General features: G+C 43.9%; 3 protein-coding genes across 7 annotated transcripts; 1 reads left to right on the top strand and 2 right to left on the bottom strand.

The window, feature by feature from the left end:
• Positions 1-37,009: 37,009 nt before the first annotated feature.
• LOC119339937 (S-norcoclaurine synthase 1-like) lies at positions 37,010-45,311 on the bottom strand. Of its 3 annotated transcripts, none has more exons than XM_037611854.1 (5): positions 44,894-45,311; positions 44,552-44,799; positions 44,106-44,430; positions 43,674-43,931; positions 37,010-37,131 (listed from the first exon to the last, which is right to left on the bottom strand). In XM_037611854.1, exons 1-4 carry the CDS (start codon positions 45,152-45,154, stop codon positions 43,701-43,703), a joined length of 1,065 nt encoding a protein of 354 aa, XP_037467751.1. In that variant the 5' UTR covers positions 45,155-45,311; the 3' UTR covers positions 37,010-37,131; positions 43,674-43,700. The 3 variants fall into 3 exon arrangements, with proteins under 3 accessions (XP_037467751.1, XP_037467744.1, XP_037467739.1); XM_037611847.1 differs by lacking the exon at positions 37,010-37,131 and adding an exon at positions 41,929-42,078; XM_037611842.1 differs by lacking the exon at positions 37,010-37,131 and having other exon boundaries at positions 43,482-43,931.
• On the top strand, positions 40,713-43,210 carry LOC119339927. Its single transcript, XM_037611833.1, has 2 exons — positions 40,713-42,043; positions 42,629-43,210. The coding sequence occupies exons 1-2, from the start codon at positions 40,811-40,813 to the stop codon at positions 42,680-42,682; spliced, it is 1,287 nt and encodes a 428-aa protein (XP_037467730.1). The 5' UTR covers positions 40,713-40,810; the 3' UTR covers positions 42,683-43,210.
• Positions 45,312-47,446: 2,135 nt separating the features above from the next.
• LOC119339908 lies at positions 47,447-59,030 on the bottom strand. Of its 3 annotated transcripts, none has more exons than XM_037611810.1 (17): positions 58,674-59,030; positions 55,793-57,915; positions 55,450-55,686; positions 54,692-55,029; positions 54,282-54,510; positions 54,131-54,206; positions 53,993-54,045; positions 53,782-53,892; positions 52,117-53,703; positions 51,932-52,038; positions 51,027-51,129; positions 50,699-50,879; positions 50,287-50,354; positions 49,849-49,961; positions 48,486-49,553; positions 47,964-48,060; positions 47,447-47,864 (listed from the first exon to the last, which is right to left on the bottom strand). In XM_037611810.1, exons 2-17 carry the CDS (start codon positions 57,903-57,905, stop codon positions 47,848-47,850), a joined length of 6,498 nt encoding a protein of 2,165 aa, XP_037467707.1. In that variant the 5' UTR covers positions 57,906-57,915; positions 58,674-59,030; the 3' UTR covers positions 47,447-47,847. The 3 variants fall into 3 exon arrangements, with proteins under 3 accessions (XP_037467707.1, XP_037467715.1, XP_037467723.1); XM_037611818.1 differs by having other exon boundaries at positions 53,782-53,889; XM_037611826.1 differs by having other exon boundaries at positions 55,513-55,686.
• Positions 59,031-72,089: the final 13,059 nt, after the last annotated feature.

The raw sequence follows: 72,089 nt of genomic DNA, 5'->3' as shown, positions 1-72,089 counted from the left end.
CCGATTCAATCGTACACTAATCATGCACGCAAATGTGTACGATCAAGATCAGGGACTCACAGGAAGATATCACAACACAACTCTACAAATAAAAAAAAGTCATACAAGCATCATAATACAAGCCAGGGCCTCGAGGGCTCGAATACAAGTGCTCGATCATAGACGAGTCAGCGGAAGCAACAATATCTGAGTACAGACATAAGTTAAACAAGAATGCCTTAAGAAGGCTAGCACAAACTGGGATACAGATCGAAAGAGGTGCAGGCCTCCTGCCTGGGATCCTCCTAACTACTCCTGGTCGTCGTCAGCGGCCTGCATGTAGTAGTAGGCACCTCCAGTGTAGTAGGAATCATCGTCGACGGTGGCGTCTGGCTCTAGGGCTCCAGCATCTGGTTGCGACAACCAGGTAGAAGGGAAAGGGGAAAAGAGGGAGAAAAGCAATCGTGAGTACTCATCCAAAGTACTCGCAAGCAAGGAGCTACACTACATATGCATGGGTATATGTGTAAAGGGCCATATCGATGGACTGAACTGCAGAATGCCAGAATAAAAGGGGGATAGCTAATCCTGTCGAAGACTACGCTTCTGGTCACCTTCGTCTAGCAGCATGTAGAAGAGAGTAGATTGAAGTCCTCCAAGTAGCATCTCCAAGTAGCATCTCATAGCATAATCCTACCCGGCGATCCTCCCCTCGTCGCCCTGTGGAAAAGCGATCACCGGGTTGTCTGTGGAACTTGGAAGGGTGTGTTTTATTAAGTATCCAGTTCTAGTTGTCATAAGGTCAAGGTACAACTCCAAGTCGTCCTGATACCGAAGATCACGGCTATTCGAATAGATTAACTTCCCTGCAGGGGTGCACCAACTTACCCAACACGCTTGATCCCATTTGGCCGGACACACTTTCCTGGGTCATGCCCGGCCTCGGAAGATCAACACGTCGCAGCCCCACCTAGGCAAAACAGAGAGGCCAGCACGCCGGTCTAAACCTAAGCGCACAGGGGTCTGGGCCCATCGCCCATAGCACACCTGCATGTTGCGAGGGCGGCCGGAAGCAGACCTAGCCTAGTGGCGTTCCAGTCCAATCCGGCGCGCGCCGCTCCGTCGCTGACGTCTGAAGTGCTTCGGCTGATACCATGACGCCGAGTGCCCATATCTTTCCCACGTAGTTGGTTAGTGCGTATAAGCTCGTAGCCAACTCAGATCAAATACCAAGATCTCGTTAAGCATGTTAAGTCTCCGCGAACGCCGAACAGGGCCAGGCCCACCTCTCTCCTAGGCGGTCTCAACCTGCCCTGTCGCTCCGCCTCAAAGATCCACTCGCGGGTGCTCCACCAGCCGACCCGACTTTAGTCTCCACATGTATCATGTATAAAGTATATAGTATATACCCGTGATCACCTCCCAAGTGATCACGGCCCGATAGTATAGCACAGCAGACGGACAAGAATGTAGGGCCACAGATGGAAATACTAGCATCCTATACTAAGCATATAGGATTGCGGGTAAGGTATCAATGACTGTAGCAACAATGACAGGCTATGCATCAGAATAGGATTAACGGAAAGCAGTAACATGCTACACTACTCTAATGCAAGCAGTATAGAGGAGAATAGGCGATATCTGGTGATCAAGGGGGGGGGGGCTTGCCTGGTTGCTCTGGCAAGAGAGAGAGGTCGTCAACTCCGTAGTCGAACTGGGCAGCAGCAGCGTCGGTCTCGTAGTCTACCGGAGAGAAGAGGGGGAAGAAACAGTAAATACGTAGCAAGCAAGTGCATAACAGGACAACAAGCAGAGCTAGACGTGTTCTAACGCGGTATGAGGTGATACCGGTGAAGGGGGAAAACATCCGGGAAAGTATCCCCGGTGTTCCGTGTTTTCGGGCAGAGGAGCCGGAGGGGGAAAGTTGCGAGTTCGATAGGTTAGGGGGGTGTGGCAGACGAACGGACTGCGTATCCGGATTCGTCCCGTCATTCTGAGCAACTTTTATGTTGAAAATATTTTAATCCGAGTTACGGATTAAAAGATATGATTTTCTAAAGATTTTATTAATTTCTGGAATTTAATTAATTAATTAATTAATTCGAAAAAAAGGATTTATGACGTCAGCATGATGTCATGCTGACATCAGCAGTCAACAGAGTTGACTTGTTCAACCTGACATGTGGGTCCAGGGGGGACCCACCTGTCATCCTCTAATTAGGTTAATTAGGGTTTAGGTTAATCTACTTACAGTTTAATTAAACTTAACTAGTTAATTAAATTAATTAAACCAGATTAATTAACTTAATTAATTCATTAGTTAATTAACTAATTAATAATTAATTTTATTAAATCATTTTTTTCTATTTTTTTTAATTCCTTTTCCTTTTTTTTCAAAATCGTTATGGGGCACGGGCCCTGTTTGTCATAGGCCCCTAGGGGCCTATCGGGTTCGGTGTGCAGGCGACGGGCGCCAGCCCGAATGGGCGCCCGCCCAGGCCAATTGGGGAAACGGCGAGGCGTCGCCGACCACTGCAACGGGCGGCCGCACGGAGGATCGCTGGGGGCCGGCGCCATCAGCCGTGCGCCGAGGGGGACGGAGGTGAGGGGATGGGGTTCAGGGGCCGGCGTGGGGCGAGGGGAGCAGGGGGGCGCGGGAGGGTGCTGCGGGTGGGTGGCTCGCCGGAGCACACCCACGGCGAGCTGGCCGTAGGCGGCACCCGCAAAGGGTGGCAGGTCGGCGAGCACCGTGGTTGGCCGAGACGGTAGGGGGAGCGAGCGGGGCACTGGCCCAGTCGTGGCGCGGAGGCCGCGGCCGTGAGCGCGTGCGTGGGCGGGGCGAAGCAGCGCGAGGCCGGTGGCCATCAGGGACGGCACCAGGGCCTCGGCGCGGATGGCGGGCACGGTCGGATCCGGCGACGGGAGCAGAGGGGGAGAAGAGAGGGGCGATGCTCACGGCACGGAGTAGGGGTTCGGGGCAGTGGGCTCGGGGGAGGTCGAGGAGGACCGGCGAGGAGGAGGGCGAGGAGGTGTTCGGCGGCAACGTGGTCCCGGCGAGGTGGAAGACGGGGACGGCGAGGTCTGGCGACGGGCAGCGGCGGGACGACGGCGTCCACGGCGTCCGGCGAGGAGGGGGGTGAGGACGAGCGGCGGTGGTCGGGATCCGGGGGGGTTCGAGCGTCGGTGGGGGGGTTTGTCCCGATCCCGATCCAGAACTGGATCGGGGGGAGGGGGAGAGAGCGAGTGGGGGAGGGGGCTAGGGTTTCGTCGCCCGGGGGGGTTAAGGGAGTGAGGGGGGTGGGCGGATGGGCCAATGGGCCGGTCGGCTGGGCCGTTTGGCCCAGTTGGCCAGGGGGTTTTCCCCCCTCCCTTTATTTATTCGGTTTGTTTTTTTTCTTTTCTTATTTTTCCTTTTCGGTTTTAATTCATTTTAAAATATTTAGACACTTTATAAAAATGTGTGCACTCCACCATAATTACCGATGTAATATTTGACAACCACCGAACTTTTTAGTTTTAATTTTTGAAAACTTTTATTGTCATCATAAATTTGAATTTGAATTTCGAAACGGTTTTGATTTAACCCGTGATTAACTACAGTGATAGAGGTGACGTGGCACCATCAACGTGAGATTACTGTAGCATGATTATCCGGGCGTTACAATGATCCAAGATGATCGGATATGACAATCTTATGTGCAATGTGGTATGATGCTATGACACTTGCTTACAAGCTTCTTTGCTCTCTATCTTTTGCTTAAAAGCTTTATTTCTTTTTTTTCTATGGCCAATTTTGCACAATGCACAAACCAAGATAGCAATTATGTATATGCGGGAACAAACTTGTGACACAAGATATGATACCAATATGATATGGTATGTATGCAATGGATGGTGTAGATCACTAATGTGCACAAGTAACGTGGCCCGGCAATACTCAAATGGCTAGTCTCGATAGGCAAGTAACGCAAAATGGGCTAGGGGTTAACAATGCAATTTGCAAGGGGAATATACAATGGTGTCGTCGAGGTTACCATCCTTTGCGATGATGAGTGGCGGTGTTCTTGGTGTAGATACCAAGATGATGGAGACTCGTCCCTAAGTAGCCGAAACACCTTAGGAAACGGAAAAACCGCGAACTCAAAATCTCAAATGACAAATGTCAAATGGTGGTAGCGGAAAGCGGTGGTGGTTTTGCACTAGGCAATGCGGAAGTGGGATGATGGCTATATACGTGTCGGAGTTGAAGTTGCCGTCCCTAAGTAGCCGAAACACCTTAGGAGACACAAGCCACAACTCAAACAAAATTGGGTTAAGTTGGGGTTGGTGGAAGCGTATGGTGGGTAAGCCTATGCGGAAGTGGTGGTGGTGGTTGATGAAGAAGTAATCGTCCCTAAGTAGCTGAAACACCTTAGAAGACTCGACTCACTACTCAAGCAACCACTAATGCTAAGGGCTAGTTTGAGCTTGTTTGAGTTGATCAAGATGGGTTAGGTTGCGGAAGTCGGTGGTGGCTATGCGGATGATGTGGTGGAAGGCCTAGGCAAACTTGCCAATTTTCCAAAATTTTGATGGAGTCAAATGATGTTGGTGGTATTTTTGTGGGAAGGGGGATGTCAAGAGCTTCAAAACGAGCTAAAGAACGTCAAAATCGGAGTTCGGATGAATTAGTTATGGCCGAAACAAGAATCAGCCAAAGTCTGAAACTACAGGTTACGGACGTCCGTAAATGGACGGATGTCCGGGGCGTCGGACGTCCGGAAAGGTCGGAAATCCGTAAATTTGGTTCGGGTTAGGGGTTCCGGTCGTCCGGAAAAGGTCGGACGTCCGGTCGTTCCTGGGGCTCCGGACGTCCGTAAAAGTCCGGTCGTCCGGTGGGTCGGGGTCAACGCGAGATGCGAGTTTGGGGACGTGATTTTGGGCGGAAAATGGAGATTTCGGGGTCAAAATTCGCGGGATTTTGTGGATGGAAGATGGGGAAACTTGGGGAAATGCTAGATCCACTCGAAACCAAGCAAATCCATGGATCAAAATCAACAAAACATCATCAAACCAACAAATCACAAAAAAATTTGGGGCTATTTTTGGTGGGGATTTTCGAATTTTAGGACGAAATCAAGCAAAAGAAGGCTAGAAAATGGTGGGAGGGACTCCAAATACGTGATAAACGTGGCTCATGATACCAAGATGATGTAGGGCGGAACCCTATGTGGACGATCTTTCACGTTTGGAGTGGATCCTACGGGGAATCACGAAGAACACGCGGAAGCACATGAGGAAATCACGGGGAGGAACGAGGGAAAACACTCAACCAACAAGGAATCGGTCACACAAATGCTAGATCAAAGAACACAAAGAGATACACGAGATCCAAAGTCAACAAAGGTAAGGATACAAAGGTAACCGATCTTCTCCGTGAGGAGGTCTTGAATCCACAAGGGGATCTTCCCACGAGGGGGTCTTGAATCCGATAGGATCTTCTCCGAAGAGGCCGCGGTCTCTCACGAGGAGGAGATCCGATGGATGAGCGAAGCTCTATCTCTAACTTGAGCTAAATCAACGCTAAACCTAATTAGGAGGAGGTGGACGAGTATATATAGTCATGGGCCATGAAGGGGTAAGTGAAGGGGTACATGGGCGGCGGCCCAACACACTGTGCATAGACAGGCGTCGGATGTCCGGAGGGTTCCGGTCGTCCGGAGGCTCGGGAAGGTCCGGACGTCCGGTGCTCTTCGGACTTCCGTAGATTCAGCTCGGGTGCGCTTCGGTCGGACGTCCGGAGGGGGGCGGTCGTCCGGAGGCTCGCGGGGTCCCGGACGTCCGGAGTTCTTCGGATGTCCGTAGATTCGGTTGGGTGGTCGCTGGCACGGTCGTCCGGAGGGGGTCGGTCGTCCGGAGCCTGGGAGTCGTCGGACGTCTGGTCCTGGTCGGACCTCCGGCCGCTGTAGCTTCAGGCAGCTTCTTCTCTTGGTCCTTGTACTTGGTGTCCTCGCCGTCTTGTCCATGGTCTTCCTCCTTGTTCCTGGTCATGCATAGCACATATATATGAGGTAGTAACCATGTCTCACATGTGGGAAGTGAAGGTTCGGAGAGGAGCGAGTTCACCTTGTGTCCAATGGCGTATGTTCGAGGTCTCGTCGTATGTCCACTTGGGGTTTGGAGCGTAGTCGGAGTGTACATGGGGATGAACGTGGGATGCTCCGCATCAAAACTTGTGTGTCCTAGGGTGCCCCCTGCTCCCATATATAAAGGAGCAAGGGGGAGGCCGGCCGCCCCTCCTAGGGCGCGCCCCACAAGAGGAGTCCTACTAGGACTACTAGTTCTAGTAGGATTCCACCAAGAGGGAGAGAGAGGGAAGGAAGGAGAGGCAGAGGGAGAAAGAAAGGGGGGCGACGCCCCCCCTTCCCTAGTCCAATTCGGACCCAAGGGGGAGGGGGGGCGCGGCCTGCCCTGGCCGTCCCTCTCTCTCTCTCCACTAAGGCCCAATGTGGCCCATTAGTTTCCCCGGGGGGTTCCGGTAACCCTCCAACACTCCGGTTTTATCCAAAACTTTCCGGAACACTCGAATATAACCATCTAATATATCAATATTTATGTCTCGACTATTTCGAGACTCCTCGTCACGTCTGTGATCTCATTCGGGATTCCGAACAAACTTCGATCATCAAAAATACATAACTCATAATACATATCGTCATCGAATGTTAAGCGTGCAGACCGTACGGGTTCGAGAACTATGTAGACATGACCGAGACACACTCCGATCAATAACCAATAGCGAACCTGGGTGCTCATATTGGCTCCTACATATTCTACGAAGATCTTTATAGAGGTGTCTCCAAAGGTGTTTGTTGGGTTGGCATAGATCGAGATTAGGATTTGTCACTCTGTGTTTCGGAGAGGTATCTCTGGGCCCTCTCGGTAATACTCATCACTGTAAGCCTTGCAAACATTGTGACTAATGAGGTAGTTGTGGGATGAAGTATTACAGAACGAGTAAAGAGACTTGCCGGTAACGAGATTGAACTAGGTATGATGATACCGACGATCGAATCTCGGGCAAGTAACATACCGATGACAGAGGAAACAACGTATGTTGTTACGCGGTTTGACTGAGAAAGATCTTCGTAGAATATGTAGGAGCCAATATGAGCATCCAGGTTCCGCTATTGGTTATTGACCGGAGATGTGTCCCGGTCATGTCTACATAGTTCTTGAACCCGTAGGGTCCGCACGCTTAACGTTCGATGACAATTTGTATTATGAGTTATGTGACTTGATGACCGAAGTTTGTTTGGAGTCCTGGATGAGATCACGGACGTGACGAGGAATATCGAAATGGTCGAGACATAAAGATCAATATATTGGAAGGCTATATTCGGACATCAGAAAGGTTTCGAGTGATTCGGGTATTTTTTGGAGTACCGGAGAGTTACGGGAATTCGCCCGCGGAAGTAATGGTCCTTAATGGGCCATACGGGAAAGGAGAGAAGGGCATCAAGGGGTGGCCTAGCGCCCCCCCTCCCATGGGCTGGTCCAAATTGGACTAGGAGGGGGCGGTGCCCCCCTCCTTCCTTCTCCCCTCTTCCTCCTTCCCTCCTTCTCCTACTAGGAACAGGAAAGAGGAGGGGAATCCTACTTGGACTAGAGAGTCCTAGTAGGATTCCCCACACCTGGCACCCCCCTTGGGCTGGCCACCTCTTCCCTCCCCTCCTTTATATACGTGGCCAGGGGGCACCCCGTAGACACACAAGTTGATCTTCATCCGTGTGCGATGCCCCCCTCCACAGTTTTCCACCTGGTCATATCATCGTAGTGCTTAGGCGAAGCCCTGCGCCGGTAACTTCATCATCATCATCACAACATCGTCGTGCTAAAGGAACTCTCCCTCGGCTTCAGCTGGATCTGGAGTTCAAGGGACGTCACCGAGCTGAACATGTGCAGATCGCAGAGGTGTCGTGCGTTCGGTACTTGATAGGTTGGATCGCGAAGACGTTCGACTACATCAACTGTGTTACTTAACGCTTCCGCTTTTGGTCTATGAGGGTACGTGGACACACTCTCCCTCTTGTTGCTATGCATCACCTAGATAGATCTTGCGTGATCGTAGGAATTTTTTAAAAATTACTGTGTTTTCCAACAGTGGCATCCGAGCCAGGTCTATGCGTAGCTGTTATATGCACGAGTAGAACACAAACAGTTGTGAGCGATAATAGTCATACTGCTTACCAACATGTCATACTTTGATTCGGTGGTATTGTTGGATGAAGCGGCTCAGACCGACATTACGCGTACGCTTACGTGAGACTGGTTCTACCGACGTGCTTCGCACACAGGTGGCTAGTGAGTGTCTGTTTCTCCAACTTTAGTTGAATCGTGTGTGGCTACGCCCGGTCCTTGTTGAAGGTTAAAACATCACACTTGATGAAAAATTGTTGTGGTTTTGATGCATAGGTAAGAACGGTTCTTCCTAGAAGCCCGTAGCAGCCACATAAAACTTGCAACAACAAAGTAGAGGACGTCTAAATTGGTTTTGCAGGGCTTGCTGTGATGTGATATGGTTAAGGCATGATGTGATATAAATTGTTGTATGAGATGCTCATGTTTTGTAACAAAGTTATCGGCAACTGGCAGGAGCCATATGGTTGTCGCTTTATTGTATGCAATGCAATCGCCATGTAATTGTTTTACTTTATCACTAAGCGGTAGCGATAGTCGTAGTAACAATAGTTGGCGAGACGACAACGATGCTACGATGGAGATCAAGGTGTTGCGCCAGTGAAGATGGAGATCATGACGATGCTTCGGTGATGGAGATCATGAGCACAAAATGATGATGGCCATGTCATGTCACATATTTTGATTGCATGTGATGTTTATCTTTTATGCATCTTATTTTGCATAGTACGGCGGTAGCATTATAAGATGATCCCTTACTAAATTTCAAGGTATAAGTGTTCTCCCTGAGTATGCACGGTTGCTACAGTTCGTCGTGCCGAGACACCACATGATGATCGGGTGTGATAAGCTTTACGTTCACATACAATGAGTGCAAGCCAGTTTTGTACACGCAGAATACTCGGGTTAAACTTGACGAGCCTAGCATATGCAGATATGGCCTCGGAACACTGGAGACCGAAAGGTCGAGCGTGAATCATATAGTAGATATGATCAACATAGTGATGTTCACCATTGAAAACTACTCCATCTCACGTGATGATCGGACATGGTTTAGTTGATTTGGATCACGTGATCATTTAGATGACTAGAGGGATCTCTATCTAAGTGGGAGTTCTTAAGTAATATGATTAATTGAACTTTAATTTATCATGAACTTAGTCATGATAGTATTTTGCAAATAATGTTGTAGATCAATAGCTCGTGTTGTTTCTTCCCTATGTTTTTATATGTGTTCCTATAGAAAAACTAAGTTGAAAGATGATAGTAGCAATGATGTGGACTAGGTCCGTGATCTGAGGTGTATCCTCATTGTTGCACAGAAGAATTATGTCCTTGATGCACCGCTGGGTGACACACCTATTGCAGGAGCAGATGCAGATATTATGAACGTTTGGCTAGCACAATATGATGACTACTTGATAGTTTAGTGCACCATGATTTACGACTTAGAACCGGGACTTCAAAAACGTTTTTGAAATGTCACGGAGCATATGAGATGTTCCAAGAGCTCAAATTGGTATTTTAGACTCATGCCCGTATCAAGAGCTATGAGACCTCTGACTAGTACTTTGCCTAAAATATGGAGGAGAATTGCTCAACTAGTGAGAATGTACTCAGAATGTCTGGGTACTACAATCACTTGAATCAAGTGGGAGTTAATCTTCCAGATAAGATAGTGATTGACAGAGTTCTATAGTCACCATCACCAAGCTACTGGAACTTCGTGATGAACTATAGTATGCAAGGGATGACGAAAACGATTCCCGAGCTCTTCTTGATGCTGAGATTGACGAAGGTAGAAATCAAGAAAGAGCATCAAATGTTGATGATTGACAAGATCAGTAGTTTCAAGAAAAGGGCAAAGGGAAAGAAAGGGAACTTCAAGTAGAATGGCAAGCAAATTTTCACTCCTGTGAAGAATCCCAAAGCTAAATCTAAGCCTAAATCTGAGTGCTTATACTGCAAAGGAAATGGTCACTGGAAGCAGAACTGCCCCAAACATTTGGCGGATCAGAAGGATGGCAAAGTGAACATAGGTGTATTTGATATACAGGTTATTGATGTGTACCTTACTATTGTTCATAGTAGCCCCTGGGTATTTGATACTTGTTCGGTTGCTAATACTAGTAACTCAAAACAGGAGTTACAGAATAAACAGAGACTAGTTGAGGGTGAAGTGACAATGTGTGTTGGAAGTAATTCCAAATTGATATGATCATCATCGCACACTCCCTATACTTTTGAGATTAGTGTTGAACCTAAATAAATGTTATTTGGTGTTTGCGTTGAGCATAAATATGATTAGATCAAGTTTATTGCGATACCATTATTCATCTAAGAGAGATAATAAATTGTTATTCTGTTTACATCAATAAAACCTTCTATGGTCATACACCCAATGTTGATGGTTTATTGAATCTTGATCGTAGTGATACACATATTCATAATATTAATGCCAAAAGATGCAAAGTTGATAATGATAGTGCAACATATTTGTGGCACTGTCATTCGGGTCATATCGGTGTAAAGCACATGAAGAAACTCCATAAAGATGGATTTTTGGAATCACTTGATTATGAATCATTTCATGCTTGCGAACCATGCCTTATGGGCAAGATTACTAAAACTCCGTTCTCCGGAACAATGAAACAAGCTAGTGACTTATTGGAAATAATACATACCGATGTATGCGGTCCAATGAGTGTTGATGCTCGTGGCGGGTATCGTTATTTTCTGACCTTCACAGATGATTTGAGCAGATATGGGTCTATATAGTTAATGAAACACAAGTCTGAAACATTTGAAAAGTTCAAAAAAATTCAGAGTGAAGTGGAGAATCATCGTACCAAAAAAATAAAGTTTCTACGATCTAATCGTGGAGGAAAATATTTGAGTTATGAGTTGGCATTCATTTAAAACAATGTGGAATAGTTTCCCAGCTCACGCCACCTGGAACACCACAGCGTCATGGTGTGTCCGAATGTCGTAACCGCACTTTATTGGATATGATGCGATCTATGATGTCTCTTACCGATTTACCACTATCGTTTTGGGGTTATGCATTATAGACAGTTGCATTCACTTTAAATAGGGCACCATCAAAATCCGTTGAGGCTATACCTTATGAACTGTGGTTTGGTAAGAAACCAAAGTTGTCGTTTCTTAAAGTTTGGTGCTGCGATGCTTATGTGAAAAAGTATCAACCTGATAAGCTCGAACCCAAATCGGAGAACTGCGTCTTCATAGGATACCCAAAGGAAACTGTTGGGTACACCTTCTATCACAGATCCGAAGGCAAGATATTCATTGCTAAGAATGGATCCTTTCTAGGAAGGAGTTTCTCTCAAAAGAAGTGAGTGGGAGGAAAGTGGAGCTTGATGAGGTAATTGTACCTTCTCCCGAATTGGAAAGTAGTTCATCACAGAAATCTGTTCTAATGATTCCTACACAAATTAGTGAGGAAGCTAATGATGATGATCATGAAACTTCAGATCTAGTTACTATAGAACCTCGTAGGTTTTCCAGAGTATGGTCCGCACAAGAGTGGTACAGTAATCCTATTCTGGAAGTCATGTTACTAGACCATGATGAACCTACAAACTATGAGGAGGCGATGATGAGCCCAGATTCCCCGAAATGGCTTGAGGCCATGAAATCTGAGATAGGATCCATGTAAGAGAATAAAGTCTGGACTTTGGTGGACTTGCCCGATGATCGGCAATCCATATTAAATAAATGGATCTTCAAGAGAAAGACAAACACTGATAGTAGTGTTACTATCTACAAAGCTCGACTTGTCGCAAAAGGTTTTTGACAAGTTCAAGGTGTTGACTACAATGAGATTTTCTCAACTGTAGCGATGCTTAAATCCGTCTGAATCATGTTAGCAGTTGTTTATGAAATCTGGCAAATGGATGTCAAAATTGCATTCCTTAAATGGATATTTCTTAAAGAAGAGTTGTATATGATGCAACCAGAAGGTTTTGTCAATCCTAAAGGTACTAACAAGGTGTGCAAGCTCCAGAGATCCATCTATGGACTGGTGCAAATATCTCGGAGTTGGAATATACGCTTTGATGAGTTGATCAAAGCATATAGTTTTATACAGACTTGCGGTGAAGTCTGTATTTACAAGAAAGTGAGTGGGAGCTTTGTAGCATTTCTGATGTTATATGTGGATGACATATTGTTGATTGGAAATGATATAGAGTTTCTGGATAGCATAAAGGGATACCTGAATAAGAGTATTTTCTATGAAAGACCTTGGTGAAGTTGCTTATATATTGGGCATCAAGATCTATAGAGATAGATCAAGACGCTTGATAAGATTTTTCAATGAATACATACCTTTACAAGTTTTTTGAAAGAGTTCAAAATGGATCAGTCAAATAAGAAGTTCTTGCCTGTATACAAGGTGTAAAGTTGAGTAAGACTCAAAGCCCGACCACGGTAGAAGATAGAAAGAGAATGAAAGTCATTCCCTATGCCACAATCATAGGTTCTATAAAGTATGCTATTGATACGTCTCCAACGTATCTATAATTTATGAAGCATTCATGCTATTTTTTTATCTGTTTTGAATGATTACGGGCTTTATTATACACTTTTATATTTCTTTTGGGACTAACCTATTAACCGGAGACCCAGCCCATATTGCTGTTTTATTGCCTGTTTCAGTATTTCGAAGAAAAGGAATATCAAACTGAGTCCAAACGGAATGAAACCTTCGGCAGCGTTATTTTTGGGAAGAATATCATCCTAGAGATTTGGAGTTTACGTCAAAAGATACTCGAGGAGGCCAGGAGATAGCCCCCCCCTACTGGGCGCGCCCCCTGTCTCGTGGGCCCCTCGAGCACCTCCCGACCGACTTCTTTCGCCTATATAAGCCTACGTACCCTAAAAACATTGAATATCAAGATAGATCGGGAGTTCCGCTGCCACAAGCCTCTGTAGCCACCAAAAACCTCTCGGGAGCCCTTCCCGGCACCCTGCCGAAGGGGGGATCCTTCACCGGTGGCCATCTTCATCATCCCGGCGCTCTCCATGACGAGGAGGGAGTAGTTCACCCTCAAGGCTGAGGGTATGTACCAGTAGCTATGTGTTTGATCTCTCTCTCTCTCGTGTTCTCTGTCATGTTCCCTCTATGGCACAATCTTGATGTATCCCGAGCTTTGCTATTGTAGTTGGATCTTATGATGTTTCTCCCCCTCTACTCTCTTGTGATGAACTGAGTTTTCCCTTTGAAGTTATCTTATTGGATTGTTCTTTTACGAGAACACTTGATGTATGTCTTGCCGTGCTTATCTATGGTGACAATGGGATATCATGTGCCACTTGATGTATGTTTTGGTGACCAACTTGCGGGTTCCGCCCATGAACCTATGCATAGGGGTTGGCACACGTTCTTGACTCTCCGGTAGAAACTTTGGGGCACTATTTGAAGTACTTTGTGTTGGTTGAATAGATGAATCTGAGATTGTGTGATGCATATCATATAATCATGCCCAAGGATACTTGAGGTGACAATGGAGTATCTAGTTGACATTAGGGTTTTGGTTGATTTGTGTCTTAAGGTGTTATTCTAGTATGAACTCTATGATGGATTGAGCTGAAAGAATAGCTTCATGTTATTTTACTACGAACTCTTGAATAGATAGAACAGAAAGGATAACTTTGAGGTGGTTTCGTACCCTACCATAATCTCTTCGTTTGTTCTCCGCTATTAGTGTCTTTGGAGTGAATCTTTGTTGCATGTTGAGGGATTGTTATATGATCTATCTATGTTATTATTGTTGAGAGAACTTGCACTAGTGAAAGTATGAACCTTAGGCCTTGTTTCCTACCATTGCAATACCGTTTACGCTCACTTTTATCACTTGCTACCTTGATGTTTTTATAATTTCATATTACAAATACCTTTATCTACCATCTATTTTGCACTTGTATCACCATCTCTTCGCCGAACTAGTGTACCTATACAATTTACCATTGTATTGGGTGCGTTGGGGACACAAGAGACTCTTTGTTATTTGGTTGCAGGGTTGTTTGAGAGAGACCATCTTCATCCTACGCCTCCCACGGATTGATAAACCTTAGGTCATCCACTTGAGGGAAATTTGCTACTATCCTACAAACCTGTGCACTTGCAGGCCCAACAACGTCTACAAGAAGAAGGTTGTGTAGTAGACATCAAGCTATTTTCTGGCACCATTGCCGGGGAGGCTAGGTAAATGACACTCACACCCCGTCAACTAAGCTCTTTTCTGGCACCGTTGCCGGGGAGGTCAGTGCTTGAAGGTATATCTTTAGATCTTGCAATCGAGTCTTTTAGTTTCTTGTTTTATCACTAGTTTAGTTTATAAAAGAAAACTACAAAAATGGAATTTAGTTTGTCTCATACGCTTCGCCTTTTTAATATCTTTCATGAGTATGATGGTAAGGAAAATTGTGCTCAAGTGCTAGAAGAAGAAATCTATAAAATGTTTGTCACCAAATATTTGAATGATGATCATGATTGCAATGTTGTTAGTATGAATTCTTTGAATACCCATGATGCTAATGATATGCAAAGCTACAAGCTTGGGGAAGCTATGTTTGATAAAGATGATATGTTTAGTCCCCCAAGTTTTGATGAGAATATTTATTATGATGAAAGCATGCCTCCTATTTATGATGATTATATTGATGAAAGTGGGTTTGGAAGAGTGTCAACTTTAGGTAGTATTGATCCCACTATTTTGGAGGATATTGAATCTTATTGTGATGAATATTAAAGTGGATTTGGAAGAGTGTCAACTTTATTTAGTGATGATTCCACTATTTCGGAAGAGGTTCCAATTGATTATGAGAACAAGGTTGCTATCTATGATGATTATTGTGATGACTTGTATGCTATTAAGAATAATGATAACCATGAAACTTGTCATCATGATTTTAGTTTTCAATTGGATTATGCTTCGCACGATAATTATTTTGTTGAGTTTGCTCCCACTATTATTCATGAGAAGAATTTTGCTTATGTGGAGAGTAATAAATTTTCTATGCTTGTAGATCATGAAAAGAATGCTTTAGGTGCTGGTTATATTGTTGAATTCATTCATGATGCTACTGAAAATTATTATGAGGGAGGAACATATGCTTGTAGGAATTGCAATAATATCAAGTTTCCTCTCTATGTGCTTAAAATTTTGAAGTTATGCTTGTTTTACCTTCCTATGCTAGTTGATTATTGTTCCCATAAGTTGTTTGCTCAAAAAATCCCTATGCATAGGAAGTGGGTTAGACTTAAATGTGCTAGTCATATTCTTCATGATGCTCTCTTTATGTTTCAATTCTTATCTTTTATGTGAGCATCATTGTCATTATCATGCCTAGCTAGAAAGGCATTAACGATAGCGCTTGTTGGGAGACAACCCAATATTTACCCTTACTGTTTTTGTGTGTCCACATGATTATGCTACTGTAGTAATCATGTTTTATAGCTTTTGTTTCAATAAAGTGCCAAGTAGAACCTTTGGGAAGACTTGGGTGAAATCTATATGATCTTGCTGTAGAAAACAGAAACTTTAGCGCTCACGAAAATGGCTGCCATTTTTACTGAAGAGTGATTTTAGGTTGATTCTTTTTGAAGATGATTAATAGATAAATTCCTAAGGTCCACCAATTTATTTCATAAATTTTGGAGTTCCAGAAGTATACGTTTGATACCGATTACTACAGACTATTTTGTTTTTGACAGATTCTGTTTTCATTGTGTTGTTTGCTTATTTTGATGAATCTATGGCTAGTATGTAAGGGTATGAACCATAGAGAAGTTAGAATACAGTAGATATTACACCAATATGAATTTAGAATGAGTTCATTACAGTACCTAAGTGGTGATTTATTTTCATATACTAACGGAGCTTACGAGCTTTGTTTTGAGTTTTGTGTGGTTGAAGTTTTCAAGTTTTGGGTAAAGATTCGATGAAGTATGGAATAAGGAGTGGCAAGAGCCTAATATTGGGGATTCCCAAGGCACCCCAAGGTAATATCCAAGGACAACCAAGAAACTAAGCTTGGGGATGCCCCGGAAGGCATCCCCTCTTTCGTCTTCGTTCATCGGTAACTTTACTTGGAGCTATATTTTTATTCGCCACATAATATGTGTTTTCTTGGAGTGTCATTTTATTTTGTTAGTATTTGCTTGATGTTATTTAGAGTAATTTTTTGGATATTTAGTTTCAATAAAAATGTCAAGGATAGCCTTTACCATGCTTATTTTGCTAGTATACATGTTGCTGTTTGAAAACAGAAAGTTTACCGCTGTTGCAAAAATTCCCTAGAAAATTCAGAGAATGGTATAATGCTGAAAGTTTTTGCATATTAAGCTCTGATAAATATTTTACAGCTTAATATTTTTATTATAATTTTTGGAGTTAGGGAAGTATGATGAATCTTGCATTCTTTACAGACTATACTGTTTTGGCAGATTGCTGTTATGTTTGCATTGTTTGCCTATGCTTGCTTGTTTAATGATTCTATTTGAGGATAGGAGTATTAAATATGCAGAGGCATTTAGTATGCATTGTTGAATAATAATTTTAGTGATTTGTTACAGTAGAAAATGATAAGGTTTTGCATTGGTTTATACTAACCTATCTCACGAGTTCTTGTTGAGTTTGTTGTGGATGAAGCTTTTGATAAAAAGAGAAACCATGATATGAGGGGAATTAAGGAGACATAAAAGCTCAAGCTTGGGGATGCCCAAGGCACCCCAAGAAAATATTTCAAGAAGTCTCAAGCATCTAAGCTTGGGGATGCCCCGGTAGGCATCCCACCTTTCTTCTTCAACAACTATCGGTTAGTATCGGTTGAGCCTAAGTTTTTGCTTCTTCACATGAGTGTGATATCCTTGCAATGTTATTTTATTTTGCTTTGCTTGCTGTTTGAATAAAATACCAAGATCTGAAATTCTTAAATGGGAGAGAGTCTTCACATAGTTGCATAATTATTTAGCTACTCATTGGTCTTCACTTATATCTTTTTGGAGTAGTTTGTCATTTACTCTTGTACTTCACTTATATCCTATGAGTAAATGGTTGAATGAGTTGAATGTCATAAATCTGAAATTATATATGTTTCATTTGCTTATCCCATGGGGAGTAATTACTTCACATCTAAGAAGTAGAGGTTGTAAATTTATTGACGGTTAGCAAGCATTGTATTGGTCATTTGAACAATTCATGAAAGAATATTGAAGGAAGAGAGATTTCACATATAAATATATTATCATAGACATCTTTTATAATTGCGAGCACTCATTAAGTATGACATGCTAAAGGGTTGATGTTGGACAAGGAAGACAACTTAATGGGTTATGTTTTCTTGCATCTTAGTTAAAGTATATTGTCATGGATCATTCAAACATGTTGAGATTGCCTTTCCCCTCATGCTAGCCAAAAATTCCTAGCACTAAGTAGAGATACTACTTGTGCTTCCAAATATCCTTAAACCCAGTTTTTGCCATGAGAGTCCACCATACCTACCTATGGATTGAGTGATCCTTCAAGTAAGTTGTCATTGGTGCAAGCAATAAAAATTGCTCTCTAAATATGCATGACTTATTAGTGTGGAGAAAATAAGCTTTGTACGAACTTGTTATGGAAGCAATAAAAGCGACGGACTGCATAATAAAGGTCCATATACAAGGGGCAATATAAATTGACGTTCTTTCGCATTAAGATTTTGTGTATCCAACCCTAAAAGCACATGACAACCTCTGCTTCCCTCCGCGAAGGGCCTATCTTTTACTTTATGTCTTTTACTTTATGCAAGAGTCAAGGTGATCTTCACCTTTCCCTTTTTCATTGTAGCCTTTGGCAAGCACTTTGTGTTAGGGTGATCCTGATATATATATATCCAATTGGATGTACGTTAGCATGAACTATTATTGTTGACATAACCCAAAGATGAATACGTTTTGAGGCAACATTATAAGCCCCAATCTTTCTCTGTGTCTGATTAAAACTTCATAACCACAAGTATTGCGTGAGTGTTAGCAATTGTAGAAGACTATATGATAGTTGAGTATGTGAAGTTTGCTAAATCAAAGCTCTGATATAGACTCTTCCTGAAAGTAAGATGAATTGCAATTGTTTGATGACTAAGAATGAAGTTTGCTAGTTTTCAAGAAAGTTTATGGTCTATGCTTTAACATGTGAATTGCTTGTTACTAGTTCGTGAAAAGTTTTATGAGATGAACTACTGTTATGACATATAATGATGCTAGTAAAGGTGATTGAAATTATCATTGATCGAACTTGTGCACCTCTAGCATTCACACTTCATAAATTCTTTCTTTATCATTTACCTACTCAAGGACGAGCAGGAATTAAGCTTGGGGATGCTGATACGTCTCCAACGTATCTATAACTTATGAAGCATTCATGCTATTTTATTATCTGTTTTGAATGATTACGGGCTTTATTATACACTTTTATATTACTTTTGGGACTAACCTATTAACCGGAGGCCCAGCCCATATTGTTGTTTTATTGCCTGTTTCGGTATTTCGAAGAAAAGGAATATCAAACGGAGTCCAAACGGAATGAAACCTTCGGCAGCGTTATTTTTGGGAAGAATATCATCCTGGAGACTTGGAGTTTACGTCAGAAGATCCTTGAGGAGGCCAGGAGATAGGGGGGCGCCCCCCCTACTGGCCGCGCCCCCTGTCTCGTGGGCCCCTCGAGCACCTCCCAACCGACTTCTTTCGCCTATATAAGCCTACATACCCTAAAAACATCGAATATCAAGATAGATCGGGAGTTCCGCCGCCACAAGCCTCTGTAGCCACCAAAAACCTCTCGGGAGCCCTTCCCGGCACCCTGCCGGAGGGGGGATCCTTCACCGGCGGCCATCTTCATCATCCCGGCGCTCTCCATGACGAGGAGGGAGTAGTTCACTCTCGAGGCTGAGGGTATGTACCAGTAGCTATGTGTTTGATCTCTCTCTCTCTCATGTTCTCTCTCGTGTACCCTCTATGGCACGATCTTGATGTATCCCAAGCTTTGCTATTGTAGTTGGATCTTATGATGTTTCTCCCCCTCTACTCTCTTGTGATGAATTGAGTTTTCCCTTTGAAGTTATCTCATCAGATTGAGTCTTTTATGAGAACACTTGATGTATGTCTTGTCATGCTTATCTGTGGTGACAATGGGATATCATGTGCCACTTGATGTATGTTTTGGTGACCAACTTGCGGGTTCCGCCCATGAACCTATGCATAGGTGTTGGCACACGTTCTTGACTCTCCGGTAGCAACTTTGGGGCACTCTTTGTAGTACTTTGTGTTGGTTGAATAGATGAATCTGAGATTGTGTGATGCATATCGTATAATCATGCCCACGGATACTTGAGGTGACAATGGAGTATCTAGGTGACATTAGGGTTTTGGTTGATTTGTGTCTTAAGGTGTTATTCTAGTATGAACTCTATGATGGATTGAGCGGAAAGAATAGCTTCATGTTATTTTACTACAAACTCTTGAATAGATAGAACAGAAAGGATAACTTTGAGGTGGTTTCGTACCCTACCATAATCTCTTCGTTTGTTCTCCACTATTAGTGTCTTTGGAGTGAATCTTTGTTGCATGTTGAGGGGTTGTCATATGATCTATCTATGTTATTATTGTGGAGAGAACTTGCACTAGTGAAAGTATGAACCTTAGGCCTTGTTTCCTACCATTGCAATACCATTTACGCTCACTTTTATCACTTGCTACCTTGCTGTTTTTATAATTTCAGATTACAAATACATTTATCTACCATCTATTTTGCACTTGTATCACCATCTCTTCGCCGAACTAGTGCACCTATACAATTTACCATTGTATTGGGTGTGTTGGGGACACAAGAGACTCTTTGTTATTTGGTTGCAGGATTGTTTGAGAGAGACCATCTTCATCCTACGCCTCCCACGGATTGATAAACCTTAGGTCATCCACTTGAGGGACATTTGCTACTGTCCTACAAACTTGTGCACTTGTAGGCCCAACGACGTCTACAAGAAGAAGGTTGTGTAGTAGAAATCAGCTATGTACCAGACCTATTGTGCACCTTGCCATGAATTTGGCAAGGGGGTACAATAGTGATCTAAGAGTATATCACTGGACAGCGGTCAAAATTATCCTTAGTGAGGACTAAGGAAATATTTCTCGGTTATGGAGGTGATAAAAAGTTCGTCGTAAAGAGTTACTCGATGCAAGATTGTACACCGATCCAGATGACTCTAAGTCTCAATCTGGATACATATTGAAAGTGGGAGCAATTAGCTAGAGAAGCTCCATGCAGAGCATTGTAGACATAGAATATTTGCAAAATACATACGGCTCTGAATTTGACAAACCTGTTGACTAAAGTTTTCTCACAAGCAAAACATGATCACACCTTACTAGTCTTTGGGTGTTAATCACATAGCGATGTGAACTAGATTATTGACTCTAGTAAACCCTTTGGGTGTTGGTCACATGGCGATGTGAACTATGGGTGTTAATCACATACAAATGTGAACTATTGGTGTTAAATCACATGGCAATGTGAACTAGATTATTGACTCTAGTGCAAGTGGGAGACTGAAGGAAATATGCCCTAGAGGCAATAATAAAGTTGTTATTTGTATATTTCCTTATATCATGATAAATGTTTATTATTCATGCTAGAATTATATTAACCGGAAACTTAGTACATGTGTGAATACATAGACAAATAGAGTGTCACTAGTATGCCTCTACTTGACTAGCTCGTTAATCAAAGATGGTTAAGTTTCCTAGCCATAGACATGAGTTGTCATTTGATGAATGGGATCACATCATTAGAGAATGATGTGGTTGACTTGAACCATTCTGTTAGTTGAGCACTTGATCGTTTAGTATATTGCTATTGCTTTCTTCGTGACTTATACATGTTCCTATGACTATGAGATTATGCAACTCCCGATTACCGGAGGAACACTTTGTGTGCTACCAAACGTCACAACATAACTGAGTGGTTATAAAGTTGCTCTACAGGTGTCTCCGATGGTGTTTGTTGAGTTGGCATAGATCGAGATTAGGATTTGTCACTACGATTGTCGTAGAGGTATCTCTGGGCCCTCTTGGTAATACACATCACTATAAGCCTTGCAAGCAATGTGACTAATGAGTTAGTTACGGGATGATGTATTATGGAACGAGTAAAGTGACTTGCCGGTAACGAGATTGAACTAGGTATTGAGATACCGACGATTGAATCTCGGGCAAGTAACATACCGATGACAAAGGGAACAACGTATGTTGTTATGCAGTTTGATCGATAAAGATCTTCATAGAATATGTGGGAGCCAATATGAGCATCCAGGTTCCGCTATTGGTTATTGGCCGGAGACATGTCTCTGTCATGTCTACATAGTTCTCAAACCCGTAGGGTCCGCACGCTTAAAGTTAGATGACGATCGGTATTATGAGTTTATGTGTTTTGATGTACCGAAGGTAGTTCAGAATCTCGGATATGATCACGTACATGACGAGGAGTCTTGAAATGGTCGAGACATAAAGATCGATATATTGGATGGCTATGTTTGGATGTTGGAATGGTTTCGGGTAAGTTCGGGCATTTACCGGAGTACCGGGAGGTTACCGGAACCCCCCGAGGAGTCAATGGGCCTTATTGGGCCTTAGAGGAAAGGGGGAGGAGGCGGCCAAGGTGGGGGCGCCCGCCCCTAAGCCCAACCCGAATTGGGAGGGGGGCGGCCCCCTTTCCTTCTCTCCTTCTCCCCCTTCCTTCCCTCTCCTACTCCAACTAGGGAAGGGGGAATCCTACTCCCACCGGGAGTTGGACTCCCCCCCCTTGGGCGTGCCTAGGAGGCCGGCCCTCTCCCCCTCCTCCACTCCGTTATATACGGGGGAGGGGGGCACCACATAGACACAAGTTGATCATTGATCTCTTAGCCGTGTGCGGTGCCCCCCTCCACCATAATCCACCTTGGTTATATTGTCGTAGTGCTTAGGCGAAGCCCTGCGCCGGTAGCTTCATCATCACCATCATCACGCCGTCGTGCTGACGAAACTCTCCTTCGACACTCTGTTAGATCGAAGTTCGTGGGACATCACTGAGCTGAACGTGTGCAGATCACGGAGGTGTCGTATGTTCGGTACTAGGATCGGTCAATCGTGAAGACGTACGACTACATCAACCGCGTTGTCATAATGCTTCCGCTTTCGGTCTACGAGGGTACGTGGACAACACTCTCCCCTCTAGTTGCTATGCATCACCATGATCTTGTGTGTGCGTAGGAAATTTGTGAAATTACCACGTTCCCTAATAGGGACATGATTTAGTTGATTTGGATCACGTGATCATTTAGATGACTAGAGGGATGTCTATCTAAGTGGGAGTTCTTAAGTAATATGATTAATTGAACTTTAAATTATCATGAACTTAGTCTTGATAGTATTTTGCAAATTATGTTGTAGATCAATAGCTCGCGTTATAGCTTCCCTATGTTTTTTATATGTTCCTAGATAAAACTAAGTTGAAAGATGAAAGTAGCAATGATGCGGACTGGGTCCATGATCTGAGGTGTATCCTCATTGCTGCACAGAAGAGTTATGTCCTTGATGCACCGCTAGGTGACAGACCTATTGCAGGAGCAGATGCAGACGTTATGAACGTTGGCTAGCTCAATATGATTACTACTTGATAGTTTAGTGCACCATGCTTTACGGCTTAGAACTGGGACTTCAAAAAATGTTTTTGAAACGTCACAGAGCATATGAGATGTTCCAAGAGCTGAAATTGGTATTTCAGACTCATGCTTGTGTCAAGAGGTATGAGACCTCTGACAAGTACTTTGCCTAAAAGATGGAGGAGAATTGCTTAACTAGTGAGCATGTGCTTAGAATGTCTGGGGTACTACAATCACTTGAATCAAGTGGGAGTTAATCTTCCAAGATAATATAGTGATTGACAGAGTTCTCTAGTCACCATCACAAAGTTAGTGCAACTTCTTGATGAACTATAGTATGCAAGGGATGACGAAAACGATTCCCGAGCTCTTCGTGATGCTGAAATTGTTGGGGAACGTAGTATTTCAAAAATTTCCTACTCACATGCAAGATCATGGTGATGCATAGCAACGAGAGGGGAGAGTGTCGTCCACATACCCTCGTAGACCGTAAGAGGAAGCGTTATGACAACGCGGTTGCTGCAGTCATACGTCTTCACGATTGACCGATCCTAGTACCGAACATACGACACCTTCGCGATCTGCACACGTTTAGCTCGGTGACGTCCCACGAACTCATGATCCAGTGGAGCTTCGAGGGAGAGTTCCATCAGCACGACGACGTGATGACGGTGTTGATGAAGCTACCGACGCAGGGCTTCGCCTAAGCACCGCTACGATATGACCGAGGTGGATTATGGTGGAGGGGGGTACCGCACACGACTAAAGATCAATGATCAACTTGTGTGTCTTGGGGTGCCCCCCGCCCCCATATATAAAGGAGCTAGGGGGAGGCGGCCGGCCAGGAGGAGGGCGCGCCAAGGGCGAGTCCTACTCCCACCGGGAGTAGGACTCCTCCTTTCCTAGTAGGAGTAGGAGAAGGGGGAGGAGGAGAGAGGGGGGGAGGAAAGGGGGGTGCCGCCCCCCTCCTTGTCCAATTTGGACTAGAGGTGGAGGGGGCGCACGGCTCTGCATTGGCCGCCCCTCCTCTTCTCCACTAAGGCCCATAAGGCCCATTATACTCCCCGGGGGGTTCTGGTAACCCCCTCGTACTCCTGTATATGCCCGAACTTGCCCGGAACACTTCCGAAGTCCAAACATAGTCATCTAATATATCAAACTTTATATCTCGACTATTTCAAGACTCCTCGTCATGTCCGTGATCATATCCGGGACTCTGAACTACCTTCGGTACATCAAAACACATAAACTCATAATACCGATCGTCACCGAACGTTAGCGTGCAGACCCTATAGGTTCGAGAACTATGTAGACATGACCGAGACACGTCTCCGGTCAATAACCAATAACGGAACCTGGATGCTCATATTGGCTCCTACATATTCTACGAAGATCTTTATCGGTCAAACCGCATAACAACATACGTTGTTCCTTTTGTCATCGGTATGTTCCTTGCCCGAGATTCGATCATCGGTATCTCAATACCTAGCTCAATCTCAATACCGGCAAGTCTCTATAATGCATCATACCGCAACTAACTCATTAGTCACATTGCTTGCAAGTCTTATAGTGATGTGCATTACCGAGAGGGCCCAGAGATACCTCTCCGACAATCGGAGTGACAAATCCTAATCTCGATCTATGCCAACTAAACAAGTACCATCGGAGACACCTATAGAGCACCTTTATAATCACCCAGTTACATTGTGACACTTTGTAGCACACAAAGTGTTCCTCCGGTATTCTCGGGAGTTGCATAATCTCATAGTCATAGGAACATGTATAAGTCATGAAGAAAGCAATAGCAATATACTAAACGATCAAGTGCTAAGCTAACGGAATGGGTCAAGTCAATCACATCATTCTCCAATGATGTGACCCCGTTAATCAAATGACAACTCATGTCTATGGCTAGGAAACATAACCATCTTTGATTCAACAAGCTAGTCAAGTAGAGGCATACTAGTGACACTCTGTTTGTCTATGTATTCACACATGCACTAAGTTTCCGGTTAAAACAATTCTAGCATGAATAATAAACATTTGTCATGAATTAAGGAAATAAATAATAACTTTATTATTGCATCTAGGGCATATTTCCTTCAGTCTCCCACTTGCACTAGAGTCAGTAATCTAGTTCACATCACCATGTGATTTAACACAAATATTCACATATGTATGTGACTAACACCCATAGCTCACATCCTCATGTGACCAACTCCCAAAGGATTTACTAGAGTCAATAATCTAGTTCACATCGCTATGTGATTAACACCCAAAGAGTACTAAGGTGTGATCATGTTTTGCTTGTGAGAGAAGTTTAGTCAATGGGTCTGTCACATTCAGAGCCGTATGTATTTTGCAAATATTCTATGTCTACGATGCTCTGCACGGAGCTACTCTAGCTAATTGCTCCCACTTTCAATATGTATCTAGATTGAGACTCAGAATCATCTAGATCGGTGTCAAAGATTGCATCAACGTAACTCTTTATGATGAACTCTTTGTCACCTCCATAACCGAGAAATATTTCCTTATTCTACTAAGGATAATTTTGACCGTTGTCCAGTGATCTACTCCTAGATCACTATTGTACTCCCTTGCCAAACTTCAGGCAGGGTATACAATAGGTCTGGTACATAGCATGGCATACTTCGTAGAACCTATGGCTGAGGCATAGGGAATGACTTTTCATTCTCTTTCTATTTTCTGCCGTGGTCGGGTTTTGAGCCTTACTCAACTTCACACCTAGCAACACAGGTAAGAACTCCTTCTTTGACTGTTCCATTTTGACCTACTTCAAAATCTTGTCAAGGTATGTACTCATTGAAAAAACTTATCAAGTGTCTTGATCTATCTCTATAGATCTTGATGCTCAATATGTAAGCAGCTTCACCGAGGTCTTTCTTTGAAAAACTTCTTTCAAATATCCCTTTATGCTATCCAGAAATTCTATATCATTTCCAATCAACAATATGTCATCCACATATAATATTAGAAATGCTAAGAGATCCCACTCACTTTCTTGTAAATACGGGCTTCTCCAAAAGTCTGTATAAAACCATATGCTTTGATCAACTCATCAAAGCGTATATTCCAACTCCGAGATGCTTGCACCAGTCCATAGATGGATCGCTGGAGCTTGCACACTTTGTTAGTACCTTTAGGATCGACAAAACCTTCTGGTTGCATCATATACAACTCTTCTTTAAGAAATATCCATTTAAGGAATGCAGTTTTGACATCCATTTGCCAGATTTCATAAAATATGGCAACTACTAACATGATTCGGGCGGATTTAAGCATCGCTATAGTTGAGAAAATATCATTGTAGTCAACACCTTGAACTTGTCAAAACCCTTTTTGTGACAAGTCGAGCTTTGTAGATAGTAACACTACTATCAGTGTCTGTCTTCCTCTTGAAGATCCATTTATTTAATACGGCTTACCGATCATCAGGTCCACCAAAGTCCTCACTTTGTGCTCATACATGGATCCCATCTCAGATTTCGTGGCCTCAAGCCATTTCATGGAATCTGGGCTCATCATCGCTTCCTCATAGTTCGTAGGTTCATCATGGTCTAGTAACATGACTACCAGAATAGGATTACCGTACCACTCTGGTGCGGGCCGTACTCTGGAAGACCTACGAGGTTCTGTAGTAACTTGATCTGAAGTTTCATGATCATCATCATTAGCTTCCTCCCTCATTGGTGTAGGAATCACTAGAATTGATTTCTGTGATGAACTACTTTCCAATTCGGGAGAAGGTACAATTATCCCATCAAGTTCTACTTTCCTCCCACTCACTTCTTTCGAGAGAAACTCCTTCTCTAAAAAGGATCCATTCTTAGCAACGAATATCTTGCCTTCGGATCTGTGATAGAAGGTGTACCCAACAGTTTCCTTTGGGTATCCTATGAAGATGAATTTTTCCAATTTGGGTTCGAGCTTATCAGGTTGAAGCTTTTTCACATAAGCATCGCAGCCCCAAACTTTAAGAAACGACAACTTTGGTTACCAAACCATAGTTCATAAGGCGTCGTCTCAATGGATTTTGATGGTGCCCTATTTAAAGTGAAAGCAACTGTCTCTAATGCATAACCCCAAAACGATAGTGGTAAACCGATAAGAGACATCATAGATCACACCATATCCAATAAAGTGCGGTTACGACGTTCAGACACACCATAACGCTGTGGTGTTCCAGGTGGCGTGAGCTGTGAAACTATTCCACATTGTTTTCTACGAAGGCCAAACTCGTAACTCAAATATTCTCCTCCACGATTGGATCATAGAAACTTTATTTTCTTGTTACGATGATTCTCCACTTCACTCTGAAATTCTTTGAACTTTTCAAATGTTTCAGACTTGTGTTTCATTAAGTAGATATACCCATATCTGCTCAAATCATCTGTGAAGGTCAGAAAATAACGATACTCGCCACGAGCATCAACACTCATTGGATCGCATACATCGGTATGTATTATTTCCAATAAGTCACTAGCTCGTTCCATTGCTCCGAAGAATGGAGTTTCAGTCATCTTGCCCATAAGGCACGGTTCGCAAACATGAAATGATTCATAATCAAGTGATTCCAAAAGTCCATCTTTATGGAGTTTCTTCATGCGCTTTACACCGATATGACCCAAACGGTTATGCTACAAATATGTTGCACTATCATTATCAACTTTTCATCTTTTGGCATCAATATATTGAATATGTGTATCACTATGATCAAGATTCAATAAACCATCAACATTGGGTGTATGACCATAGAAGGTTTTATTCATGTAAATAGAGTAACAATTTATTCTCTACCTTAGATGAATAATCATATCGCAATAAACATGATCTAATCATATTTATGCTCAATGCGAACACCAAATAACATTTATTTAGGTTCAACACTAATCTAGAAAATATAAGGAGTGTGCGATGATGATCATATCAATCTTGGAACCACTTCCAACACACATCATCACTTCACCCTCAACTAGTCTTTGTTTATTCTGTAACTCCTATTTCGAGTTACTAGTCTTAGCAACTGAACAAGTATCAAATACCCAAGGGTTACTATAAACACTAGTAAGGTACACATCAATAACATGTATATCAAATATACCCTTTTTCACTTTGTCATCCTTCTTATCTACCAAATATTCAAGGTATTTCTGCTTCTAGTGACCATTTCCTTTGCAGTAGAAGCACTCAGTTTTAGGCTTTGGTCCAGCTTTCGGATCCTTCACGAGAGTGACAACTTGCTTGCCATTCTGCTTGAAGTTCCCTTTTTCCCTTTGCCCTTTTTCTTGAAACTAGTGGTCTTGTCAATCATCAACACTTGATGTTCTTTCTTGATTTCTACCTTCGTCAATTTCAGCATCACGAAGAGCTCGGGAATCGTTTTCGTCATCCCTTGCATACTATAGTTCATCACGAAGTTCCAGTAACTTGGTGATGGTGACTAGAGAACTCTGTCAATCACTATCTTATCTGGAAGATTAACTCCCACTTGATTCAAGTGATTGTAGTACCCAGACAATCTGAGCACATGCTCACTGCTTGAGCTATTCTCCTCCATCTTTTAGCTATAGAACTTGTTGGAGACTTCATATCTCTCAACTCGGGTATTTGCTTGAAATACTAACTTCAACTCTTGGAACATCTCATATGGTCCATGACGTTCAAAACATCTTTGAAGTCCCGATTCTAAGCCGTAAAGCATGGTGCACTAAACTATCAAGTAGTCATCATATTAAGCTAGCCAAACGTTCATAACGTCTGTGTTTGCTCCTGCAATAGGTCTGTCACCTAGCGGTGCATCAAGGACATAATTCTTCTGTGCAGCAATGAGGATAAACCTCATATCACGGACCCAGTCCATATCATTGCTACTATCATTTTCAACTTATTTTTCTCTAGGAACATACCAAAAATAAAGGGAAGCTATAACGCGAGATATTAATCTACAACATTATTTGCAAAATACTATCAGGACTAAGTTCATGATAAACTAAAGTTCAATTAATCATATTACGTAAGAACTCTCACTTAGATAGACATCCCTCTAGTCATCTAAATGATCACGTGATTCAAATCAACTAAACCACATCCGATCATCACGTGAGATGGAGTAGTTTTCAATGGTGAACATCACTATGTTGATCATATCTACTATATGATTCACGCTCGACCTTTCGGTCTCTAGTGTTCTGAGGCCATATCTGCATATGCTAGGCTCGTCAAGTTTAACCCTAGTATTATGTGTGTGCAAAACTGGCTTGCACCCGTTGTATGTGAACGTAGAGCTTATCACACCTGATCATCACGTGGTGTCTCGGCACGACGAACTGTAGCAACGGTGCATACTTAGGGAGAACACTTATACCTTGAAATTTAGTAAGGGATCATCTTATAATGCTACCGCCGTACTAAGCAAAATAAGATGCTTAAAAGATAAACATCACATGCAATCAAAATATGTGACATGATATGGCCATCATCATCTTGTGCTCATGATCTCCATCACCAAAGCATCGTCGTGATCTCCATTATCACCGACACGACATGTTGATCTCCATCATAGCATCATTGTCGTCTCGCCAACTATTATTACTACGACTACCGCTACCGCTTAGTGATAAAGTAAAACAATTACATGGCGATTGCATTGCATACAATACAACGACAACCATATGGCTCATGCCAGTTGCCGATAAATTTGTTACAAAACATGATCATCTCATACAACAATTTATATCACATCATGCCTTGACCATATCATATCACAACAAGCCCTGCAAAAACAAGTTAGACGTCCTCTACTTTGTTGTTGCAAGTTTTACGTGGCTGCTACGGGCTTCTAGCAAGAACCGTGATAGACGCGAGGTGTCCCGATCTTTCGATGAGATGATGGATTTCGCTTTGGTGGAAGTCGACTTTGACGATCCGACTACGAACGTGCGAGGACGTCGCGCCTTAGCAATCGCTAAACCAACTCCGAGAGGTTATTGACCACGCCGGAGCACGATCAACCTAACCACGACGGTCTGTTTCCTGCGAGCAAACGAAGAACAAGCAAGAAACTGAGATTGCAATCTGGATATTGCAAATATAAGATGAAAGCTTTATTGATCAAGGTGAGGTTCTGTGACGCCTTTGTCTGGTCGCTGAACACAAACAAAGTACGCGAAGTTGCAGCTATGGCAAACTTTAATCTAAAAAAAACCCAAGGAAAAAGCTACTAGGTGGATCTACTTATATAGGAGGAAGGGGTGGCAGCCAAGCAGGTGGGAGAACGTCCCAAGGCATCCTAAAAGCAACCCTAGGTCGTACAAGGCTCATGGGCACAAGTGGAGGTGATGCAACACCCTTGGACTTGTTGCTTGACTCGGATTCTGCTGCAGCGTCTGATTGTTTTGTCGATATCTCAATGCTCCAGACGAATTTGAAGATGAATACAATTGGGCTGGAAAGAGCACAAAATCTAGATTCCAACAAAAAAAGAATCACCCAATTCGGAGTCTGTATGAAAAAGTTGTTGGCGTTTTGAGTCAGGTATGTCTGTGCAGTCTGAATCTGAATCCAGAACGTGAGAGACTTAGACTCTATCTTCTCTTGGCCCAAAAGTGAGGTGAGAGAACTTTTTAAATAGCAAGTAACATATCTTTCTCCCTTATCTTCATATGTGAATTGTACAAATGTCCCATACACCTGCAATTAGACAAAACACAAAAGTGTGTGAAGTATTTTTGTTCTGGATAACATAAATAGATTATTGAATAGTTTGCACTAGAAATCACCTGACAAATATGCATGTATGCAATATTTTTGGTCGTATCCAAGGTAGTCATGTCCTCATCATCCTCCCCTTTTTGAAAACAAAGCCGTCATCGGCGTTGCTTAATCTGAAATGTTGCTAACAAAAGAGACAAGGTATACATGTTGTATATGTATATGTCATCCATTTTTACTTCCCTTGATTTTTGCACATATGACACATGTATACATGAGTAACTTTCATAGATCATAAAATATAAAGCCAAAATATTATCATAAGTAGAAGGCATGAAAATATTGCAGCTCAGTTTGCACATATAAGTGAAGCTCTTATTCCTATCAAAAGATTGACAATATTCATCATTAAACCATCCCAACATTGGTGAATAAACCTTACTTGCATCAAATTTACATGCTACAACATGCTTAAATAAGCAAACATGCAGTAAGTCATTGGACACAGAATCATCACCAAGATTAGAGGTCATATCAAAATGATTAAACATTGGTTCTTTTGCATCAATAGTTAATTCAATGGGTGCACTTAAAATTGTTGGTATTTCAGTTGTTTGATCACATGATGCATTCATGATAGTAACATGATTCTCTAAAATAGTTGGCATGCTCAAATCAACAGGTAACTCAACACATGATGTATTTAAGTTAATTAGAGATGCATCATTCTCATGTGAAGTTATATCATCAATACCTTTACTGTTACCTTGTCACAAAGACGTAGCTGATGTCGGTATGGACAATGACAATGTACCATACACTTGAGATGATGTCGCACTCACAATCTGAGGTGTGGCTGCTCTAGTAGGTGCAACGGTGGAGGAATCAACTGATGGTAGTGAGCATGAGTTGGAATAGTTGTTGTTGTAGTCACCCAATGCATCCTCCTGTAATTGTCTCTCAAAGGTACAAGCACGAACATACATACCAGTAATGCAACAAGGAATATACCTAAATCTTGCCTGAATATCATGGTTCAAACCACCAAAAAATCTATTCATTGTATCATCCTCAGATTCTTCTATGTCACAATGATGCATATAAGATTTGAACTCTTGGTAGTAAGCATGAACAGTATTACTGCCTTGTTTTAATTGTTCCAATTTGCGAAGCAATTCACGAGGATAGTAAGGAGGAAAAAATTGTTGTCTCATTACAGCTTTCAAAACTTTCCAAGTTGTGGGTTGGTGTTTTTCTTACAATGTACACTCCACCAAACATAAGCAAAACCAGTAAATGCTCTAGTGGTAGCTCGTACTCTCTCAAGTTCAGAAAAATCATGGTGACTAAAAACTTCTTCTAATTCAAGCTCCCAAGCTAGATAAATAGCAGGATTAAATCTACCCTCAAATGATGGTAAAGACATAACCTGACCATATGCTTGTGTGTGTTGTCCCAACTCTCGTGATGGTGAAGATGTGTTCGTTGTCCAGGAACTTATTTCTCCGGAACCTGTCATGATTAGTAGAAACAAGAAACAAAATTCAAGAATAATGTTCCTATGAACTACTAGGATGTGGTTGTAACGTGCTCACAGTAAAGCAAATATCAATATCTTACAAGTTCTTACCATGCGACAGGTGGTGACAGGCAACCAGCGGTGTCAAATAACTCCGAAGATTGTGTAAAGCGATTGCCAGGGGAACGTACATATACACGGTGTAGAAATATGTGGAGCTGGGTTGGCTATATATGGTAGCAAAAAATTAGCAATAATCAATTCAAAGATACAATGTTGAATAAATGCTCAACAACGGTACTGTGCTGGTCCTAGGCTAGACCGGACTAGAGACGCGAGCCTCGAACACTAATGAGGTCATGGCATAGCACAACTAGCATTAATGAAGGATAAGTAGCTCTGGACAGCAAGATATAAGTGAAGATCACAACGGCAGTAAAGATAATGATGAATAACAACTGCCAAGCAGGACATATAACAACTCTCTCTCCAACTTTCCTCTTGAAAAGTTTGCTACTAACTCAAGCTTTCCAATGCAAAGGGAATCACTCAATTCCGAGTTGATATGAATAGTCAAAAAATTCTAAAATTGGCTTGAAAAACTGGAATAAGCTGTGTTCACGAACTTCGGAGGGAAAAACGACCTATTTAGAAGCCTATTTTGAGGTGCCAAATATGGAACTAGCTTCTGCAACTATTTAGATGCGTCTAGTCACTAGGTTGAATTTGAGTACTTGTGGAGCCAAAACGGACTTCATATAAGGAAGTTATGCCTGTTTTACTGAACAGTGCACAAAACAGATTCCAATCCGAATTCAACTACGAGATTGAGTCTAGATAGATCCGAATTTTGGTTTTTTTCTTCTCTCTTTTTTTTCCTCACACTTTTTTTTTCTTTTTCTTTCTCTTTTTTTTCTCTGACTTTTTTTTTACTTTTTTTCTCTCTCATTTTTTCTCTCTCCCTTTTTCCAAAACAAAATAGATAAGATGCAGATTGGATCAAGCGAAGATATGAAAGACCTCAACTATGATGAAGACAATGAACGGTGGGTAGCGCGTGGTGGAAATTGATGGATGGGATGGTGGACAATGTAAGGAATAATGATGCAGCGGCGGCGTGACTAATATGAACAGAACTAGAAACTCTAAACGAACTAGACACTAAGACCAGCAACTCGACACGACGATGCAACCAAGAATTCAATAATACAAACAATGAAAAGAAAATTGCAAAGGCTCAGACTGGCTAGGACAAAGGATGAATAGATCTAACTTTTTTTGTGGCTTTTTCTTGGACAATAGGTGTGAAAATAAATCTAATCTAGGAATAACTAGAAATTCTCACCGAGCAAGCTGAAAAACTGATACCACTTGATAGAGGCGGGATGTCCCGATCTTTTGATGAGATGATGGATTTTGCTTTGGTGGAAGTCGACTTTGACGATCCGACTACGAACGTGCGAGGACGTCGCGCCTTAGCAATCGCTAAACCAACTCCGAGAGGTTATTGACCACGTCATAGCACGATCAACCTGACCACGAGGGTCTGTTTCCTGCGAGCAAACGAAGAACAAGTAAGAAACTGAGATTGCAATCTGGATATTGCGAGTATAAGATGAAAGCTTTATTGATCAAGGTGGGGTTCTGTAATGCCTTTGTCTGGTCGTTGAATACAAACGAAGTACGCGAAGTTGCAGCTATGGCGAACTTTAATCTAAACAAAACCCAAGGAAAAAAGCTACTAGGTGGATCTACTTATATAGGAGGAAGGGGTGGCAGCCAAGCAGGTGGGAGAACATCCCAAAGCATCCTAACAGCAATCCTAGGTCGTACAAGGCTCATGGGCCCAAGTGGAGGTGATGCAACACCCTTGGACTTGTTGCTTGACTCGGATTCTGCTGCAGCGTCTGATTGTTTCGTCGATATCTCAACGCCCCGGACGAATTTGAAGATGAATCCAATTGGGCTGGAAAGAGCACAACATCTAGATTCCAACAAAAAAAGAATCACCCAATTCGGAGTTCGTATGAAAAAATTGTTGGCGTTTTGAGTCAGGTATGTCTGTGCAGTCTGAATTTGAATCCAGAACGTGAGAGACTTGGACTCTATCTTCTCTTGGCCCAAAAGTGACGTGAGAGAACTTTTTGAACAGCAAGTAACATCTCTTTCTCTCTTATCTTCATATGTGAATTGTACAAATGTCCCATACACCTGCAATTAGACAAAATACAAAAGTGTGTGAAGTATTTTTGTTCTGGATAACATAAATAGATTATTGAATAGTTTGCACTAGAAATCATGTGACAAATATGCATGTATGCAATATTTTTGGTCGTATCCAAGGTAGTCATGTCCTCATCAAACCGTTCTTACCTACGCATCAAAACCACAACGATTTTTGTCAAGTGTGTTGTTTTAACCTTCAACAAGGATCGGCCGTAGTCAAACTCGATTCAACTAAAGTTGGAGAAACAGACACCCGCCAGCCACCTATGTGCAAAAGCGCGTCGGTAGAACAAGTCTCATGAATGCAGTCATGTAATGTCGGTCCGTGACACTTCATCCAACAATACCGCCAAATCAAAGTAAGACATTGATGGTAAGCAGTATGACTATTATCACCCACAACTCTTTGTGTTCTACTCGTGCATATAACATCTACGCATAGACCTGGCTCGGATGCCATTGTTGGGGAACGCGGTAATTTCAAAAAAACTCCTACGATCACGCAAGATATATCTAGGTGATGCATAGAAACGAGAGGGGAGAGTGTGTCCACGTACCCTCGTAGACCGAAAGCGGAAGCGTTTCAATAACGCGGTTGATGTAGTCGAACTTCTTCGCGATCCAACCGATCAAGTACCGAACGCACTTCACCTCCGTGTTCATCACACGTTCAGCTCGATGACGTCCCTCGTGCTCTTGATACAGTTGAGGACGAGGGTGAGTTCCGTCAGCACGACGGCGTGGCGACGGTGACGATGATGTCACCGGCACAGGGCTTCGCCTAAGCACTACGATGGTATCATCGAGGTGTGTAACTGTGGAGGGGGGCACCACACACGGTTGGGAGAGAAAACTTGTGTGTCCTAGGGTGCCCCCCTTCCCCTGTATATAAAGGAGCAAGGGGGAGGCCGGCTGGCCCTCCTAGGGCGCGCCCCACAAGGGGAGTCCTACTAGGACTACTAGTCCTAGTAGGATTCCACTAAGAGGGAGAGGGGGGGAAGGAAGGAGAGGGAGAGGGAGAAGGAAAGGGGGGCACCCCCCCTTCCCTAGTCCAATTCGGACCCAAGTGGGAGGGGGGCGCGGCCTGCCCTAGCCGCCCCTCTCTCTCTCCACTGAGGCCCAATGTGGCCCAGTAGTTCCCCCGGGGGGTCCGGTAACCCTCCGGCACCTCGGTTTTATTCAAAACTTTCCGAAACACTTCCAGTGTCCGAATATAGCCATCCAATATATCAATCTTTATGTCTCGACCATTTAGAGACTCCTCGTCATGTCCGTGATCTCATCCGGGACTCCAAACAAACTTCGGTCGTCAAAAACACATAACTCATAATACATATCGTCATCAAACGTTAAGCGTGCAGACCCTACGGGTTTGAGAACTATGTAGACATGACCGAGACACATCTCCGGTCAATAACCAATAGCGAAACCTGGATGCTCATATTGGCTCCTACATATTCTACAAAGATCTTTATCGGTCGCATAACAACATGTGTTGTTCCCTTTGTCATCGGTATGTTACTTGCCCGAGATTCGATCGTCTGTATCATCATACCTACTTCAATCTCGTTACCGGCAGGTCTCTTTACTCATTCCGTAATACTTCATCCTGCAACTAACTCATTAGTTACAATGCTTGCAAGTCTTATAGTGATGAGTATTACCGAGAGGGCCCAAAGATACCTCTCCGAAACACAGAGTGACAAATCCTAATCTCGATCTATGCCAACCCAACAAACACCTTCAGAGACACCTGTAGAGCACCTTTTATAATCACCCATTTACGTTGTGATGTTTGGTAGCACACAAAGTGTTCCTTCGGTATTCGGGAGTTGCATAATCTCCTAGTCCGAAGAACATGTATAAGTCATGAAGAAAGCAGTAGCAATGAAACTATAACGATCATAATGCTAAGCTAAGGGATGGTTCATGTCCATCACATCATTCTCCTAATGATGTGATCCCGTTCATCAAATGACAACACATGTTTATGGTTAGGAAACATGACCATCTTTGATTATCGAGCTAGTCAAGTAGAGGCATACTAGGGACAATATGTTTTATCTATGTATTCATACATGTATTAAGTTTCCGGTTAATACAATTCTAGCATGAATCATAAACATTTATCATGAAATAAGGAAATAAATAATAACTCTATTATTGCTTCTAGGACATATTTCCTTCACCACTCACAACACGATTCGAGACTAGAGGGTGGGACCTACTTGTACTGCTAATTCTAGAGTCCTGATCTATATGTAGACAAGCTTCCAAGTTGAAACTAACTTGTTTCCAAATAGAGTCCAGAAGTGATTAACAACCACAATATAATCCACTTTAATTGAACACTATTTTGTTACGTCCCAGGACACACACATGTGAGTTAGATTAATTATTTAGATCATAGTCAAGGTTGTATTTGACCATCGATCTAGTTCCCTTCCAATTAATATTGTTCCCGGGCAATATTTTCAGTATATAATAAACATGTATAATGTGTTCCAATATTAATTGACTAGCTTCCTCAAGCAAACGCCTAAGTGTATAATCTAGCAAGAATTAATTTCAACCCTTATCTTAACAATGTCGACTAGCTTATAGACATTAATTCCATGAATAAGCAATTCCATCTATCAAATATGACAATTCCATGCTTACACAAAGCATGTTTCCACTATGAGATTCATGAATAATTAACAAGCAATATTTGGAAATAGTTGAAGGACACAAATTCCTACACCTCCCACTCGTTCATCCAGATCACCCTGCCAATCAACATCAGTAAAATCCTGCAGTTGTAGATTGTCTTTGTTAAAATATAGACATAAATCCAAAGTAGCCTTAACACATCTCAAAACATGCTTCATTTGATTCCAATGTGCAACACTAGGGTTCTTTTGATATCTGCTTAAAATTCCTACTGCATAGCATATATCTGGACATGTAAACAATAGTGCATACATCACGGACCCCAAAGTAGAAGCGTAAGGAATAGTTTCCATTTTCTTCTTTTCCCCAGGAGTTGTAGGACACGTTTCCTCGCTGAGTTTAGTCCCTACTACTAAAGGTACAAGTACAGGTTTGCATGTTTCCATAGAGAATTGTTTATGTACAGTTTTCTAATATGACTTTTGAGATAAACCCAAAATTCTTTTTTTCCGATCTCTAAGTATTTCCACTCCTAGAACATAAGAAGCATTACGCATGTCTTTAATATCAAAGGTAGAAGATAACCAAGACTTAACTGTTGTTAGCATTTCCTTATTGTTAGAAGCAATAAGTATATCATCAACATATAGTGATAAGAGTGTGAAATTTCCTCCCACTATCTTAAAATAAATGCAATGGTCTCCTTCCATCATAGAAAAACCATATGATGCGATAGCATCATCAGATAATATATTCCATCGGAGTGAGGCTTGCCTTAAACCATAATTTGACCTTTTCAGCCTACATACCTTTCCCTGATTTCCTTCTTCAAAAAAACCACCAGGTTGAGACATGTAAATATCTTCCTCCAAATTTACATTCAAGAATGAAATTTTGACATCCATTTGGTGGAGTTTTAGATCAAAGTTAGCAGTTAAAGAACTAATAATTCAAAGAGAAGTAAACTTTGCAACAGGAGAAAATGTTTCCGCAAAGTCCATTCCCTCCCTTTGTGTGTAACCTTTGGCAACAAGTCTGGCTTTGTACTTTTCCACGCAACCAAATGCATTTAACATCCTTTTAAATATCCACTTTGATCCTATAGGCTTTCTATCATTTGGTAGGTCCACTAATACCAAACCTTATTATGTTCCACGGATTTCAATTCCTCTTGCATGTCAGCCATCCAAAGATTGGATTCTGTACTAGACATAGCTTCCCTAAAAGATTTAGGTTCGTTCTCTGAGTGATGTTTTGGAACAATCTTCCCCCAATAATACATAATAATCATCAAGATATGCAGGGGTATTTATATTCCTCCCACTTCTCCTAGGTTCACTAGTAGCAGGAGTTCCAGCAAAGGGATCATTAACAGTATGATTTCCTTATTAGAAGCATCAGTTTCAGCATTATCCATGTTAACATCTTGATCAGGAATTAATAATTCCACCCTATGACGTTTTGCCCTACGAGGTGTGTCCTGATCTAGAAAAACAACGCCCCCTACTTTCCAGTAAATTCCTTTTCTCAATATCATAAAACCTATAGTCATTAGACCCAGTAGAATAACCATAAAATTTCCAGGTTGGCTCTTAGGTTGCAGTTTAATTCTATGTTGAGAAGGCACTCTTATCTGTACATTGCAGACCCAAACAACTAAATGTCTTATAGTGGGTTTCCTCCCCTTACATAATTCATGGGGAATTACAGGAACCGATTTTGATGGAGAGTGATTCAATAAATAAACAGTTGTGTGCAATGCTTCCCCCCACCCCCAAAAAAACTCAATGGTAAATCAGAATAAGCCATCATTGATCTAACCATGTCTAAAAAAGCTCTATTCCTCCTCTCGGCAATGTCGTTTTGTTCATCCACCGTATGATATGTTTAAGAGAAGCTTCTAGTGAAAACTATGGCCCCCGGGTCTATCTTTATCGTATATTAAAATCCAAAATACCTTGCTGCAATTTATGTACCATTATTTTATTTTGTGTTTTTGTTTATCTATCCATCACTACGAGATTTGATCCTTTAATTAACCGCCAAGGGATTGACAACCCCTTGTTTGCATTGGGCGCAAGTATTTGTTATTTTGTGTGTAGGTGTTGTTCACGAGGTCTTGTGTGGTTCTTCTAATGGATTGAGAGCCTTGGTTCTTAACTGAGGGGAATAATTATATCTACTATACTGCATCATCCTCTCCTCTTCGGAGAAATCCCAACGTAGCTCATAAGTAGCAACCGACATATTAATCCAATGCCAAGTGTGAGTTGATGTGTGTTTTGTGCAATAAAATATATCTGAAATATCACTTTACCAAAAGATAAACTAATTCATTTTAACTTCAAATCTTACAAACTTTATATCCAAATCGACTAGAAAACTGCAAAGAATCCAACTAGAGCATTCTCATGCATGTTTAAACACTATAAACCTAATGTCTTGTAGTAAATCCATTTTAACTTAAATTATGCATGTGAAGTTCTTTAAAAAAACAACTGTTTTATGTTTTCCGACTTCACATAAATTGGAGGGTAGTTGTAGCTTTATTTCCATGACATTAAAATGGCATGCATCATTTGCTTGCGCATTGCGCTATTACCTATGTTTGTTCTGTTTCTTGCCGGATTTGCTCCTGGGTTTCGAAAACGACGCTTCTTACGTGCACGCTTGTGATCCATCTCACAACAATGTTCCAAGGATACGTTGCAATACCAGGTTGTTGCAACCGAAGGCAAGCAACCCCCCTTAATCATGCCTTACCCATGCTTTATCTCCCTTTCTTGCACTAGGGTCTTACGGCGCTTTAGTGTTGATCGATACCTCAAAAGAAACTTTATACAGATTTATGCTCTTGACAACCTCCCAGACCGAGGCTATGATCCAAGCAGCTATGGGACAAGCGCTCACTTCCTGCGGGTGTGAGGAACGTTTTCTTCTGAAAAGAGCAAAGTTCACAGTACAACCCTAAACTAGCCAAACGGTTTAAAACTCAACCCTAAACTGCAACAACGGTAAACATACACCCCCAAACTAACCACACGGTCCAAAATTAACCCTCATCTCTATTTTGACACCGACAAGTGGTTTTGACCACATTACCGCTGACTAGGCAGTGCCAACTCGGCAGCCCCAGCCAGCTAATTTTGTGTTTTTTCCAGAAAACCAAAATAAAAAAACAAAACAAAAAACAAGAGGAAAGGAGAAAACCCTGAAAAAGAAAAGGAAACGTTATTCCATAGCCGGGACAACTGCCGTCCACCACGACTGCCTTGTACTCCCTCGATTACTTTTTACTCCATGTATAAGATGTGTGTCAGGTCAAACTTTCAAAAATTTAAGATTCATGGGCAATTCATCCCAGAGAAGAATTGCCGCCACTAGTTTTTTTAGCTATGAGCACCTCTGAGACACTGAGCCGGCATATTATTTTGAAATTGACGAAGTCATCACAAGTGTCTCATAATCGAATACAGGCGGGACTGTCTCCTTCCACTGGACACACATCACCGAAAACATCAGGACTTAAACCCTAATGGACAGGGATACCCTTATCTTGCTAACCATACAACCACATGCTAGATCACGGGTAAGTATTCACTAGTCATACTTTTCCGCATTCCCGCAAGAAAATACTCTCTTTTTTTAGAAAAATAGTTATACTTTTCCGTAGTTTTATATTGGGCCACTCTAATCCAGCCGATAGAACTCCTGCGCCTGCTCCACGCCGGACGCACTTTCCTTGTGGACGGACGTGGCGACCGTTTCCTTCCGAAAACAAGAACCGGCGGCCGCCGCCCGGGCTCGAACTCAACAGCCATGGCCTCCCAACTAGGGACGCCGACGGCGAGATATGCCCCACCTGCTCCCAGCACCATCACTTCTATAGGCGACGACCTTCTCCGCGAGATCTTCCTCCATCTCCCCTCCCTCCCGAGCCTCGTCCGCGCCGCCCTCGCCTGCCGCACCTTCCTCCAAGCTGTCCGTTCGAACCCCGTCTTCCGCCGCGGATTCCGGTCGCTCCATCCATCCCCATTCCTTGGCCTCTTTATCGAGTCCTACAGCTGTTCCCTCCCTTCTTTCGTCCCCCTCCGCCGCCGGTCCGACCCAGACCTTGCCGCCGCAATACGCGGCGCTGATCTCTTCCTCACCCGACTCCCAGAAGACAACGACGACCCCTCTCCCGGGTGGGAGATCCAGGGCTGCCAAGACGGCTACGTCGTCCTGCTCAACCGGAGCACCGAGCAGATTGCCGCCTACAACCCCCTCACACTGGCTCTGGATTTCCTCCCTCCACTGCCCCAAGAGATGTCCCGCTCCCGCTCCCTCGAGATCCACATCGTCTTCTCCCAAGAGGGCCAGGGGTCGTTCCGTGCGGTCTGTGTCCGCCACGGCAGGTCCCTGCGGCGGGCGCGGGCGCGCATCGCCGTCTTCTCATCGGACGACAGGGGCAAGGGGTGGCTGGTTATGCCGGCGGTGGATACCGCGACCCCACAGCCTGGGGATGGTGGAGTTGACAAGCCCATGTTTCACACTGGTACCCTGGTGAATGGATTCATCTATTGGAAGCGCAAGACCCAAGCCTGCATGCTTGTGCTCAACACTGCGACATTGCAGTTCTCTCAAATGGATTTGCTGCAGCCCCTAAAAGAGAAGCACTTCACAAACTTCAGGCTTGGTCAGACCAAGGACGGCGAGCTCTGTATCGTTTGCGCGGATGATTCCCGTGCAAAGGAGTGGACGCTTGCTGTTTGGTTCTGGAGAGCCAACGGTGATGGTGTCAAGAGATGGATGGAGAAGAGGTTTCCGTTGCACAAGTTTGTTGAGTTCACCGAGTGTTCATTAGAAGATCATATCGTGGTCAACAGTGTGGCAGTTGTCGACGGCTTTGTGTACCTGTCTAGTTACTGTCACGCAAGTACTGAATCTCCTGAGTGGTTTCTATCCTTCTGCCTTGAAACAGCGGAGCTCATCAAACTCTTCCGGGGTACATTTGACAGTCCTCTCCATCCCTACATCATGGCCTGGCCACCTTCTTTGGTATGCAACAAGGTGAGCCTGAACTTGAATCTTCCTACATCTGGTCCCTGGATTATAGTAGTATACAATTAAGTTACTTAAGAGCATTTGAGTGCCTATTGTTGTGAAAATCTGATATCCTCTCTTCACATTTCGCTGTTTTGGTCAGTTTTTGTTGATGTTTTTGCTACCGAGGGATGAATTGATTCTCAGTCTAGATATAGTAACATGTCTGGTTTGCGTATCTCATTGTACATGAGTTCAATTGCAGACTATATATATGTTAGTACGAGGAGGCAATATTTAAACTTTTTAGCACAAGAATTTCGGTAGGATATATGATAGCACACAGATAGAGTGCCACATTGACAATATTTGAGGCTTGAAGTTTCTTTTCAGTAAAGTGCAGAAAATGCTGTCTAGACAATATTTTGTAATGTTAACCACTATAAGATGGTAATGGTGCAACTGTGTGAAATATCATGCTACATTCGTTGCCTTTGTGCATGCTAAATAAATCCATCATGTATTATTGGAATCTATAACCTCGCACAATTTGTATTATATATACATACATGTCAATCTTTACTTACAGTGAAACCCTTTTTTCTGTCTCAGATGGATTCAGAGACCAAAGTAACTGGGGCCAATGTTGTAGAAGATGGTTTGTAAGCACAGAGAAATTTCCCTCTGTTCTTGTCAGTGTTGCAGTCATGCAAAGAATCTTTGATTAGTGATGATGGGGCAAAAGTCGCGGAGATAGAGGCCTTTTTACTTTCGAGGGTGAGAAGAAGTCTGAGCAAAATGGCTGCTCTACATGCAGAATTGACAACTGCGAGGAGTCACATCTTGAGGATAGGTGTTCTTCGATAGCTACAGGGAATAGACAGAAACAGAGAGCTGATGATCAATGTACAAGGAGAAGCCGTGGAGAGCCTGTGACCACTTATTTGCCAGTTGAACTTGCCTCTTTGGAATGGTCACCGCGTATTTCTTCTGTTGAGATGAGCGGCGTATTTCTTCTGTTGAGATGAGCTTTTATTCAGCGTGGCTAGCTCCCAAGAGACCGAGTGAGCTTTTATCTTGATCTTCATTGATGTTTCTGTATTGCTGTCTATGATTGAGTTTGGTGTTGCACTTGATCCATCTTACAGCACTTTATGTCCATCCTAATATTTTAGTTTAAACAGTTCTTCTCAATTGCTGATTGTGTATTCTTCTGCACTTAGCCTATCATACTGTGGATCTCTATTGTTTCCAAAAGAAAATCACAACCTACATACTCCCAACGTCTGGAAATACATCCATTTCTCCGACAAGTATTTCCGGACCGAGGGAGTAGATCACAACAGAAGGTGGATACTGGCTTCTCCTAGTCCTAGGTCGATGGAACATATATACCTTAGGGGGGAAATTAAAAAGACTGTTCACAAATTGTTGCTTATCCACAGGCAGTATTTACACCTAATAATACATTAAGTTCACAAAAGTATTATGTTCTTCAAAAAAATGTCCACAAAACATTCTGTTTTTGAAAGAAAAAGTTCAAAAAATCATTCTATGAGAAGACTGCACATAGCATCCATGCTGAAAGCAACACATATGGGACATAGGGAAACAATAGGAGTAGTATTAAACCAAGTGAATTAGTCACAACACTCACCACACTGACCAGTGACCATCAATATGCCTATAGCTTCAAGCTCTCCAGGTACCTCCTGCCTTCCAGCTTCGCCGCAAAGTATCCCTTGGTGAAGTCAAGGCCATCGACCGTCTTGTAGCGTGCGTCGCCCAGCTCCTGAAACGGGCCGATTGTGCAGGGAAGGTGCACGCTGTGGAACGCTGCAATGGTGATCCTTTCCTTGTCAGGGTTAACCACCGCCCGGTGCTCGATGCTCCTGTACTTGCCGTTGGTGAGGATCTGTTTGAAACCAATGGCAATTTCTCAGTGTTTTATTTCAACAAGCTTAAATAGACAGGCAGCTGATGACTTGAAGCGATCATACTATTTGCAGGTCAAACAGAGCAGATACTAATTTGAACTAAAACCATGACAAGAATTACGGAACGGAGGGTGTACTAGCTAGGAACACACCTCAAGGACGTCGCCGATGTTGACGACGAGAGCTCCGGGCAGCGCATGCACGGAGAACCATTCCCCATCCTTCCTGATCTGCAGCCCTTGCACGTCGTTGGCGTGGAGGAGCAGCGTCATGCCAACGCCGTCGGTGTGCGGCGAGAGGCCCAGCACCTTGCCGGCCTGACGGCAGGGAGGGTAGTAGTTGATCCTCACGCACTGGGGCAGGCCCTTGAAGGTGCCAAGGAGCGCCTCCTGGTCAACTCCCAGGTCCTTGGCCATGAACCTGAACAGTTGCTCGGCCACACTTGCTAGCTCCGTCGTGTACTTGTCAAGCGTGTCCCTGGGGATCAGGATGAGCACAGCAGCAGGGATCAAAAAATGTTTGAAACATTCTGGTTCATGTCACCTGAAGCTGGAGGGAGGGATCTAGTTGACGAAAGAGAAAACCATTTCACTTTCACCTGAAGGTGGAGGGCTTGGTAGGCCAGAGGTCCAAGCTCCGCTCCTGGGCGGGCCTGGTGGCGAGGAACAGCAGGTCGACCCAGTCCAGCTTCTGCTCCTTGGAGAAGACGAAGTGGTGGCCGAAGCCCTGCATGCCGTTGGGCGGTATCGCCACGGCCGACTTCTCCTCCAGGGGAAGGCCGAAGAACTCGGCGACGTCGGCCTTCGTCTGCCCCAGCAGGCCCCCGTCCATGGCATGGTTCACGAGCTGCAGGGGAAGAAAACATCAAACGCCTCCAACGATTTCTCCGCCGCCTGATGACATGACATGAATCGTGGAATGGAATGATGTTGTTACAGACCTGGAAGAAGCCCCAGTGCTCGCAGGCGGATCCGAGCTTAGCCGACTCCTCCACCGAGAACTCGGGGTCGAGCAGCCTGGACATGTCGATCGTCGGCAGAGCATTGCCCCCCGCATCGGCGGCGGGGGGATCGGCCTCGATCTCCGGCCTGATGTACTTCTCGGGGACCTCGCCGGAGTCGTGGACGGTCGCTGCGAGGGCCTGCACGCTCTCTTCATGGCCCGTGAACTCCACCTTCATCTTGTCGAAGGACTCTGCCATCCTTCCGTTGGTCCAACCAGCCTTGCTGGTGATCAATGGCTATGAGCGGCTGATAGCTGAGATGTGGAGTATGTATCTAGGCAGGCGAAGGCGATTCAGACAAGCCATTCTTCATCACGAAAGTCAACGTTCCCCTCCAATTGCATACTCAAGAAATTGTGTTTTTTGTTTTCGAAGAGCGCAACTTGATATAACATACTTATGCAACACGAAAGCTCATTATTATGTAACAGAAAGTCAAGCCCCGGAAAACAGATTTTACCAGCCGCCATTAGCATATATTATTAGCATATACAGAGCTGTCCATGTCTACAACATACAGATGCAATATACTGCCGAAGGAATCGTTGAGAGTGAAGTCTGTTTTAAACCTTCAATTCATATGGCTCGTCAGAATCAAACCTCAACCTTCAAATCCCTGAAATTGACACCCTCTACTCACTAATCCTGGTCTATCTCAACCCTAAGTCTTTCTGGACTAGTTTGTCACACTAGGAAAATGACGATCCCGGCCGGGATCATTCATTACTCACTGACTTCACGGGTCCGCATGTCATGTCCATCTTCTTCCCGTAATTTCTCTCTCTCGCCAAGAACTGTGGTGTTCGTTCAGAACGGTTGAGGTTTAGGCAGAGGAGCGATGGGAAGGGCAAGAGAATGGGCGCATGGGAGCTTGTCTTGTCGCCGTTCGCGCAGTCCATGGGGCACGGTGAGAGGCATGCTTGCGTTCGGCTTGACGTGCACTGGCGTAGAGCAGTGGCCTAGAGCGAGAAGTGGAGGGGAAAATAGGGGGAGAGCGAGTGATTGGAGCTCATCCAATGACGCGGTAAGGCGAATGAGAGTCCGAGAATCCACAGGGGCGGTAGGAGCAAGCCCGGAGGCGAGGTAAACTGCAGGGGAGTGCATGCACACTAACTGTTCGACAGAATGTTACTGGCTACTGGAGGAGCAAATGGCCAAGCTGGGGAGGAGGGAGGCAAGCGTGCGCTATAACTCTTAGAGAATAAGGAAAAGTGAAGAGGAAAGCTGATTTTTTTTGGAGGACCTGAACCGCCGGAACGAACTGCTACGTGCGTCCGCGGAGATGCTCGGTAATGGCGGCCAAAGCACGGCGTACAAAGTGATGTCTCTCGTGTGCGAGTCTTCACACGCAATCATGCACTGCGGACGCATCCACTGTCCATCCAGCTGATGGTGGGTCAACGATGCAATGCAAGAGCTTGTTGCCACATGTTGTTATGTATTCGTGTGCCTAAAACAGCTCAATTATCGATTCTGCTACTCAAGGCATGCACTTGCAACCGCCAACCAGTACATAGTCATCGAAAGGACGCTCGACGGGCCTGGTGAGGCGCAACTCGAAAACTACGGGCTGGCGTAGCCGGACATGTCGTTCGTACTCCTCGCCGGTGGCGATCTCGGCGGGTACCACACGTCCGAGGCCGTCGTCCTCTGTGTCCAAACAGCGCGTGAGGACCATGAGTTTTTATGGGCGCACCAAGGCTACGAGCTCGAGGACCTGCACACAGCCATGGCTCGTTGTCATGGTTGGTCAGTGGATGAAGATAATGGACATAGATGTGAGAATAGCCTCTGATCCTGATCGGAATCAATTTTTCCTGGTGCACCAAACAGGTTAGTGGTCGATCTTGACCGGGATTGATGAGTATAGGGTGCAGATTTCGGGGATTGGAAGGTCAGGGTTCAATTCCGCCGAGGTGTATGAGTTTAAGGTTTTTTTTCAGACTTCACCCAATGGTTGATCTAGTGCTGTCAACGATGAGTAGGTTCCCTAGAAAATAGAAAAACGATGAGCAGCTAGTTTTTTTTTCCTGAAAAAATCAACGGGCAGTTTGTTGCCTCAAGCTTCACTGATTTCCTATACGATTCTTGGCAATAAAGGTCAACAATCATCATATGACATACTCCCTCCGTTCCTAAATATAAGTCTTTTTAAAGATTTTATTATGAACCACATACGGATGTATAGTATGTAGTCCATAGTGCAATCCCTACAAAGACTTATATTTAGGAACGGAGGGAGTATATGGTAAGCAATCCAAACAATTCAAAAAAAAAAGGATCAAAAATCACAGAAAACTTGCACCTTCATGATTCACTGATTTCATTGTATGTTTGGTGTACGTTCCTTGGCATATAAGTTTGACTGATCGAAGTGAAACCCTGTGCCATATGTTAAAACCAACAAAGCGTAAGCATGGAAAACGCATGTCTGTCTACAGATAACGGCCGCGAAAACGCACCAGTGCACACATAAGACAGACAGAACAAAAAAAAAACACAGGTGCCACATCAAGATCAAAGCATTCACTGGAACCAAGAAGCACCAGTCAATCATTCCAACATGGGGCTGGTACTCGAGAGAAGGTAAAGTACAACCGTTGATGAGTAAGTTTAAGCCAGACCCCGTCGTTCTTCTCCTTGGCACTGTATCCATACAGATTAAACGGAGGGTTTGGGGGTGATTAATGGCTAATCCTACGACACAATAATACTGTCCAGTGCAATAAAGAGAGAAAAGACACTAACTTAAGCTAGTTTTATAGTACATCACACACACCAGCTCCAAAAGCCTTCACTCAAATCCTATCCCCTTTTCTTCCATACTCGGCAAGCTACCGATATGTACAAACACGCCATGGTTGTCTCGCCAAAACAGCGATTGCCTTGAATTAGCCATGGGCTTTTCCTGTTTCCACAAGGTTCCCGAAACGGATTGACAAGCACAGGATCAGAAATGACACCAATAAATGAAGCTCCGGAAACAACGAAAAGAGAAGAGAGTTACCTCTTGAGGCAGAAGTAGCACTCCTGAAATTAGTCCTAGGGACTTTTTCGCCAGTAATTTTGGAGGCTATAAGGGAACTCTGCAGGCCCTCGAGCAACTGAATTACAGAAAACAGCAAGACTAAGTTAGCAGATGTATCAAGCTCCATAAAACAAGTGTATGTAGAGGTTCCGCAGCAAGCTCAGACATGAAACAAGCACACAATGGGGAAAAACAATCAAATCGCTCAGATTTATTCTGAAGGGAGCAACACTAGTATAGAAACTCATCACAGTAATGAGACCTCTGACAAAAGCCTAGAATGACTACAACAATACAGAAAGGCTCAAAAGTACTCCCTCCGTAAAGAAATATAAGAGCGTTTAGATCACTGCCTTAGTGATCTAAACGCTCTTATATTTCTTTACTAAGCTATAGCTATATTATGCACCGCCAAGGAGGTATTACCAATATTCAGCGACGGAAAATAGTACAACTACAGTATAAATTTAGTGCCAACTTAAGGACAGTTCCAGTAGTTACCCGTGAAGTTGGTTGAATCCGGCGGTTTGACCTTCGGGGTTCAGCAGAATCTGAGCTAGTCTTGGCTGAAACTTCAGGAGTTTTCAGCACCCTCCTGTTCACATTACTATCAGCAGAAGGAACGAATTTCCTTTTAGCTCGATTAGCAGCGGTTGAATTCTTCTTGATAGCAGGAATGGTTGGTGTGGCTTGTAAACGTGATTCCGGAATAGAAGCATCTTCAGTTCTAAGATCAGTGGCATGAGCCAAATTATTCTGTTCAACAGTAGGGTTAACAGGGTTGGAAGAGCTTGTCGTACTTGCCACAAAAGCAAAAGTACTTTCAAGAGCACTAGAGCTTGGGATAGGAGTGGATAAAGGATCCTCGCCAGGAACACTGTTAGTTGATGTTGTCTGAGGCTTGGCAGATTTAAGTCCTCTGGATCGCATGTCACTTGCCCTCTTGGCTCTCTGGTCAAGTTTTAGGGTGCTTTCCCGTGGTCTTGGCACCTGTGGCACTGGATGTTTTGCATATCTTGTGGATGCACTACCCTCAGAAATCCTATCGGCTTGATCGCCAACATAATGTTTGCTTACATCCATAAACTTCTTCTTCTTTCCAGGTTTTGGAACACCAAAGACCTTTGTTCCTTCCTTTTGCAGTCCAGGTCGCCTGGTGGTTTTAATCTCAGTTGCACCTTTTCCAATGTTAAAAAGCACGTCCCTATCAGATAAAGCCAGTGACCTTGGCTCATCTGGTTTTACTACAGTGTTAGTGCTCTTCTTGTCTTTGGTAGGGAGACGTGCTTCTCCAACAGTAGGCACAGGATCACTCACTATAGTGTTGGTGCTCTTCTTGTCTTTGGTAGGGGGACGTGCTTCTCCAGCAGTAGGCACAGGACCGCTCACTACAGTGTTGGTGCTCTTCTTGTCTTTGGTAGGGGGACGTGCTTCTCCAGCAGTAGGCACAGGGTCATTCACTACAGTGTTAGTGCTCTTCTTGTCTTTAGAAGGGGGGCGTGCTTCTCCAGCAGTAGGCACAGGATCGCTCACTGCTGTCCGCTGGCGTTTCTCATATGGAGAATCACCCTGTACCCAAAAGTATTGTTATTCAAATATAATTGTGCATAAGTAAGCGCATTCCATACAAATAAAAATGTACTCCATCCAATGCAGAACGAGGTGTGGCGTATTTGACTGTCCAAATATAAGTTCTAACCTTAAATTATGCATTTCTTTAGTAGTTAAAAGATGAGATCATAAGAACTTTTGGAGACAAATCCAGTAGTATCAAATTTGAGTAAAAATGTCAGTATTAAAAAAATTGGATTAATTCTTGGACAAAGCTTAAATTTTCCGAGCAAGTGTAGAATATAGAAGGAACCTTATTTGATTTATCTTTCCTCTCTCGTGCACGGGACCACTCTGTCCATTTCCCATCCTGCCAAACAAGTGATGGACGAAGATTCCAAGCATCAAGGACTAAGGAATCACCAGCTGAAAATACATGATCAAGACAATAAGGGTGGTTAAAGAATCATCTATTGAAGAACTTTTCCCACTAATAAATGAAAATCCACAGGTCAAACTGGAAACCTAAAGCCAAAGATCAATGGTAGGTTAGCAACAATCAAATTATGATGACATCAATTTCAGTTCAGATATGTTGTGGCAGCTCCACTTAGTTGATTGCAAGCATTCATTATGTACAAACTATGGTAGTAGTAAATTATTACTAACTTGAAACATGCACTTGGCAGCAAAACTCAGAATAAGAACAATGCCATAAAGGATGAGAGATGGACAGTCATGCTAATGTTACCTGAAAATTGCACAACGAACTTTGTGTCACCAAATTCACCATTTTGAGAAATGATTCCCTCCCGCCAACTGTGGAAAGAAACAGGCTCCAGATCAATAAGTGATATAAAAAAGAGAATACTAGTATCTCCGTCAACCTACTATCAGAACACTGCTGGCACCAGAATGAACCTATAAAAGAAAATAAGACAGTCTAGAATTGCTCTAAAATCCACTTTTAGATGTATATACTTATGAAATACTGCTTCTGCGCACAGCCTTCAAGTCCAAAATACTGAATAGGGCTACCCACCACAGCATTGAGCAGAAACACCATCAGTGGATATGCAAATCTACAGCCTATATGCTGCTATCTTCCGGCTTCCGGCATTTACCCATGAAAGAGCAGCATGTAAGAACACTGAATGGCATACCTGTTTTTTATCCATGCATCCACGTGATCACCAATAGCCCAAGAATAATTTCCTGCTGTGTCCCTACGCCTCTTTCTAGTACCTTTCAAATTAGATATAGTAGCAGGATGGGCAAGACGTATGTGAGGTGCCTTCTCCCCATCCTGCTTCAGTGACACCCATTCTTTTGAAAGACCAGTCCCTAAAAAAGATAAGCCAATCCCACAGCCTGATTAGCATAACAACCAACACTTACTTTGGTGTAGCTTGAGGATAATCAAAGAGTGGGAAGAATGGATGCATAATGGAAAATGGAGGTGCAGATATGAATAGAACAATCGGTACTAACCTTCACCGTGGGCTTCATAGCTGATGCATGCACTATCTTCATTTATATCAAGGACCTTCGCAGAAAACCAAGCTGCTCTAGAACCACCCTCAGCAGCGAAAACCTGACACAAAAATAAAATAAGACAATATAAGGTTTTAAAAGCAAAGCTGACAAACAAATATATATTTAATACCAAACATGAAAAAAAGAACTAGAGAACATCGCACTCGTTAGCCGCTTAATCCCATGAAAAATATTAATAGATTAGTCACAAGTACTCACTCTGTTCCAAATTAAGTTATAACTTTGTCCTAGGATTAACATCTTAAGTTTGACCAAGTCTACAGAAAGATATACCACCATCTACAACACCAAATTTTGAGTACTATAGATATTAGCACATTTTTCTATAGACTTGGTCAAATAGAAAAAAATACTTGGATGAAGCTAGACCTTCAAATAATTTGGAATAGAGGGAGTACTTATTATTATTATTATTAACAAATGTCATTAGGAAAAAAGGGTCAAAGGTGTATATTGAAATTCATAAATAGATGGAGTCATGGAGAATAGATGCATCGCAAGGAATAATGGAAGGTACTCGCTTCGTTCCAAAATATAAGGTGCATAAATTTTCATACAAGTCAATCATTTCTACATTTGACCAAAATTTTAAAATAAAATATCAACATCTACAATGACAAATAAATCAAATATGAAAATAGTTTTCATGATGGAACTAATTATGCAAATAATTTTCTGTAAAAACTTGGTCAAACATGCATAAGTTTGAGAAAACTAATACACCTTATATTTTGGAATGGAGGGAGTATTTTTTAGCTTCAAAAATGTCCACAGAGCAGACTATCATCTTAGTCATGTCAAAAGGGGGAAATATATCCAGACAAAAAGAAGCAACTGACCTCAACAAGAGATCCTTTTCCAATGCCATTCCAAATTATGCTTGGTGCTGTATCATTTGTGTTGCCATTGAGTGGGGCAGCAGTGGGATTATCTTCAATCCCATTCCCTACATGAGCCAAACAAACAAAAATCAGCTGGAGGTGAACATCGATCACGAGATACCAAAAGGTAATTGTAGATTTACCTGAGGGCGTCTTATCTGGCTGCGAATTTTTGACACTGGAAGATGGCTCCAAGTTCTGTATTGCTTGATCATATTTAGCTTTGCTATCATGCTTCTTGCCAGATTTATTAGTAGGTATCTCCAATTCTTCTGTTACCGCATTCTCACTGGTGTTACCAGCCTTCGTATTCTTCACTCTATCAGACTTCCAGTAGCCATCGGGACCAGCCTCCAACAGCTCACTTAGAGTAAAAGGCAGAGGCTCACCCATCCCTATGATTGTTCCTGCTTTGAACACAGCCTCTGCAGCAAGCTCTGCAGCTTTAAGTATAGCATCTAAGTTTTCTGCACGTTTTGCAGCTGCAGATGCCTCTTCAACCCTTTTTCTAGCAACCTCCCGTGCCACCGAAATGGTGGAACCTGGGGCATTAGTGCTGTCCTTTATTTTCCATGATGATTTGGGCGTCAAACTTGACACACTTGCCATATTATTTACATCAACTTCGCCAGTGTCACGCCTCTGCAAGGAATTAGCAGATTTCGTAGAGCCAAGGGCTTCTTCTGCCATCATTTTTGCCTGCAATGCAGCCACCGACGCCATTTTAGCAGCTTCTGCAGCAGCCTTCGCAACAGAAACTGCTGCAGAAGCAGCAGCAGCTGCTGAAGTAAGCTTTTGTTCTACTTCTGCAGGTAATTTGCTCCTTGAGTTTGTGGATAAGTGGTTCCACACACCTTCACTGTGCCTAAGTGCCTCCTCGGAGTACATGCTTGCACCTTTGGCTTGGTCCATAGATTGGTCCACTGCACCACTGATCTGTTCTGAAAAGATTATTCTTTGCTCAGCACCCTTACCACCCAGGTAGTTAGGCACAGATGTGATCAAACTTGCGTTAGGAACAAGCCGGCTACCCAGAACACTACTTGGAGAACGAGTAGATAAGGTGAAGCCTGGTGTCTGCTCACTGGCAGGAATAACAGATGCAATGTCTGTTCTGAGCTGGGATGATGCAATGTCCGTTTTGAGCTGGGAGGAAGCAATGTCAGGTTGCTGTTCTTGACTTGCTGAAGCTTTCTTTCTTTTTCTTGGCTTTGGTGATGCAGCTCCAGCTCTATTACGCTTAGAAGCCGGTGTCTTCTGTTTCTCCTCCTGTACAACTGCTAATGGAGAAGCAACAGTAGAAGACTGACTGGGAAGAAATAGACCAGGCGTAATAGCTTGTGAAATGGATATAGTTTTACTAGATCCTTTTGCAGATTCACTTGAAGGCACAGTTGGTTGCATTGATGAATCAAATATTAAATTTTGTGGTGGAGCCAGCCAAGGTGCAGCACGTGGACCAGGGCTCTGAGGAAACCAGGATGCAACAGCAGAAGTAGGCTGCCTTGTCTGTGAATTATATGTGAATACTGGTGATACAGCCTGACTAAAATCCAGATGGGAACCTCGTTGCAGGTTCAATGTAGAACTACCAAGAGGTGACATGCTGAAAGTTGGTGAGTGCAGAGTTACAGCAGTATGTGCTGGCAACACAGTTTTGCCACCTTTTTTGCTAGCTGGTGAAGTTTTACCTGCTGTACCCTTACTGGCTTTTTCAGCCACATGGCTGCCTGCAGATTCATGTGCTCAGGAATTTAAAAATATATGTATGTATAATATATAGTGTAATCATCGTATCGCATAGTTACCTATACGTGAGCTTGTAGGAGTTTCCAAGCCAGCTACAGGTGACTTCTGATTCTGAAATATCTTAACAGCAACTCGCCAGACTGCCTCCCAGGCAGGCTTGCCGCCACCTACTGTATGTTAATGCGAAAATTTATGAGACAAGGCAAACAAGGAAAAATCCGCAAAAAAGAAGGAAAAACAGAGGACTTCCATCTATGAAACAACACACACCAGGTTCTCCAAAAGCTGACACCATGTAGGCCTCTGCTGGTGGTATTCCTTGACTGCAGAAAGAAAATTAAGTTCCATAATCCATACATTTCCAATTACACAAGTAAACAACACATATGTAAGAGAGTTCTAACTTACATAAGAGCACCATAAACAAATATCTGTGCACGCAGCTGCACATGTTGTAAATCTGTGAAAGGTTGGGGCGCTAGAGCTGCACAAGAAATTGATGTATTCAAGACAGGTAATAGAGATATCTGAACTGTCTGAATATAGGAGATTTGCCTACCACTGCTCTCAGGAGTTGGATGCTGTTGTGGCTGCTCTAGCGGTGCACTTTTAGTTTCAGTACTATGACCAATATGCGAGCTGCTAGAGAGCACCCCAACACTTTCAACCACTTTGTTCCCTGATTGTTGTTCTTTGCCGGTCTCCAGAACAGACGTTTTCTTACTCACTTCACTGGTGTGCTTCAACACATTTCCAGGAGTCCCAGGTTTGGGGATTTCTGAGTTTACCTAAAAATTAGGAAATAGTAAACAAATTACGATAATAAATCATGCCAATATCACAGCTAAGGTGTGATGTTTAAGCTTCAAACAGTTTGTCCTAGCACATGTAAGTCCAATTTGTGGTATGTAAGCATCAAGCTCATGCACAAAGAGCAAGAGAGAGAGAGAGAGAGAGAGAGAGAGAGACCTCGGTACTTATAGCAGCTTTAGATCTAGGGAAAGGGCTCCAAGCAGGACGATGAACTTTCTCAGACACTTTTGGTGGATCTCCGACCTCAAATGAGAAACTTCGATCATCTCCTGTTGTATTTGCCTCCTCAGAAGTAAGAGTATGTTTTATATTTCTGGCAGAGCAATCTTCTGAACTAGGGGAAGCGCCAGCTGAGGCTGTAGGGTCGGATTGTTCAGTTAGGTTGCTATGAAGCACAGCGATACCCTCCTGCCCACCTTCTTGGAGACAGGGTTCTGTGCAACTAATCACTGTAGGGGAACCGCATGTAGCATCATTATAGCTTCCTTCGTTATCTGTAGCAAATAGAATGTCACTTTGCATCCATTTGAATTTTTCAGCTGCTTATGTTAGAACGTGCATACTATTCATAACAGAATGAAGACAGCCGAGTGCACTTAATCACCTATAGTGGAGCTTAAATTTGTAAAACGTATCGAAGTCCAAGTGCAAGGATTAAATTTAAAGAATGCTCCAAAGTTCCATGCATGTCTTTCAGAAATACATTATGGATCTGGAACGTAACGGAGCAAGAATTAAATGTGCAAACTTGAGGGGGGGAAACAATTTGCACTTCAACTTTAAGGGAAAAGTATAAAGGATGCTTAGAAATATTTGCTTTGTAGAAAGAATGTTTCTTCTAAAAGAAGCACTGACACACTGCTCTTCTTGAGAAAAACTGCATCGCTAGTATTATGCTAGCACAAACAACTAACCTTTTATATGCACATTTAAATCATCATTTGCATTTAGAGGAGTTTCTATGATGATTTGTGTACCCTTGCCAGATGAGACATCCAAGGAGGAAGCAGTAGCTAAATTTCCTTGATGCCCAGATTGTACAGAAGATCCACCAATCTGACATTTCTGTGGATGAGAAATTTCTTGGTCTTCAGATTGTAACGAAGGTCTGTCAACCTGGCAATTCTCTGTATGAGCATCTGGATGATCACCTGAATGAATCCCAACCTTGTCAGTTTCAAAAGAAAACCTGCTTAAGTGGAATACATATTGCTAATAGATACATGGCTGGTAGAAGGAAAGAAAAATACGAGTCACCTGATTTATCCTGACTTTGATTCGTGGTCAAACTACCCAAAGAAGTAGGCAGCCCTTCGCACTGCGGATTTTTTGCGACAGGATCGGTACCACTGCTACAAATAGAATTGATGTCAGAGTTCACCGACATTGCTGACTTCTTCACTAATGACTCAGAAACAGATGCTACAACTTCTGAAGAAGAATTAGCAACTCTATCAACTGAATCCACATGATTTATTGAGGAAATCGTCGAATCATTTCCTTCAAGCACACCAACAGGAGAACCATTGGATGGAACACCTCCTGAACAGTCAAGTTTATCCATTGATTTATTGGATGTATCAGCAACCGTAGTAGAAATTATATCGCTGCTTAAATTGTTTAGAGGTGCTATCTCTTTTTCTTGAGGCCCAGAATTAGTTCCAGGCTCGTCTTCTAAAACAGGCGTATCATCTTCCTTGACTGGCCACTCGTGATTTACTGAGGAAACGTTTGGACCATTTTCATCAAATAAACCAGCTGAAGAATTGTCAGGTGCAACATGCCCTGATGATTCAAACTCATCTTTTGATGTACCAGTAAGACCTCTATCGTTTCCATCATGACCAGCTTCTACCAAGCATTCAAGGTCCCCTGAAACCGCTGAGATTTCCTCCCTACCTGATTGTTCTTCTGAAACAACACTTTGTAGATTATCAACAGAATCTTGATGCTGCTCTAGCACTCCAAGCTTTGAGTCGACGTCATTGTTGATGTTTGTATCATCCATAACAACATTTTTTAGATTATCAACAGATTCTTGATGCTGCTCCGGCACTCCATGTTTTGAGACATCAACTGTATCTTCCACTCCATCACTTTCCGTTTCTTCTGGAGCTCCAGTGACATGGGCAGGCTGCTTTCCATCTGGAGACTGAATCAACTCACTACTTTCGGTTGACAAGGGAGTGATCGGATGAGGATTAGAATTATTCAGATCTGACTGGTTTTGACAAGATTTAGCAGAACTGGGTTCTTCGCCAACGCCAAACTTCTCAATGACAATTTTTTTGTGCGCGTCCACTGAAATTTTATGGCCTTCTGCCCCACGCTCTACTTGCGAAAGGGATGGCTGAAGTGAATCACTGGCACTCTTGCAAGTGTCATCATTCATTTGCAGCATCTTAACCGGATTTGTGATGGCCTCCAATAATCCATCAGAGCTTTCTGTCAATTTCTGCAATTCATGCATTCCTCCTTCAAGTTTATTTGAATGCATATGATTGCCTTGCTCAAAGTGATATGAGCCAGTGGAGTATATGTTCTGAATTCGAGCTAACTCCGAGAAGGCTTCGTTGCTCAACTTATCGGAATCAACTCCAGCTGAGTGTATGTTGAGATTGTCCAAAGAATCACCATCATGAACCACCTTAAAATAGTTGTCAACAGCTGGACAGGCTTCTGGTGTGTTTTGAGAAGCGGAAGACAGCTTCTCACTCACAATGCACTTCTCAGAAACAGAATCCAACATATAGTTTGACTTCCTGCCTGACAAAGTTGAAGACACGGCATGTTCAGCTTTCTCAACCATTGAGAAAGGTGCAATATCTTCAAATTGAGGTTGACTTGTCAAAGGATCTTCTGGCATTCTAGAATGAGTGCCCTGGGACTGGTCATTCTCAGTCGGCACCACAATGCTGTCTGACGGAGAGTCACTAGGGTTAGGTTGCATGTTGGATGGACCAATTTGACTGTCCATGCCACTTAACTGCTGATGCACATTATCATTCATGTTACCAGTCATCTCATTTTCTCCCACTGACTTCAACAACATTTCCACACACTCAGTGGATGTTGCTTCTGACCAGACATAGTTACTCCTAGATATGGAGCAAGGTTCAGCTGCGCTAGAACTAAAACCAACAACACTACTTCCAGTGGACAGCACCTCAATCCAACTATTATCGTGCCCTCCTACACTGAAAAATCCTTCAGAGTCTGTTAAATTGCCAAATCTGAGATGGCCCTGTAGTTGGTCGTCAGTATCAAGTTTCGGCAGTGCAAATGGCCGCAAACTTGATGGGGATTTACTGTTGTCTTCACCAGCTAGTTGAAAATTTCGGCTCTGGAAATCAGTATCATCATAATCCATGGGTGTTTATCTGCAAGATAAACAAACTTAAGATTTATATAGAAATGGAAGTTCCAACATGTCAATGACGAAAGTAAAGTGTGAGCAAGCTAGGCATTTGGTAGATGGTTTACACATGTCTCCAGTTCATACATAAGCAAACTACATAAATCATCAGTCTTCAGATGGGTGATCAAACATTACAGGCCTAATAACCTGCTTAATAGGAGCGAAAGGCCAGAATCTTAGCCAATTATAGGAGGTCACAACCCCTTGCCTCCCCATGAGTCTCGCATACAACTGCAGTGGACAGCTAATCGTGTTTTTCATCCCACTCCCTCTATCGACATAAGTAAATGTGCATAAAAGAAATGAACTTATGGGCATCAGCCCGTTCCTAAGCTCCACATAATAAAGCATGCGAAATGGACCAAATACTAATTCTGCATGACATATGCCGTACCAGCAAATCATCCTCTGCTGGCTAAAAGCCTAAAATCGAATCGCTAGTGCAGGAACTCAAAGCCGCAGTTGGCCACAGCTGGACATAGTAAACCCGACACTCACGGACTGCCACTTGGTGCTGCTCCAAAACCCTAATTTCCAAGACCTGGAAACGAACTTGAAACCAGCCCGCCAAAAGCATCCAAAACAGGAAGCGTCCCAGTTCAAGCGCCACCCAAAACCCTAGCTCGCCGGGGCAGGCGCTACCCCGGAGCAATTCCCGACGCGAGCACACTGCACCCATCAGCCACACGCGGTAAATGGAAGGGGGGGAGGGGGAGATACCGAGGTGATGTCGCTGGAGCTTCTAGCACCCGCCATACGTGAGTGGGGTGGTCGGAACCCTAGATCCTGCGGGGCGGCGGCTGCTGCTCATACCCCGGCGGCCGGCGCCGGAAGAACCGTACCTCCTGCTTCGGCGGCGTCACCTCACCGGGGGGAAGGCGGCTGCGGGGGCGGTCGGCGGCGGGGGGAGGGCGGCGGAGGAGGCGATGAGGCGGGGGTGGAGTGGGGTTTGTAGCTTTGTGGTTTGGCTGCGCGGAGCACCACGCCAGTCGCGAACCAGGCACAAGCCAGTCAGTCGGCCACCGCAGACTGAGGGGAGGAGGGAAGAGGGGTGCGGGCTGGGGTTGGATCGGGTTAGGGGTCTTGTTGCGGCGTTTAGGTTTGGTTTGTGACGAGACTTTCGCCTGTCGCGACGTCTGGTTCGGTTGGATAGTGGGGAGTGCGAGAGTAGGAGCGGGGGCGCCACCATGGACTTGGCCCGTGCACCACCTGTGACTCTGTTGGTGGTAGACTAAGTGGTAGAGGTGTCGATGCGTAGTGGGTCATGTGTGAAAGCCTTCTCTTGTGGTGGGTAGGTTTTCATCACATCTAAAATTTGTGATTTTTACGATGGAAGTGTAAAATGTTGAAATAAAATAGAATAATCTATTCACACGGTGATCGTAGTCTGAATTACACCAATGTGATGCATCGATGGGTCCATGGCATATAATCAGTATCATAAGAGCATCTACAACTGCGGACACCAAATCTGGCCCCTCGATCGCCCGCAGACACAGTCGGGCACGTCCGTGGGCAGTGATCGATCACATATCATACTTTCTCCAATGCATCCGAATACCTCATATTCCATCCATCCCTTAATTCAATAAAGAACATGCAAACGAAATCCTACGTACTACCAAATCACACTATCCTAACTACGCTTCATCGTCGGATATGTCCACGATCTCCGTGTCGGACGCCGGGTAGATTGACACATAGGAGGGCTCCGGCTCCTCATCATCATCCATATAGGCAAGATCTCTTCGACGTCCGCTTCCTGCTCCGCCTGGAGGATACGGCGGTTGGCCTCCGCATCCGCCTCCGACTAAAAAGAATCGAGGATTGTCTCCTGCTCCGCCTGTAGATCTGTGTCGACCCGCGCCTCGTCCTCCTCATGCTCCTTGTCCTGCTCCGCGTCCTCCTCGTCTTCCTCCTGCTCCGCGTCCTTCTCCTCCTCCTCCTCCGAGTCCTCATCCGGATCCACCGCGTCGGGAGGTAGCTCTGCGGCGATCCGGGCTTCGCGCCTTGCCCGGATCTGCTCAAGGCACTGCAGTCGGTGCTCTGGCATTAGATAAGGGTAGCTCCTGGCCTGTCGGCGTATTGGCATGGCTACTTAATTGTGGTGGCGGCCGGTGAGCAGCCGGTGAGTTAAACATGAAGGTGGAAGGGGATTGGAAAGTGGCGGCGGCGGACGGGATGGAATGAAATATGGATGGGTAGGATTTCGGTGCCGGTGTCGCCTTAAATAGCCGAGCTAGGGGCCTTGCACGGCGCACCAGAGCGCCGCCACGTGTCACCATCAGTCTGTTGGAGGACGAGTTTCGGACCGCTGGGTTTCAGAGTGTTTTCATTGGGGACTCGTACGTCAGTCCGACGTGCGGATGCGGCCGGGCCTCCCCATATCCGCCTCAAATTTGGGCTGGATATGAGGGCTGCCAGTCGGCCCGGACGTTTGAGGTCGGTTTGAGGTGTCCGTCTGGATCGCCCTTTTTGACCGATCAGTGTCAGGGCCGTCCGCCCGGTCGTTTGAGGCGCTCGGCTGTAGATGCTCTAAGATCATGCAAATTTGTGATTTCATTGATAGACATTATTGTTATTTGCAATAGTAGTTTAGCTGGGTCTATAGAAAATGAGTTTGGGAAAGGATGTGTCGTGCATGTTCCCACATGTTATTCACTGCGACAACTCATTTACACGTTTTTCTTTGTCATCGTTTTTATCGCCAACTAAATGTGCGGTGCACCCTTGTCTTTGCCACATCCCAACACTCGTCAACCTATTGCACCATACTCCCCCTATCCCCTAAATGCATGTGAGCAATATGAGTTGTGTCATAAGTTCATAACCAACGAATCATATGGGGAGGGCTCATCATGTTCCCTTTTATAAAAGTGTGTCAATTTATCATTACTTGTTTTCGTCTGACTCTATTATAATTTATATGATCAAATTTTAAAGTCTACTCTAATCATCAGTGATAAATTTGTTGTGACAACAACTCATGGTTTACATTATTTATAAGTTGAATGTGCATACTTGTATGCTCCCATCACCACCTAGCTGATCTTCTTGTAATGTGACATAGCCATCGGGACTAATCACCGTGTGAGTACAATTTGATCTATTTCAAAGCTGAGTCTGGGAGAGGGTGCATTGATATTCACCGTGACAGCTCAGTTACGAGATAGTATTATTTGTCGTTGTTCTAACTACCTACACCATTGCCTTTGCCGCACCCCGGCGTCCGCCAGCTTGTTGCACGATAGTGCCCCCCCTCCCCCTTCTAAATGTGCATGAGCAGTGTGAACCATGACGTAGTCACCCAGCCATATCATTTTGAAGTGTTCCCTTCCATAAAAAAATTGTGCAAATTGGACCCTTAGCATGCGTCGTCGGCTATCTCTTACAAGATCAAATTTAAACACTATTTGTCAGATGTGAAATGTCTTTTGACAAATGCTCAGGATTTTACATCGCTTATAATTCAAAAAATGCATTGCCCCGTTATGGCTGTGACAATTCACATCCAAAACGGATCTTGGCATTTGATGTCACATGACTATATTTTTTATTTTTGTTGAGGCTAAAGACTGCGGTGTTTTAGGGAATGCGCAACTTGAATGTTCACGCCAGAAATTCACTCTTTAATAGTATCTATAAAAATGTTATTTTATGCTTGTTTTTGTAGAGAGGCCATATTTTATGCTAGTACTCTCTTCAATCCATAAAAATTGTGTTGATTTAGTACATCCATATTAATTGTCATTGATTTAGTACAATTAATGTACGAATAGGAGGTGGAAACTGGAAAACAGCGATGCTACACACACGATGATATTGGACGATCACCGAACGATGCTACACATCGAACCGTCCATGCGTTAGAGCAAACGTAGCTAGCACCGTTCATTCTCGCATCGTGCGGAGTTCGGCCGGGCAGTGTCGTCCGTGCAGTAGTTTCGGCTGGAAAATAGCGGGCCTCCTGGTGGGTTGCCCGGTGCATGGACCGGGTCCTGGTGTGTGCTGAGCGGGAGCGGGCTTTGTAAAGTGCGAAGGCGCGGGGTCAGCGTGCCTGCCATTCCCCGAGTGATTTTCAAAAAAATAAAATTGCCATCCTGCGAGTGACGCCTCCGTTCAAAATGAATTGTGTCGGTCTCGGTAATGACCCACCCGCGCGTGCCGCGTGGTATGGCGGGGGGGAGCGGAAGAGACGAACGGCACCCGCTTTGCCTCGTTATCCACACATTCACATGATCAACCCATCTCGATTGGGACCTGAGAAGAAAAGGAGTCCACGGATTTCGGAACCTAAACCGAGAACAACTCATTTAAAAAAAATCGAAAACAGCTCAATTTTTGCAGGAGTTTCGAAGAAATTTCCAAAGGGCTTGTGCAACGTTCCACACCCCTGGAATCTGGGACGACATTTTTCTATACCTTTTTTTTGACAATGCTATACCTTTTTTTGACAATGCTATACCTTTTTTTTGACATCAAACACTTTTCTATACCATTAAGGCTATTCATAGTGGGACTATCATATACTAGTATCATGCATATGATACTAGTCTAGATACCACATGTGCATAGTATCATAGAGTAATATCATAGATGATCTTATTTTATTATCATGCATGTCCCGAATACTACCTATGTTACTCTAACCCTCTCTCTTCTTTAATTATCTACGCGTATTTGCTAGTCCCGAGTGCATGATACCAACTAAGGTACCACCACTATAGCCAGCTTAAGGGCATCTCCAACGACGACCCGCAAATTTCCTCCTGCATTCGTGTCCGCGGACTGCCACGGACGGGGAGACCAGTCCGCGGACATGGATGCGGAGGCCGCCATCCAATGTTATCATGTATATGTTCGCGAGTAAATTCAAATTCAAATGTACCCCGATCCACACAGCACGTCGATCACATACCCGATCAAAACCAAATAGAGGCAAATATGCTTAGCTTTTTGCATGCCCGAATCTAAAAGAACATCAGTCTGTGCATTCCTGCCCTACCGGACCGACAATCCCAGCCGTCAGCTCCCCGATCAAGGTGGTGTCATCGCCGCCGCGTAGGCAGCCTATGCCTCTGCTTCCGCGTAAGCCTCCGTCGCGTCCTCATTCTCCACCGTCGCCAACTGATCTTTCCGACGTCGCAACATCTGGTACCGGACGGTTTGCACGATGATTATTGCATCAGCATCCAAAGAGTCCACATTCAAGGTCAGCATCTTGGCGTCCTTCGCATTGGCGGCGATCTTCAACTTCTCTTCCTCAAGCACGTCCCTCCTCTCTTCGATCATGGTCCTCCTCTCTTCGAGCTTGAGCTTCTTCTCCACCATCGCCAACTGATCTTTCCGACGCCGCAACATCTGGTACCGGACAGTTTGCACGATGATTATTGCATCGGCATCCAAAGAGTCCACATTCAAGGTCAGCATCTTGGCGTCCTCCGCATTGGCGGCGATCTTCAACTTCTCTTCCTCAAGCACGTCCCTCCTCTCTTCGATCATGGTCCTCCTCTCTTCGAGCTTGAGCTTCTTGTCCATCACCTCAATCAATAGTTTGAACCTCTCCGCCTTCACGCATGCCTCCTCCTTGATGTCCGAGCACTTCACGCATGCCTCCTCCTTCTTTGCCAAAATGTCCTCGAACCTCTCCGTGAGCTTGGCCGCCGCACCTTCTCGCTTCTCCCTGTCCTCCTCCAACTTCTTGCCCCGTGAATTTCTTATAACCTTCTTCGACGGTTCTTGGGTTGGATCGATAGGGTCATCGGTTTCTTCCCCAATGGCTTGGGCGGCAGTCTTGGCTATGAAAAGGTTCCACTTCGGTTGCCCATTCAACTTCAACCAACAATGCATGACAGTGAAGGACTTCTTCTCCAACTTCTTGTACACCACGCAAGCACGAGTATGCTACAAAAGTGAAACATTGTCGACAATGCATAGCCGTCTAGTGAGCAACAAAACAATACATGTCCGGCTAGTGATCAACAAAATTAAGCACATCCGGCTAGTGATCAACTTACTTGCTTGGTGATTTGTGCACCGCTAGGCCACCATGCAATGAGATGCTTCAAGTGCCTGCAATACTTGGACACGGTCTCTTGGATGGTGTACCATCAATGGTTGAGGGACTTCCATTCACGGTTCCCTGCTCACCTGTCACGTGGCTCAAAAGCTCTGTGAGCGCTGAACAACCGCGCCACATGTGGGTGAGGCGGTAGCTTGCTGTCGAAGGCTTGTTGTGTGCGGACCAGCTGGGTGTGGTTGTTGAGGGGTGAGGTCGTTCTCGGGTGCTGGCCGACGAGGGTCGTTGCCGTAGGTTCTATTCCCGGGTCTTGTAATCTTGATACTTCTGATCAGGAGGAGGGAAACCCGTGGTCCATGCGTAGTCGATCTTGTGAATCAACTATTCATGGTACCGACAGGAGCCATGATGGACATGGTCCATTCTTCGATTGTTTGGAGGTCGTCGGCCCGGCCCACAACTGGCAGGCTGATATAGCTAGCACCCCCTAGTCTAGAAAACCGTCAATATCCCCTGAACTAGTCTTCAAGACGATGACATTGATCAACTGCTCGGAGTTGCGGCTTCATCTCGACTCTTCGGTTTTGTAGGCGAGTTCAACAAACTTGATGCTTCTATGCCGATTTTTGTCTGAGGACACCTCTGGATCCAAAGTCCTTGCCAATCCTTTTTTGGCTTCTTCTTCTACTGTAAACATGATTCAATCCAAGAAGTGACATTCTTTGGATATCTGAGGAGTTTTAGCAGCACCCTCTTCAAAATGTTCGCATCAGTTCCGAAGACCAATCCAGACCTTGGTAGATTAACAACAAAGTTTGTAGTGTTGGAATAGTGGGTTGATTGGGTCGTGTCCTATTAACTTTGTCCGAAAACTGAACTGCCACCATGTAATGTAGTACTGAAAGGTTCCATCAGTGGTCATTATGTTGTGTTTATCATGGCTCGAGGCCATTACCATTGGCACATCCTGAAGAAAATATGCCCTAAAGGCAATAATAAAGTTGTTATTTTATATTTCCTTATTCATGATAAAGGTTTATTATTCATGCTACAATTGTATTGATCGGAAACCTTAATACATATGTGAATACATAAACAAACACCGTGTCCCTAGTGAGCCTCTACTAGACTAGCTCATTGATCAAAGATGGTTAAGGTTTCCTAACCATGGACATGGGTTGTCATTTGATAACGGGATCACATCATTAGGAGAATGATGTGATGGACAAGACCCATCTGTTAGCTTAGCATAATGATCGTTCAGTTTAATTGCTATTGCTTTCTTCATGTCAAATACATATTCCTTCGACTATGAGATTATGCAACTCCCGTATACCGGAGGAATGCCTTGTGTATTATCAAACGTCACAGCATAACTTGGTGATTATAAAGATGATATACAGGTATCTCCGGAGGTGTCTGTTGAGTTGGCATGGATCAAGATTAGGATTTGTCATTCTGAGTATCGGAGAGGTATCTCTGGGCCCTCTCGGTAATACACATCATAAGCTTGCAAGCAAATGACTAAGGAGATAGTCATGAGATGAGGTATTACAGAACGAGTAAAGAGACTTGCCGGTAATGAGATTGAACTAGGTATGAAGATACCGACGATCGAATCTCGGGTAAGTAACATATCGATGGACAAAGCGAATTACGTATGTTGTCATAACGGTTCGACCGATAAAGATCTTTATAGAATATGTAGGAGCCAATATGAGCATACAGGTTCAGCTATTGTTTATTGACCGAAGAGGTGTCTTGGTCATGTCTACATAGTTCTCGAACCCGTAGGGTCCGCACGCTTAAAGTTCGATGACGATATTGTATTATATGAGTTATGTGATTTGGTGACTGAATGTTGTTCGGAGTCCCGGATGAGATCACGGACATGACTAGGAGTCTTGAAATGGTCGAGAGGTAAAGATTTATATATAGGACGATGGTATTCGGACATCGGAAGTGTTCCGGAGGGTACCGGGTATATATCGGATCATCGGAAGGGGTTCTGGGCACCCCCGACAAAAGATATGGGCCTTATAGGCCAAGAGGGGAAACGCGCCAGCCGCCCCCCATTTGGTCCGACCAAAGGTGTAGAAGGAAAGGGGAAGGAGGAATGGCAAGTGTGGAATAGGATTCCTACTTCCTTCTCTCTCCCCCCTCTTTCCTTCCCCCTCTCGCATATATGGTAGGGGGGCGCATGGCTTGGGAGGAGCCCAAGTAGGATTCGGTCCTAATTGGGGCGCCTCCTGGCCTATCCCCTCCCCCTCCCACCTATATATATATGTGTGGGGGCGCCCCTAGCACACACGAGACAGTTGCCTAGTCGTGTGCGGCGCCCCCCTCCACAGTTTACACCCCGGGCATATTCTTACGGTGCTTAGGCGAAGCCCTGCGAGGATCACTTCACCATCACCGTCACCACGCCGTCGTGCTGACGGAACTCATCTACTACCTCGACGTCTTGCTGGATCAAGAAGACGAGGGACGTCATTGAGCTGAACGTGTGCAGAACTCGGAGGTGCCGTACGTTCGGTACTCAATCGGTGGAGCACGTAGAAAGTTCGACTACATCAACTGCGTTGTGAAACGCTTCCGCTTACGTTCTACGATGGTATGTACACACACTACCCCCCCCCCCTCATTGCTATGCATCTCCATGGATAGATCATTGCGTGTGCGTAGATTTTTTTTTTGTTTTCCATGCAATGTTTCCCAAAAGTGGCATCATGAGCCAGGTCTATGCGTAGATTGTTGGAAATATGCCCTAGAGGCAATAATAAAATGGTTATTATTATATTTCCTTGTTCATGATAATTGTCTATTGTTCATACTATAATTGTATTAACCGGAAACCATAATACATGTGTGAATACATAGACCACAACATGTCCCTAGTGAGCCTCTAGTTGACTAGCTCGTTGATCAATAGATGGTTGTGGTTTCCTGACCATGGACATTGGATGTCATTGATATCGGGATCACATCATTAGGAGAATGATGTGATGGACAAGACCCAATCCTAAGCATAGCACAAGATCGTGTAGTTCATTTGCTAAGAGCTTTTTAATGTCAAGTATCATTTCCTTAGACCATGATATTGTGCAACTCCTGGATACCGTAGGAATGCTTTGGGTGTACCAAACGTCACAACGTAATTGGGTGGCTATAAAGGTGCACTACAGGTATCTCCGAAAGTGTTTGTTGGGTTGGCACGAATCGAGACTGAGATTTGTCACTCCGTATGACGGAGAGGTATCTCTGGGCCCACTCGGTAATGCATCATCATAATGAGCTCAATGTGACTAAGGAGTTAGCCACGGGATCATGCATTACGGAACGAGTAAAGGGACTTGCCGGTAACGAGATTGAACAAGGTATAGGGATACCGACGATCTAATCTCGGGCAAGTAACATACCGATAGACAAAAGGAATTGTATACGGGATTGATTGAATCCCCGACATCATGGTTCATCCGATGAGATCATCGTGGAACATGTGGGAGACAATATGGGTATCCAGATCCCGCTATTGGTTATTGGCCAAGAGGTGTCTCTGTCATGTCTACATGGTTCCCGAACCTGTAGGGTCTACACACTTAAGGTTCGGCGACGCTATAGTTGTTAGTATGTGGTTACCGAAGGTTGTTCAGAGTCTCGGATGAGATCCCGTATGTGACGAGGAACTCCGGAATGGTCCGGAGGTGAAGATCGATATATTGGATGAAGGGTATTGGAGTCCGGAATTGTTCCGGGGGTACCGGGTGACGACCAGCGTGTCCGAAAGGGGTTTCGGAGGCCCCGACAAGCATTGGGGGGCCTTATGGGCCAAGGGCAGGGGGCACATCAGCCCACTAAGGGGATGTGCGCCCCTCCCACCCCATCTCACGTAACCTGGAGAGGTGGGGGCGCCTCCCCTAGGGCAGCCGCCCCTCTCGGCTTTGGGAGCAAGTTTCCTAGGGGTGGGGGTGCCCAAACCCATCTAGGGTTTCCCCTGTGGCCGCTGCCCCTCCCCTAGGGAAACCCTAGGGCGCCTCCTCCTCCCCCTTCCCCCGATATATAGTCAGAGAGAGAGAGGGCAGCCGCACACCCTTCCCTGGCGCAGTCCCTCCCTCCTCCAACACCTCCTCCTCCTCTGTAGTGCTTGGCGAAGCCCTACAGGAGAACCACAAGCTCCACCACCACGCCGTCATGCTGCTGGAGCTCTCCCTCAACTTCTCCTCTCCCCTTGCTGGATCAAGAAGGAGGAGACGTCCCCGGGCTGTACGTGTGTTGAATGCGGAGGCGCCGTCCATTCGGCGCTAGATCGGATCTTCCGCGATTTGAATCGCCGCGAGTACGACTCCATCAACCGTGTTCTTGTAACGCTTCCGCTTAGCGATCTTCAAGGGTATGAAGATGCAGTCCATCTCTCTCTCCCTCTCTCTCTCCCTCTCTCTCTCTCTCTCTCTCTCTCTCTCTCTCGTTTCTAGTATCTCCTAGATTGATCTTGGTGATACGTAGGAAAATTTTGAATTATTGCTACATTCCCCAACAGTGGCATCATGAGCCAGGTCTATGCGAAGATTCTATGCACAAGTAGAACACAAGTAGTTGTGGGCTATGATTTGTTCAATTTGCTTACCGTTACTAGTCCTATCTTGATTCGGTGGCATTGTGGGATGAAGCGGCCCGGACCGACCTTACACGTACGCTTACGTGAGACAGGTTCCACCGACTGACATGCACTTGTTGCATAAGGTGGCTAGCGGGTGTCTATCTCTCCCACTTTAGTTGGATCGTATTCGATGAAAAGGGTCCTTATGAAGGGTAAATAGCAATTGGCATATCATTGTTGTGGCTTTTGCGTAGGTAAGGAATGTTCTTGCTAGAAACCCATAGCAGCCACGTAAAACATGCAACAACAATTAGGGGACGTCTAACTTGTTTTTGCAGGGTATGCTATGCGATGTGATATGGCCAAAATGATGTGATGAATGATATATGTGATGTATGAGATTGATCATGTTCTTGTAATAAGAATCACGACTTGCATGTCGATGAGTATGACAACTGACAGGAGCCATAGGAGTTGTCTTAATTTATTGTATGACCTGCGTGTCAATGAAAAATGCCATGTAATTACTTTACTTTATTGCTAACCGTTAGCCATAGTAGTAGAAGTAATAGTTGGCGAGACAACTTCATTAAGACACGATGATGGAGATCATGGTGTCATGCCGGTGACGAAGGTGATCATGCCGCGCCTCAAAGATGGAGATCAAAGGCGTGATACGTCTCCAACGTATCTATAATTTTTGATTGTTCCATGCTATTATATTATCTGTCTTGGATGTTTAATGGGCTTTATTATGCACTTTTATATCATATTTGGGACTAACCTATTAATCGGAGGCCTAGTGCAAATTGCTGTTTTTTGCCTATTTTAGTGTTTCACAGAAAAGGAATATCAAATGGAGTCCAAACGGAATGAAACCTTCGAGAGAGTTGTTTTTGGAACAAACACAATCCACGAGACTTGGAGTGGACATCAAGGAAGCAACGAGGCGGCCACGAGGCAGGAAGGCGTGCCCAGGGGGGTAGGCATGACCCCCACCCTCGTGGGCCCCTCGTGGCTCCCCTGACCGACTTCTTTCACCTATATATACTCATATATCCTGAAAACATCCGAGAGCATGATGAAACCCTATTTCCACCGCCGCAACCTTCTGTACCCCTGAGATCCCATCTTGGGGCCTTTTCCGGTGCTTCGCCGGAGGGGGAATCGATCACGGAGGGCTTCTACATCAACACCATAGCCTCTCCGATGAAGTGTGAGTAGTTTACCACACACCTTTGGGTCCATAGTTATTAGCTTGATGGCTTCTTCTCTCTCTTTGGATCTCAATACAAAGTTCTCCTCGATCTTCTTGGAGATCTATTCGATGTAATTCTTTTTGCGGTCTGTTTGTCGAGATCCGATGAATTGTGGGTTTATGATCAAGATTATCTATGAACAATATTTGAATCTCCTCTGAATTCTTTTATGTATGATTTTTTATCTTTGCAAGTCTCTTCGAATTATCAATTTGGTTTGGCCTACTAGATTGATCTTTCTTTCAATGGGAGAAGTGCTTAGCTTTGGGTTCAATCTTGCGGTGTCCTTTCCCAGTGACAGCAGGGGCAGCAAGGCACGTATTGTATTGTTGCCATCGAGGATAAAAAGATGGGGTTTATATCATATTGCTTGAGTTTATCCCTCTACATCATGTCATCTTGCCTAATGTGTTACTATGTTCTTATGAACATAATACTCTAAATGCATGCTGGATAGCGGTCAATGTGTGGAGTAATAGTAGTAGATGCAGAATCGTTTCGATCTAATTGTCGTAGACGTGATGCCTATATACATGATCATACCTAGATATTCTCATAACTATGCACTTTTCTATCAATTGCTCGACAGTAATTTGTTCATCCATCGTAATACTTATGATATCTTGAGAGAAGCCACTAGTGAAACCTATGGCCCCGGAGTCTATTTTCCATCATATAAGTTTCCGATCTATTTTATTTTGCAATCTTTACTTTCCAATCTATATCATAAAAATACCAAAAATATTTATCGTATTATCTCTATCAGATCTCACTTTTGCAAGTGGCCGTGGAGGGATTGACAACCCCTTTATCGCGTTGGTTGCAAGGTTCTTATTTGTTTGTGCAGGTACGAGGGATTTGAGTGTAGCCTCCTACTGGATTGATACCTTGGTTCTCAAAAACTGAGGGAAATACTTACACTACTGATACGTCTCCGTCGTATCTACTTTTCCAAACACTTTTGCCCTTGTTTTGGACTCTAACTTGCATGATTTGAATGGAACTAACTCGGACTAACACTGTTTTCAGCAGAACTGCCATGGTGTTATTTTTGTGCAGAAATATAAGTTCTCAGAATGACCTGAAAATCCACGGAGCAACTTTTCAGAATTAATAAAAAATACTGGCGAAAGAATTAGCGTCAGGGGGCCCACACCCTATCCACAAGGGTGGGGGCATGCCCCCTGCCTTATGGGCCCCCTCGACGTCCACCGACCTCAACTCCAACTCCATATATTTGCTTTCACAGAGAAAAAAACCAGAGAAAAAGTTTCATCGCGTTTTACGATACGGAGCCGCCGCCAAGCCCTAATCTCTCTTGGGAGGGCTGATCTGGAGTCCGTTCGGGGCTCCGGAGAGGGGGATTCGTCGTCGTCGTCATCATCAACCATCCTCCATCACCAATTTCATGACGCTCACCACCGCGCATGAGTAATTCCATCATAGGCTTGCTGGACGGTGATGGGTTGGATGAGATTTACCATGTAATCAAGTTAGTTTTGTTAGGGTTTGATCCCTAGTATCCACTATGTTCTGAGATTGATGTTGCTATGACTTTGCTATGCTTAATGCTTGTCACTAGGGCCCGAGTGCCATGATTTCAGATCTGAACCTATTATATTTTCATGAATATATGTGAGTTCTTGATCCTATCTTGCAAGTCTATGGTCACCTATTATGTGTTATGATCCGACAACCCCGAAGTGACAATAATCGAGATACTTCTCGGTGATGACCGTAGTTTGAGGAGTTCATGTATTCATTATGTGTTAATTCTTTGGTCCGGTACTTTATTAAAATGAGGCCTTAGTATCCCTTAGTTTCCACTAGGACCCTGCTGCCACGGGAGGGTAGGACAAAAGATGTCATGCAAGTTCTTTTCCATAAGCACGTATGACTATATTCGGAATACATGCCTACATTACATTGATGAATTGGAGCTAGTTCTGTGTCACCCTATGTTATAACTATTACATGAGGAATCAGATCCGACATAATTATCCATCATTGATCCAATGCCTACGAGCTTTTCATATATTGTGCTTTGCTTATTTCCTTTACCGTTGCTACTGTTACAATTACTACAAAATTGCTATCGTTACTTTTGCTACCGTTACCGTTACTTCCATACTACTTTGCTACTAAATACTTTGTTGTGGATACTAAGTTATCCAGGTGTGGTTGAATTGACAACTCAACTGCTAATACTTGAGAATATTCTTTGTCTCCCCTTGTGTCGAATCAATAAATTTTGGTTGAAT

The sequence above is a fragment of the Triticum dicoccoides genome, chromosome 1B, assembly GCF_002162155.2.
Source record: "Triticum dicoccoides isolate Atlit2015 ecotype Zavitan chromosome 1B, WEW_v2.0, whole genome shotgun sequence".
NCBI classification, from domain to species: Eukaryota; Viridiplantae; Streptophyta; class Magnoliopsida; order Poales; family Poaceae; genus Triticum; species Triticum dicoccoides.
The sequence above is the reverse complement of the archived record's forward strand: the minus strand, read 5'-3'. Positions and strand labels throughout refer to the sequence as shown.

Coding starts and splice junctions, on each gene's coding strand:
- LOC119339927 (XM_037611833.1), top strand. CDS start 40,811: ATGGCCTCCCAACTAGGGACGCCGACGGCGAGATATGCCCCACCTGCT. Junction 42,044..42,628: donor CTTCTTTGGTATGCAACAAG/GTGAGCCTGAAC, acceptor TTTCTGTCTCAG/ATGGATTCAGAGACCAAAGT.
- LOC119339937 (XM_037611854.1), bottom strand. CDS start 45,154: ATGGCAGAGTCCTTCGACAAGATGAAGGTGGAGTTCACGGGCCATGAA. Junction 44,800..44,893: donor AGCACTGGGGCTTCTTCCAG/GTCTGTAACAAC, acceptor CTTCCCCTGCAG/CTCGTGAACCATGCCATGGA. Junction 43,932..44,105: donor ACATCGGCGACGTCCTTGAG/GTGTGTTCCTAG, acceptor GGTTTCAAACAG/ATCCTCACCAACGGCAAGTA.
- LOC119339908 (XM_037611810.1), bottom strand. CDS start 57,905: ATGGATTATGATGATACTGATTTCCAGAGCCGAAATTTTCAACTAGCT. Junction 54,207..54,281: donor TCCAACTCCTGAGAGCAGTG/GTAGGCAAATCT, acceptor TTTCTTGTGCAG/CTCTAGCGCCCCAACCTTTC. Junction 49,962..50,286: donor GTTCGTTGTGCAATTTTCAG/GTAACATTAGCA, acceptor ATGTATTTTCAG/CTGGTGATTCCTTAGTCCTT.